Source organism: Heteronotia binoei, chromosome 15 (assembly GCF_032191835.1).
Source record: "Heteronotia binoei isolate CCM8104 ecotype False Entrance Well chromosome 15, APGP_CSIRO_Hbin_v1, whole genome shotgun sequence".
NCBI classification, from domain to species: Eukaryota; Metazoa; Chordata; class Lepidosauria; order Squamata; family Gekkonidae; genus Heteronotia; species Heteronotia binoei.
Genome location: NC_083237.1, coordinates 10,012,435 through 10,084,304, shown reverse-complemented (window position 1 = coordinate 10,084,304; position 71,870 = coordinate 10,012,435). Strand labels below are relative to the sequence as shown.

Below are 71,870 nucleotides of genomic sequence, written 5' to 3'. Positions count from 1 at the left end.
TGGGCATTAGGGGATGACATGTTTGGTCTGCCGCCCGGTTATAGCCATGCGCGTATGGCTATGACCGGGGGTGGGGTGGCTCGCCCTTATAGGACTTGGCGGGGTCATTGCTGACCCCAGGGCTCGTCCTCTCTGTTCTCCTTGCCTAGTTGTTTACTGTTAAATAAAGTGGCCCATTTCCCAACAACTGTTGTCTGTCTCTTTATTCCGTTTGGGGGTGCAAAAGATCTATGGGTGGGGAGACGTGTGTGTGTGGGGGGGTTGTGTCTTTTGGGGGGGGGTGTTTTGTTTTTTGCTTTTTCCTTGTGGAAGTCTGTCATAACTTTTAACAAATTTTGGGAGAGGTTGAATGGGTAAACCTGCAAAAAAAGGTGTTTATTTCTCCTCTTTACCCCTAAAGAGCCACTTTTTATCCTCCATATCTCACCCTTGGACACTGACTGGCTGTGGGGGCTATGAAATAAAGAATGGACCTAGCAATGGAAGCAGAAGGCCAAACCATGCTATGAAGAACATGAGAGTCTAGATTTGACTGAGTCAGGCCACTATTGTCTATTCTAAAGGTGAACCACAGGAACTTGGCAGTGGCCTTCATTTCAACATTGACCCCTGTATTTCCTTCCCTGACCACTTTTAGGGCCTAAATTTCCTGTTGGGACTTTCTGGGAAAGGAATCTGGAGCCTTCAGCTGTACCACTGAGTGGCAGAGTGGAATTGTAGGCCCATCTGAAAAACAAGTTCTCTGCCCTTTAATTTCCTTAGATAATTTTGCTGTCTCTTCCATGTGATTACCAAAATTACTGAGATTTTTTTATCCGCCCATGACCAAGTTACAGCAAGAAGCTGAGCTAATAAACAGGATCCAAGTAAGTCTTCAGGTGGTTATAAAAAATGCCCCAAAAACATTTTTGTCCCCAAAAACTGAGGAGAGTCCATTGAGTAGTCTGTCATATTTTCCTTCCCATTTATAAAAGCAAACAAGTCTTTGAATTGGCAGATTCTGATGATACATATTTCCAGTTTGCTTGATGTAAAAGATCAGGCTGATCATTTTCTCTTTTGCAAGGGTATTGCCAATCAGTTGCCATTCATGATAGCTCATTGGTTGGGCTCAGGAGAATCCACATCTAGGCAGAAGATTCGCAGCGGGGATGTTGGTGTTAATGGTATTACAGATTCTTTTCCCCCTTGTGCTGGGCAAAGATTTCATCCACTGCTCTAAGAGTGATCCTATCCCAGTCTCACATGAGTGGTATCAGTCAGGGGATCTCCTCATCAATGGGGTTATGTCTCAGATGATTTATGCTCCTTTCAAGCATTCTTTGAAGAATAATCCTTTGGAGCACTTATTTTATACTTCCCAGTAAGTTGTTAGAGTTGTTTTGTCTGTTACATGTTTTAACATAACTCATTTCTGATACCCTTCCTGAGCCTTGCTATGAAGAGGGAGGCAGGTTATAAATCAAATATACAAATAAATTAGGTAGATATAGATAGATAAATTGATGATGATGAGATGATAGATAGATAGATAGATAGATAGATAGATAGATAGATAGATAGATAGATAGATAGATAGATAGATAGATAGATAGATAGATAGATGATAGATAGATAGATAGATAGATAGATAGATAGATAGATAGATAGATAGATAGATAGATAGATAGATAGATAGATAGATAGATAGATAGATAGATGGATGATATTAATATTTACAGAATAAAAGATTTATTATGTCACAATGACATTTTCTGTATGATCAAAATGATGGCTTATTTCAGGAATATATTTTTTAAAAAAATCTCAATATTTGTAGATGAATTGTGGAAAATTAATCAAGGTTTATAGCATTCCTTTCATACTTTTTATTTCTGTATATGCTGTACAAATTAAAAAATGAAATTACATTAAACTGGGATTATAATTTAGAGGAAACAGTAATGGCCTGTGAAATTCTGTTTCAAGGCATGTTGTGTCTAGCTACATGTGTGTAGACAAGCCTTGATTTACTGTTACAAACTTGAGTATTTTGGAGGTAGAAAAACATATCATCTGCCTCAATGGTATTCCATGCAATTAAACGTAGGCTTTTAGATATTCAACTTCAGTGCCTGATTGAGGCAGCTAGAAAAACTTGCTCTCCAACTCACCTGAGATTGTCTCTAACCCCTGGCCAGTTAGCTACCTATTTTTGCTCTCTAATTGACCCTCAGCAAAGAAGGGCATTCATGCTGGCCAGAATTAATGTACTGCCATCGGCCACCTTCTCTGGAAGATGTCAAAAAATTCCCTATGAACTTAGACAATGCCCCTGTAGTTTGGGAGCTATTGAATCTGTTTCTCACATTTTATTAACTTTCCCACTGTATATAAAGTTCCGAGGAAAAATTTTGAATCCCCTTCTTTGTACATAGTGTGGTCTTCCTACACAGAGTTAAGGTCCAGTGGTTACTTTCTGGTTATAACCCTCTTATAACCTGTAATGGCCCTTGTTTCGTTCAGCTCGCAATTCAAGCCAGGGAAGCTATTAACTGATGCCTTTTGTTTATGCCTTGCTTTGTTCTTTCACTGTATTTTTAAACTTTTAGCTCTTAAAATCTTTGTTATGCCAATAAAGGTTGTCTGCCTGTCTCTAAACTGAAGATCAAGAAACAAGGACTCAAGGAAATTTCATAATGGATTTTGTTTGTTTGTTTGTTTAGTTCCAACCTCAGTCTAGGTGTGTTGATGCACATTCTGTGTGCTGAGGGGAAGTTAATTTTCCACACAAAAAATGAAACATAAAAACATAACTTTCCAGACAAGGAAAGAAAATAATAAGAGTCCAACAGGAATGGAACTGATAACAATTAGCTTTAAACCGTGTCAAACTCTATTTGCAGTATGGTGACAAAGTTCTACCAGCATGTTCTGGCCTTGGTGTTTGCCATAAAAGAGATCAATGAAAGTCCCAAGATCTTGCCAAATGTCACTCTTGGATTCCACATCTATGACAGCTACTTTCATGAGAAGATAACCTATCGTACCACTCTGGACCTGCTCTTCAAATCTCACAGATTAGTTGCAAACTACAAGTGTTCACCCTCAAAGAACCTAATAGCTGTGATTGGAGGACTTGGCTCCGACATCTCCATTTGTATTTCAAACATATTAAGTCTCTACAAGATTCCACAGGTAAGACCTATACATATGTGGCTGGATTTTCACATGCCGTATTGAATCTTCTCTATTTACTCTCTTTTTTATGCCAGTTTTCCTTTTCAGAAACAAGATGAAGGATGATTAGATGTTGTACAGTACTTACAGAATTAAAACTAAGTATAGCTTGTCTTCAGATAAGCAAAGGGAACAAGAAAGGGAAAGTGGAGTCAGGAATCACAGTTTCCCAGAACTGGTATTTCCACTTTACAATTTGCGGAATATTTGACTCTCCAATTCTGCAGATGGAAATCTATTTGAAATGACATATATACCATCAAGAGAGGCCAGAACATAGGGTTATACAGTCCTGGTAATTCAATTGTGTAATTTTCAGTGCTTTTCATTTAGTTCCCATATGGGTCATTTGCTCCAGAGCAGAGAGAAGCAGTAAGGTCCTCCTTTTCATATCATGTAGCCACTGAGGAAACCCATCAGTATATGGGGATTATTTGGCTACTCCAGCATTTTGGATGGACATGGGTTGGACTCTTTGTAGTGGATGATGATAGTGGAGAACATTTCTTAAAGATCATGAAACCATTGCTTTCCCAACATGGAATCTGCCTGGCCTTCATGCAACAAACATCACAAAAACTTCTTTTTAATGATTTGACGGAAATAAACAACAGCTTATCAAAGTTTTATCAACTTTTCCACTTCAGCAAAGCTAGAATATATCTTGTCTATGGAGATACAAATACCATGAGATTCCTAAGCAATGCAATGTATTCATTAAGTGATTATGACGAAATTGCATCTGTTGGAAAGGTATGGATTACAACAAGCCAGACTGATTTTGCTGCTACAACACCTGACAGGGATTTAGATCTGACCTTTCTTCATGGCGCTATTTCTTTAGCAATTCACTCAGAGGAGATTCAAGGATTTCACAAATTTCTTCAGATGATAAAACCGTACAGGACATTAGAAGATGGATTCATCAAAAACTTCTGGGAACAAGCATTTGAGTGTACATTTCCAAGTTCTTTAAGGAAAAGTAATGTATGTACTGGAAAGGAGAGGCTCGAGACCCTTCCTGGCCTCGTTTTTGAAATGCAAATGAGTGGCCATAGCTATATCATCTACAATGCAGTCCATGCTGTTGCACATGCTTTGCATGCCACGTGTTTATCCCAATCTAATAAGCTATCAGTTTGGGGATGCAAAAGTTCTATCCAGCCTTGGCAGGTACTGGCTACATAATGTGTGTAGCTAGCTTTTTTTTATGTAAGACCTGTGAGTTAATGTAGTTTTAGTGCATGAATTTTATCATTGCTATTTCATAGAATCGTAGAGTTGGAAGGGACTTCCAAAGTCATCTATTTGAATATTTCACTCTTTTTCTCTCTATATAATTAGGAGTAATTTTGCTGTATCTTGAACTGTTGTTACCGATCTTAGGTTCAGAACTTTCCTGAGAAAGACAAGCATGTAATTTTGCATAAGGCAGACAGAGAGACAGATGGATAACAAGTCATTTGTTATCCTCAATATTAAGAGTCCAACATAATCTTTCTTTCTTTCTTTTTTTTAAATCAGCTCCACCAGAATCTTCAAGGAATGTCATTTAACAACTCAGCCGGAGAAACAATGTCTTTTAATGAGAACAGGGATATGGGAGCTGGCTTTGACATCATGAATATGGTCACCTTTCCAAACAACTCCATCCTTAGGATGAAAGTTGGAAGGGTGGATCCCAAAGCTCCTGAAAGTAAAGAAGTCACCATTCAGGAGGATTTACTTATATGGCATGGATGGTTTAACCAGGTATGGAGTCCAAGTATTTCAGAGGGCAGTCAAATCTATTGTAGGATTGCTAACTCTAGCTTGGGAAATTCTTGGAGATTTGGTGGACATACTTTGCAGGGGGGACTTAAGTTTCTCCTAGACTGTATGGCATATCAACTCCACACTCAGAAGCTATCTGCTTCCCATCCCCAAAGAAACTGATCTCTGTAGTCCAGAGATCAGTGACAATTTCAGGAGAACTCCAGGGATCATCTGAAAGGTTGTAACTTTCTTCTGTGGTTCAATTTTTGGGGAAGCAACATAAATGGATGACATCATGGTTGCTCAATTCTTGTGATGGACTTGGTGTCACCACATACTAAACACAGGTTGTGATGGACAGGTTAGGTTCTACCTGAGCCTGCTGCGGCGGGGAGGTGGGATATAAATAAAATATTATTATTACCTCTCCCTAAGAGTGAGCAATAGGAGCTGACAGAATGTTAGATGGAGGCAGCTGGAAAAACTGGAGATGGAGAGAGGACAGTGTGCTTGGCTGAGTGAAGCTGTGGTGAAGATCAGCTTAAAGCATCTAAATTAACACTATACAGTGTCAATCTGTAATACAAGAACCCAAATGCTGGAATACGGAAGCATTTCAAAGGTCAATGGAAAATAAACTTCTTATTTGTTTAACCCTGTGGTCCACTTGCCTCAGGGAAAGAAGCATGCACACACTCACCCACATTCACCCACTCAGACAGAGACAGGTGAAGGTATCTATCTATCTATCTATCTATCTATCTATCTATCTATCTATCTATCTATCTATCTATCTATCTATCTATCTATCATCTGTCTATCTATCTATCTATCTATCTATCTATCTATCTATCTATCTATCTATCTATCTATCATCAATCTGTCTGTCTGTCTGTCATCTGTCTGTTTATCCATCATCTATCCATCATCTACCTATCATGTATTTTCTATCTATGTAAGTGAGTAAGTGGTGGCAACAACTGAATGGAACATTGTTTGAGTTCCAATCTAAATAACTTTGTGTGGAGTTTGAGGAGAGATCATTGAAAGGGACTGGACTACCCTATCCTATTTAATAACATATTTCTGAGTCAGATAGGGGATCTGAGACGTGAAATGATCATGGCTGTCTCTTTATATGCTTAAAGAGGCAAGAAAGGTAGTGATGTGAGACAGTCTACCTACTAGCAACCTTGAACATGAGCGAATGAGGGAGGGGTTGCGGAGGCGGGAAAGAACTCTGTATGAGTGGAGAATTCCTACAGATGTGTAAGACTAAGATGTCAGTTTTCTCCATTCTAGTCAACATAGTGATCAGTTAAATATTACTATAGCTTTTAATATAAGATCTTAAAACACACCTATCAATAAACGTGAGGGCAACTTTAGGTAAGGAAAAAGCAGATCTTTTGTTAAACACAAGTTCATGGTATCCTGGGATGAAAGAAGGCTAGACAGATCATAGTTAATGATTGCTGGAGTACAAAGCTCATTAATATTAACAGGAGGCACTTTATTCTCTTCCTGATAACCTGCTCCTCCTTCCTCTGAATGGAGTCTTTTTTTTCCTATTGTTGTTTTCAGTTGATCTTAAGATTCATTAGATTTAAATGTGCCATATGACTCTGTCTTCTTCTTGGATAGACACTGCCTGTTTCGAGATGTAGTGACTTCTGTCAGCCTGGTTATCAGAAGAGAAAGAAAGAAGGGGAGCAGTTTTGCTGCTATGAATGTGCTCCTTGTCCAGAAGGGAAGATTTCAGCCCAGAAGGGTATGCAACTTTAACTTCTCCAAAAGCTCTGCAAACACACAGAGAAAGGACTGAGAAAGAGAAGAGGTGGCATTGAAGCAAAAGCCACAATTTGGGGAAGGTTGGTAGAATACGCACACTTTCTTAACATGAAGAACACCCTAATTCCACCATTGGTGTCCCCAGTTAAAATGATCTCCAGCAACATGGTTGGGAATAGTTATTTGGCTTTTACAGATAATTAGATTAGATAACACAAGTGAGGACCAGAAAGTTTCAGGAGAAACCATGCCATTTCCCCTCACCATTGCTTCCCCCCCCTCTTCCGCTACATCTTTTTTCTCTCATTCTTTCTCCCCTCCACCACCTCTTCTCTTCCTCTCCCCCATGCTTATCACTTTCTGTTTCTGTGTTCTGCCCAGGGTTTTTTTTGAGTAGGAATACACAGGAATCCAGCTCCGGCTGCCTTGGCCAGGGTTCTGGCTGCCTTGGCCAGTGTTCCGGCTGCGTTATCAGGATTCTGGCTGGCTTGGCCAGGGTTCAAAGGTGTGATGTTTACCCATGCTAGTTGTCACATTGACATTCCTGCGTGGCTTGAGAGTAATGGCATGGCACAGAAAAAAATCAGAAGCTTCTCCTCTGGGGAAGGGAGGGATTCTATAAAAATCCTTACTTACAGATCTTTTTTTAAAAAAAAGCAGAAATGCACAGGAACGCAGCTCTGGCTGACTTGGTGTAAGGGTTGTGCATCCTAACATGCAAATGAGTTCCTGCTGGGCTTTTTCTACAAAAAAAGTCCTGGTTCTGCCCATCATTCTCTCATTTTGCATCCATCACCAGTTTGGTGTAGTGGTTAAGTGCATGGACTCTTATCTGGCAGAACCGAGTTTGATTCCCCATCCTCCACTTGCAGCTGCTGGAATGGCCTTGAGTTAGTCACAGTTCTGGCAGAGGTTGTCTTCTTCTTCTTCGTCTTCTTCTTCATGTCCCCACCCCCTGTAATTTCATCTCTTTCTGCCCCATCTCTTCATTGTCTCCACCTGTCTTTCTGCTCCCCAATTACATCACTCTCTATTTCTGCCTTCTACTCCATCATTGTCTCTCTCTGCCCCTCCCATCACTATTTCTATCTCTCTTTCTACCCCCACTCCATAACTTTTTTTATCTCTTTGTGCCCCCAAAATATCACTTCGTTTCTCTTATTCTGCCTCTCACCCCGTCACTTTTCTACTGCTTTGTCTTGCTCTCATAGCTTCCTCCTCTCCCCACTGAAGGGCATGCCATGACTTTCCCCTCCACAATTTCTGCTGTCATCACTGAACCTCCTGGCTATCACTCCCCCATGACTGACAGGCCTGACATGGCTTCCAACCCCCAGCAAAGGCTACTGCTGCTGCCGCCATCACAGGGGATGTTGCAGTTCCTGGCCATCACCTCATCAGTGTCAGTTCTGGAACAGCAACAATCCTCATTCAGTGAACTTCCCATAATTTCTCCCTCCTCATCACTGCTGAACCTGGCTACTCACCCACCATAGTAGCTGCCTGGAGGAGGTATCTACATAGTCTGCACATGCACAGGATATGCTTGGGGGGTTTTGGAGGGGGAAGGGAGAGATTTAAACCCCCAACCTGTTTTCCAGTTCTAAATTTTTCTGCAAAACTGGGGAGTCCCCCAACTTAACTGCAAAATCTCCTTTTTGCCACTGGGGGCCCCAGTATGCAGGTATAGATATCTGCAGGGCTTTTTTTGAGCAGGAATGCACAGGAACACAGTTCCGGCTGGCTAGGCACCATGGGGTGTGGTCTAATAGGCAGATGAAAAAGCCCTATGTGAAACATTGGTGATGTCACGGGGTGTGGCCTAAGATGCAAATGAGTTCCTCCTGAGCTTTTTCTACCAAAAAAGCCCTGGATATCTGCAAATCAGACCAGAGATGGCTATTAGATTTTAGACTAACTTGCCTTTTAAGGTGAAACTTCCTAGTATATGTATCCTAAAATTTTTGAGCCTTTGGGCACAATTGGCAGGCACAACCAGAAAATGGCAGCCATAGGATGCAGTCACCAGTTGCTGAAAATTTTCACATATTGAAGGGGGTGGGGGTGGGGTCATATGTTTCATATGAACCAATATTGGCTTTGTATACACCACTGGCTCAGGGTGGCATCAAGATGGCCCAGAAGTGCCCTGGCTAGAAAATGAGTGCCTGGGAGTCTGCAGATGGTGTGCGGCCCACCCTCGGAATAGGGACAGGCTGCAGGCACCCCGAAGGAACATCCAGAGCATGCTTGCGCCCATCTGTCACTCACCAGATGCTCCCCGGTGCTTCACAGCTGTCCAGATAGCTGGGGAGGTACCTTGGGGCTCCCTCATATATTAGTTACCACTTTGGAAATGGTACCTTTCTGGGGCAGCTCCTATCCAGCCCAGGATGGGATGAATATGGGATGGAGGAGGGGTGGAATTCTAGCAGGAGTTCCTTTGCATATTAGGCCACACACCCCTGATGTAGCCAATCCTCCAAGAGCTTAAAGAGCTCTTATTCCAGGGCATACTGTAAGCTCTTGGAGGAATGGCTATATCTGGGGTATGTCATAGAATCAAAGAGTTGGAACAGACTTCTACGGTCATCTAGTCCAACTCCCTGAGCAATGCAGTAATCTCACAAACACCTCCCCCAAAATTCACAGGATCTTCATTGCTGTTAAATGGCCATCTAGCCTCTGTTTAAAAACCTCCAAGGAAGGAGAGCCCACCACCTCCCGAGGAAGCCTGTTCCACTGAGGAATCTCTCTAACAGTCAGGAAGTTCTTCCTAATGTTGAGCCGGAAACTCTTTTGATTTAATTCCAATCCATTGGTTCTGGTCCTACCTTCTGGGGCCACAGAAAACAATTCCACACCATCCTCTATATGAAAGCCCTTCAAGTACTTGAAGATGGTGATCATATCACCTCTCAGTTGCCTCCTCTCCAGGCTAAACATCCCCAGCTCCTTCAACCTTTCCTCATAGGACTTGGTCTCCAGACCTCTCACCATCTTCGTTATCCTCTTCTGGACCCGTTCCAGCTTGTCTATATCCTTCTTAAAATGTGGTGCCCAAAACTGAACAGAATACTCCAGGTGAGGTCTTACCAGAGCAGAGTAAAGCGATACCATCACATCACGTGATCTGGACACTGTACTTCTGTTGATACAGCCCAAAACTGCATTTGCCTTTTTAGCCACCGCATCACACTGTTGACTCATGTTCAGCATATGATCTACTAAGACCCCTAGATCCTTTTCACACATGCTACTACTAAATATGTGACTGAATGTGCAAAAGAGCTCATGCTGGAATTCCACCCCTGGGATGGGGGCAGCATGCAGATGTGCGCATTTGGATGTGCTTTTTAGATCCCCTTGCTTGCTTAAATGGCCAGTGTATAACCAGCAATTCATATGGTTACTGCTCCTTTTTTCAGACATGGATGACTGTTCTAAATGTCCAGATGATCAATATCCCAGCAAGGAACAAGACCAATGTATTTCCAAGACAATCACCTTTCTGTCCTATGAAGAACCAATAGGGACCTGTTTGGCTTCAACTGCTATTTCTTTGTCTCTGGTCACAGTTTGGATATTAATAACATTTGTTAAGCACAAAGATACTCCCATAGTCAAAGCCAACAACCAGGATCTCACCTATGCTCTCCTCATCTCTCTCCTGCTTTGCTTCCTCTGTTCCTTCCTCTTCCTTGGAAGACCAAGAAAAGTGACCTGCATCTTCCGTCAATCTGCTTTTGGCATCATCTTCTCAATGGCAGTTTCTTGCATCTTGGCCAAAACCATCACTGTGGTTGTAGCTTTCATGGCCACCAAACCAGGGTCCAGCATGAGGAGGTGGGTGGGGAAGAGACTGACCATCTCCATTGTTCTTTCCTGCTCCATTATCCAAATCTCTATTTGTACAGTGTGGCTATTGATCACTCCCCCCTTCCCAGATTTGGACACAAAGTCAATGACTGAAGAGATCATAGCAGAATGCAATGAGGGGTCTACCATTATGTTTTATATGGTCCTGGGCTACATGGGACTTCTGTCCTCCATAAGCTTCACTGTGGCTTTCTTTGCCCGGAAGTTGCCAGGAACTTTTAATGAAGCCCAGTGTATCACCTTCAGCATGCTAATGTTTTGCAGTGTTTGGTTGTGTTTTATTCCAGCCTACCTGAGCACTAAAGGGAAATATATTGTTGTGGTAGAGATTTTCTCTATCTTGGCTTCCAGTGCTGGGTTACTGTGTTGTATCTTTTTCCCCAAAGTGTACATTATTGTTCTCAGGCCTGAGTTGAACAAGAGAGAACAAGTAATAGCAAGAAAGTATTAAAGAATCAAGATATTCCATGCCTTTCTCCTCTGGAACAAAATAATATTCTTGTCTAGAATTTTGCTTGTTCTACTATTTGTGTGAATCTAACCTTTTCCTCATATATTTCAATACATAGCCAATCCTTTGAATTTGTTATACAAAATTCTATTATGTTGAGAACCCCCTGGGGCATATTTTCATGGCCAGACTGTAGACAAATATCAATAGTAATAAAAGCATTGTGCTGTCCTTTTGTCAGTCCGTATGTCTGCCTGTGGCACACTCAACTCATCAGAAAATGAAGCTTGGAGTCTCAGCATTGGCCATCAGATTCAAGATGATTGTGTGAACTGCACTACTGAAGTAAAAGACCATTAGAAAATCCTAGCCTATGCCATTCCTAGAAATCCATCACCCCACCATTTTCCATTAGAAGCCAAGATTAAGCATAATATATGCAAATTTGAAGCTAGGGGCCACATAGTTGGCCTCTTTATTGAGAATGATAGTGGGAATTGCATATTATCTGATGTATCCCATACCCATCAGAAGTGAAACCATGAAGGAGACCTGAATGAACTGAATGCATTGAATGCACTGCCCTCTATGGCTGACTCTAGGTCACCATAGAATGGACACCTACTAAGGAGCAGAGAAAACCCATTATAGGGGAGAGGGGAGACTTGAGTCTTAAATGGAGCAAAACAGAAACCAGGATGAGTGAAGTTATCTCCTTGAAGCAGTACTTACAGGATAGTACAGTACACAGCACAAAGGCCAGGAATATAGAGAGCATGGTCCCTTCTGGAGTGGGGCTAACAAAGGAAAAAAGGCAAAATGCTGAGTCCTATTGGATTTCTAGGTGACTCTTTCTTTCAACAAAGGACCTGAATATACCTTGGATAAAAGGAGGCCAGGGAGGACAATCTGCATATCACCCCTTTGCAAATTTCTATTCAAGGGCCATGTCTATAAAAGGGGAAGTTCTTATGAAAGAGTTCTGAGCAAAGGGTCCATCACTGGATGAGGATCTTGTATTTCAAAGAAAGAATGCCATAGGCCATGACTTCTGGTGACTCCTACTGAGGAATGGAGGGCTTTCAGAGAAGTGGCTTCATACAGCCTGCCTCTACCTCCTACTCCTGGTATTCCAAGGAGGTCTCCCATCTAAGTATTTGCCAAGGTCAGCCCTGCTTAACATCTGAGATCTGAAGAGATCAGACTTGCCTGAGCTATGCATATCAGGACACATAGAAATTATTTTTATGCTGCACACTATGACACTAACTTAGAGTATATTTTGTGAAATGCTGTCATAATATCCTCAGTGGACAGTGCTCTTTGCCACATAAGCACAAAAAGGTGGTCTATATTTTCACATCTGTACATTTTCACATGTGTACATTTTCATCATCTAGTCCAAACCACTGCACAATGCAGAAGAAATTCACCAATGCCTCCCCCTAAATTCACAGAATCTGAATTGCTGTCAGATGACCATCTAGCCTCTGTTCAAAAACCTCCAAGGAGAGCCCACCACCTCCTGAAGAAGCCTGTTCCACTGTGGAACTTATCTGACTATCAGGAAATTCTTCCTAATATTGAGGCAGAAACTCTTTTGATGTAATTCCAACGCAGAAAACAATTCCGCACCATCCTCTATATGACAGCCCATCAAGTTCTTGAAGATGGTGATCATATCACCTCTCAGCCACCTCCTCTACATGCTAAACATGCCCAGCTCCCATCATAATGATGGGAGGATTTGGCAGGCGGTGGTGGGGCACATTCTGAGATGGTTATGATGTAACAATGTCACTTCTGGATGATGTCATCATGTCGCAGATGTCCTGCAGTGATGTTGCTCTTTGGGTGTGGGGTTTTTGGGGGTTGAGCAGAAGCCCCAAAACCAGGGAACAAACCTCTGTGGGAACCTGGGGACTGGCAAGCCTAAAAATCTATACAACAAATGCCATTACACATAAAATGGGGATAAGGAATATGGGGGGTGGGATCTTTTTGTTTGCTTTTTCTTTTTCCTTGGGGAAATTTATAATAACTGTTAAAGAAATTTTGGAGAGGTTAAATGAGCAAGTAAGGGCCTTTCAAGGTCAGTTGTGAACAGAACACTTTGCTTAAACAAACCCACAAAAAAGTATTTTATTTCCCTCCTTATCGCCGCATAAAGAACCACTTTCTCTCCTCCGCATCTGACACTTGGACACTGACTGTCTGCGGTGTCTATCAAATAAAGAATGGACCTAGGAAGAAGAAGAAGAAGAAGAAGAAGAAGAAGAAGAAGAAGAAGAAGAAGAAGAAGAAGAAGAAGAAGAAGAAGAAGAAGAAGAAGAAGAAGAAGAAGAAGAAGAAGAAGAAGAAGAAGAAGAAGAAGAAGAAGAAGAAGAAGAAGAAGAAGAAGAAGAAGACGACAAGATTGCTAAGGAGTTGGCAGAGGGTAGGATTTTGGATCCTTTTTCACAACCTCCAGTGGGTAATCTTAGGTGTGGTGCCAAAAAAGGTGCCTGGTGAATTTTGATTGATTCACCATCTCTCCCTCCCCAGGGGGAAGTCTGTGAATGATGGGATTCCCGAGCACTTATGCTCAGTTAGGTATACCAGCTTTGGCCAGGCGGTAGCCGTAGTGACGCGCTGTGGGGTGGGCGCTGACAAAATGCAATATTAAATTGGCATTTCATCTTCTACCAGTGCATCTCGATGATTTTGAGCTTCTGGGATTTTCTTTTGTGAGCTGCATCTCTCACCCGCGAATGGCAGGGGAGCAGTCTGTTGAGACCCCTAGCCCTGACCAGGCTGCTGTTGGGTGCCCTTGCTGGGTTGTTATGATTTATAGTAAAGTGGCCCACAATTTTTACCAATTCATTTGTGTCTGACTCTTTATTCCGACTTGGGGGGCAAATGGATCATCCTCACACAGATTAATTCCTAATAATCTCTGCAGTTGGCCATGAAATCAAAGTACAGGTAGAGTTGACAGTAGGGGTGGGAAGTACCCCTCTGTAACAAAATCAGGAGTATTTAACAGCTTTCCTGCCCTATGAAGGTCTGAGTAGTGTAGTGGTTGCATATCAGAGGAGGGTCAAGGAGACCCAGAGGGGACTCCGTATTGTGTCGTGGAAAATTGCTGGTTGATTTTGGGCCAGTCACATCTAATTTTCCAAAGTAACAATGGAAATGCCATGTCTTTTCCCCTGTCTCCACAACTACATTCCACTGATCACCACAAAATGTTGTTTCTAGTGGGACTGTCAAGTCCAAGTTAGGAAATCCCTGGAGATTTAAGGGTGGATCTCAGGGAGGGTGGGGTTAGGGGAGGAGAGGTATCGCTGCTGTCTGTAATCCCAGAGACTCCAAAGCAGCCATTTTCTCCCTCTTGTCTGGTGATCAGTTGTAAATCCAGGAGATCTCCAGAGTGATGTGAGGGGGAAGACGGAAACAGTGGAAATTGTATTGTATTTTTCATCATAGTCGTCAGGCAATAACAAGATTTTCTTTTCTTTTCAAGTATCTTATCACTTTATAATATATTGGCTTTGTTTGGACATCTGAATATGTGAGATTCAAGGAAGTTATAAGACAACCAAAATAAATCCTAGAGTAGGCATACTATGCTTGTTTTGACAAAAGAAACACACAGAAAGAGAGACATGAGAGTGAGAGAAATGAAATATAGATTCTTATTTTTTTTCCCATGAGGTGATCCTTCTTATTGAGTTCAGGCTTCAGGATGATTACATAGCACTTGGGGGAAAAGATACAAAGCAGTAAGCCAGCACTGGAGACCAAGATGGAAAATATCTCCAAGGCTACCATACGTTTCCCTTTGGTGCTCAGATAGGTTGGAACAAAACAGAACCAGACACTGCAAAATATCAGCATACTGAAGGCAATTGATTTGGCTTCATTAAAACTATCTGGCAACTTTCTGGCTACGAAAGCCACAGTCAGGCTGATGAGTGACAGAAGTCCCATGTAGCCCAGGACAATATAAAACATAATGACAGACCCTTCATTGCATTCTGCTATAATCTCTGCAGTCAGGGACTGAGTATCAAAATCTGGAAAAGGGGGAGAGGTTCCCAGCCACACTGTACAAATGCTTAATTGAATGAGGGAGCAAGCAATGACAGTGAAGCTGGCCAGTCTTTTGCCCACCCACTTCCTCATACAGGATCCTGGCTTGGTGGCCATGAAAGCTACAACCACAGTGATAGTTTTGGCCAAGACGCAAGACACAGCCACAGAGAAGACGATGCCAAAAGCAGATTGTCGGAGGAAGCAGGTTCCCTTCCTTGGTTCTCCAAGAAACAGCAAAAAGCAGAGGAAGCAGAAGAGGAGGGAGATGAGGAGAGTGTAGGTGATATCTCTGTTGTTGGCTTAGACAATGGGAGTATTTCTGTGTTTAATAAAAATTCCTAGAATTAAGGCTGTGATCATGGAGAGAGAAAGAGAAAGCAAAACCGGACTGATTCCCAGAGGTTCTTCAAAAGATAAAAAGCTAATAATTTTAGGGATGCATCCATCCTGGTTCTTGTTTGGTAACTTACGAGCTACAAAGGCTACAAGCAAACTTATGAGAGACAGAAGTCCCATGTAGCCAAGAGCAAGGTCCGGCCCCTACCCAGCCAAGCCGGCTTGCCGGCCTATAGGCTGGGGGCCGTCTTTGCCCCTCCCGGAAGGAGGGAGGAGCAGCATCACCCGACATACGGGTGTTTGCTGGGGCGGGGAGTTGGGGCTTTATAAGCCCCGGCTCCCGCCCTCCGCCACGCAGTCCGTTTTTGGCTCTCTGGTTGGAGAGCCACGTGCGGGCATCGTGGATCGGAAGACGAGGCCTGCGTCGTCAGAGGACTGTACCTTGGCCGGCGAAGTCAGAGCGCGAGCGGCGGCTACAGCGCTGGCTGGATGACACGCGGAGCGCGAGCGGCGGCTGCAGAGCTGGCTGGATGAGACGCGTGCGGCTGCTGAGACGCTTGCGGCGGCGGTTTGCGCAAGCGGGAGTCGGGCGGCCCTTTCGTTGGGTGAAGGGGCGGCCCGGGGGGGTTGCTGGCGGCTGGTGACAGCGGCGGCATTCTATAGGTTGGGAGGCCACAGAAGGCAAGCGCTAGCGGCGGCCATTTCGTCGGCGCGGGGGCCCTTTGCCCATTCAGGGGCTAATTTAGTGAGCATTAGTTGGGGGAGACAAGCGCTGGCCTCCTGTTTCTTCGCCCCTCGGTACCGGGCGTAGTGCGCAGCGGCCCTTCTAAGGGGCAGTGTGCACGCGGCGGCCGTTTTAGGGCATCCAAAAGGGTGATCAACATGTGGAATTTGCTGCCACAGGGTGTGGTGGCGGCCGCGGGTATGGCCTCTTTTCAGAGGGGTTTAGATAGAGCACAGGCCCATTGGTGGCTGTTGGCTGCAGTGTATGTGTGTATATGAAATCTTTTGCCACTGTTTGACACAGAGTGTTGGACCTGGTGGGCCGTTGGCCTGGACCAACAGGGCTTCTCTTGTGTTCTTCTGTGACACAGAGTGTTGGACTGGATGGGCCTTTGGCCTGATCTAACATGGCTTCTCTTATGTTCTTCTGTGACACAGAGTGTTGGATTTGATGGGCCGTTGGCCTGAACCAACAGGGCTTCTCTTATGTTCTTCTGTGACACAGAGTGTTGGACTGGATGGGCCATTGGCCTGATCTAACATGGCTTCTCTTGTGTTCTTCTGTGACACAGAGCGTTGGACTTGGTGGGCCGTTGGCCTAAACCAACAGGGCTTCTCTTATGTTCTTCTGTGACACAGAGTGTTGGACTGGATGGGCCGTTGGCCTGATCTAACATGGCTTCTCTTATGTTCTTCTGTGACACGGAGTGTTGGACTTGGTGGGCCGTCGGCCTGATCCAACATGGCTTCTCTTATGTTCTTATCCTTCCTTTGGGCGTCATTGGGAGCTCTGAGGAGCGGGCGGCGGCCATTTTGTTGCCTTTGAGGACCTTGAGTTGCAATTTTGGTACCTGCAGTGGTGCTTTGGGGATCCTGGTGGGTGGATAAACTGGCTATTAATTAGCCACGTCTTCTGGCGTCACCAGAATCATAGCCTTGGGCCGAGGCTTGTGCGCGTGAGCTGCTAGTCGGTGCGGCGCGGGCCTCCCTTCTCAGAGCTGCCTGGTCGGGGGCTGCAAGGAGTAGTTCGGGATGGCTCTGGGCAGCGCTGGACAGCTTTAAATAGCTTTTAAGTAGCACATGAGTGGCGAATCAGTTCTGTCAAGGAATGAGGGGAACTTGGGCGGGGGTGCACGAGGTGAGGCCGGGTGGCCCCCCTCCCCTCTTTTTTCCTTCCCCCTCCCGGCGGGTCCAGATGTATAGGCTTTTAAACTTCAGCTTGAGTCCATGGGAGTTGCTGCCAGTCGGTGCGGTCAGTGCCGACCCTGGTGTAACCGGGGGTCTGATTCAGTATAAGGTAGCTTCATATTTTGTATGTTCAAGGTCTCCTTTGGAGCCAGTTTGGCGTAGTGGTCAAGGTGCGGACTATTATCATTTCACCTGAATTGCCCAGGTTAGGTGATCTTGTTAGATCATGGAAGTTAAACAGGGTCTGCTCAGGTTAATACTTGGATGGGAGACCGCCGAGGAATACCAGAGCTGTTATGCAGAGGCTGGCATTTAGGGTTGCCGGCCTCCAGGTATGGCCTGGAGACTTCCCACTTTGGGAGAGCCAGGTTTCATTCACTACTCCACTACTTGCACCTTTTTGCATAGCTCTGGCAGGAGCTGGCCTGGATAGGGCGGCTGCCATGGGAGCCCTCTCTAGCCCCACCCACCTCGCGGGGTGCCTGTTGGGGGGGAGGGAGGTACTGGAGATTTTGAGCCGCTCTGGGACTCTCCGGAGTGGAGGGCGGATATAGATCCAGTGTCTTCCTCCTTTTGAAAGGGTAGCTTCTTTGTGAGCTCTCCCAGCCTACCCACGTCGCAGGGCGTCTGTTGTGGGGGGAGAGGATGGAGACGCCTCCTCTACCTGTATTAGGTCGAAGCCGTGGCCTTGGCGGCAGGCGCCCCGTTGGGGAGGTGGTGGCAATCAGCAGCCCCTTGAAAAGGGGGCCCTGCCCCATTTGACTGAGGGTACTCAATTGATTATTGAGCAAGTGCCCACGTGCAGCGGATGGCCAGTATCTGCCCAAGGTGTTTCTCTTTGGGGTGTCTGAGCCCTGATCAGGGGTCTAGGGCCAATCTTCAGCGGTTAAAGACGGGTCTTGACCACGTAGTTAGGGTAGGAGCGCCAGGAAGGCAGGGTCTTAGGACCCCCTTTGGTACGCCGCCTGTACCCACATTGTGCGTATTTCCCACGGGGGTGGTGCCTAATAAAGCGCCAGGGGAATATCGCCTCATTCTTCACCGGTCCTACCCCAGTGGGGTGTCGGTGACTTATGGAATTATGTTTGTTTGAAGTACACTTCCATTGACCAGTCGGTTTAAGGCTGTGTGGATGGTGGTGTTGGGGCAGCATTGGCAGTATGCCATTAGGCGGCATTTCGCCTCTTGTCCGTGCATTCCTAGGATTATGAGTTCCTCGGGTTTTTTGTTTTGAGAACAAATCTACATGGATCGGGCCCTCCTGATGGGGTGCTCGGTCTCCCGCGCTGTATTCAAGCGCTTTGGCTCCTTGGTGGAGTGGCCGTTATAGGATAGGACCGGGTTTAATGACACGGCGCACCATCGGGGCGCCTGCCTTTTACGGTCCAGCAAGTACGTGGTGATGAGCCTGGCTCTGATATGTTTTCATGAGTTGGCCATCAAGCTGGGGGTATCTTTGGTATATGAGAATACTGAGGGGCCCAGTATGGTGCTTATGTTTCTTAGGTATTGAGCTTGATACCCACCAGCGGGCATTTCGGCGGTCGGTGAAAGTGCTTGCTGACTTTAGGGGCCGGTTGGCTGCGTTTAGGGGGCAACGCAAGGTGTCGCTGCTCTAATTACAGTAGGTGGTTGTTCACCTTAACTTTGCATGAAAGTGGGGGCACCTGGCGGGGCCTCTTTTAGGTGTATTTGGTATGCCAGGGGCACCTGCGTTGGACAGTGGGTTCAGTACGGTCCCGCCAATTTGGAACTTTTTCCAATTCTAGTGGCAGTTTGGCTTTGGGGTGAGCTACTCGCCGACCGGTTTGGGCTTGACTGGGGCTTTAACATGGCGGTAGTACATGTTAGCAACCCCTTGACCTCTAAGTCGTGTGGGTGACGAACACGGTTAGGTTACTCATACTTTACCTCCGGGGGAACATTTGGTTCCTGGTAGGGCACGTGCCCGGAGGCTGCAATGGGGCGGTGAACGCTCTACATTGCCAATAGCTGTGGTGCTTTCAGCAGCCCGCCCCGGAAGTTGACTCGCGGCCAACGTGATTCCTCCCGGATTTCTGGCAATTTGGGAAGCTGAAGCTGGTAGGCACTCCAGCTGGCGTTGGCACCTAGTACCAGAGGGGATCATAGTAGAGCGGCTTTCCTATTTAGGAGCCGCATGGGGCCGTGGTGTTGCAGGATTACTGGCCATTTTCGACGGCTCATATTAGGCAATCCTGCGTGTTGCAGAGAGAGAGGTTGGAGTCGAGGACTATTGGGGGCCAACTGGTGGTGTTGCCTTTATTGGTAAAGCCCATGGGTTGGCTGAGAAGGCCTAATAGTAGAAGGGCATATGACAAAGCTACGTCCCAATTCTGGGCATTTGGGAGCAACGCTGGACCACATGTTAATTGGGTGGCCCTGTGGCACGTGTTATGCTGTTCCCCTTTCGGGACCGCGCTGCTTCATGCGGCCTTGTTGATGGCCTGTTGGGCACTATGTATTGGCTAGTTAGTTGTGCAGTCTAATTATTGACACTGCTGGGCGGGCACCCCAGGATGGATGTCAACATTGGTTGGCCTGCGGAGGGCGGCAACCATTTGAGCCAGGGGCATCCGTTGGTTGCCTAGTGGGCATTTTGGAGGGCGAAGGTTGTCATTGCCTCCTGGCCATGACTCGTTCTGACAATATTTTCTGTTTTTCAGGTGCTGTGGCTCGTAGTCAGAGGCAGCGTGTTCTCATCTGCGCGCACAGCGGGGCGTTCCAGGCGGCCCCTCAAGCCATGCGGTCTCCAACAGGCACCCAGCTGGGTTTCAGCGACGGGGCAGTTGGGGAAGGGCTGGGTCGCTGGGGGCCGGGGTTGGCCGTAGTGCGGAGAGAGGCGGGGCACCTTCTCCGCACATCTGTGTCTTTCGTTGGGGCGGTTTCAGGGGAACACCTATGGCCTAGCACCAAGTGTGCAGGTGGTCTGTATGAACAGCAGATGGGCTACACGGCTCAGTGCGGGGAATACAGATCACTGAACAGCCTCACCTGAGCGTATCTTTCCATGGGGGATTGACGCTAGCACAGGTGGTGAATGGCCCGGGGCCTGGCCGCTCAGCAACAACCCGAACTGGGCGGGCTTGTGCTGGGGGCTGGGTGTTCGCCCTTTGGACAAGGTGGGGTCAGGGTGTGACCCCAGGGCTTGTCCTTCTTGGCTGGTCCTGGTATGGTCAGCTAGATCGCCATGAAAGACTTGGTGGTGTTCCCTTTCACATGGGGGGGATAGAGCGCACTAAGCGCAAGGCCAATACGGCCGCGTAGAGATTGGGAGGGAACGACTTGGGGCAGCTGCGTGGGAAAGCTCCCTCCCAGCAGGTGTTGGCTGACCTCCACGAAATTCAGCGGAGGTGGCCCGGGATCATTTTGGTCTGGTCGGCAATCTTGCCGCCATTTCGCCGGGCGGTGTTGACCGTGCCAGGCGCAGGCCTATAGGGTCATTCAGAAAGCTATGGAAGGGGGAATGGGAATCTTTCTCCCGCATCCGGCCATATGGGTCGAACAGGCTGACCTGTATCGGCCGGATGGTGTTAACCTTTCTGATTTGGGTAACCGGGCCTTTTTAGATGAAATTCGGCAGGGGGTGCGGTTGGCTCTGGGGCAACCGTTGGGGCGCTAATGCCTAAGCAGAGGCTTGGCATTGGCGGTGGCTGGAGGAGGTTGGCCACAGGGTTTTCCAGGGGAGCACCTATGGCCTAGCACCGTTGGTGCGGTGGTCTGTATGAACCGTAGATGGGCTACACGGCTCAGTGCGGGGATTGCAGATCACAGGGAGCCTCACCTGGGCGGATCTTTCCATGGGGATTGATGCCGGCCCGGATGGTGGTGGCTCGAGGCCTGGCCGCTCAGCTACAACCCGAATATGGCGGGCTTGTGCTGGGGGCAGGGTGGCTCGCCCTTTGGACAAGGCGGGGTCCGAGGTTGACCCCAGGGCTTGTCTGGCTTAGGTTTTCACCCCCCCCCCCTGCCAGTTACACTTAATTAATGTTTAATAAAGCGGCCCGGTTTTAAACCCAATACTTGTGTCTGCTTCTTCATTCCGACTGGGGGGGCAAGGTCCGGCCCCTACCCAGCCAAGCCGGCTTGCCGGCCTATAGGCTGGGGGCCGTCTTTGCCCCTCCCGGAAGGAGGGAGGAGCAGCATCACCCGACATACGGGTGTTTGCTGGGGCGGGGAGTTGGGGCTTTATAAGCCCCAGCTCCCGCCCTCCGCCACGCAGTCCGTTTTTGGCTCTCTGCCCACCCACCCTCTCTTTGGCAGTACAGGCGTATGCCGGTCGCCTTATTAGGGGCCAGGTAGGAATTTTTTCGCTTCCACGCAATTGGCTCATGTGGGGGTGTTTTTTCGCCTACCTTGTACTGCCTTGTAGGTTAGGAATTGTTAGCGGTATTTGTCTTGGTCGCAGGCTGGAGGAGGTTGGCCACAGGGTTTTCCAGGGGAGCACCTATGGCCTAGCACTGTTGGTGCGGTGGTCTGTATGAACCGTAGATGGGCTACACGGCTCAGTGCGGGGATTGCAGATCACAGGGAGCCTCACCTGGGCGGATCTTTCCATGGGGATTGATGCCGGCCCGGATGGTGGTGGCTCGAGGCCTGGCCGCTCAGCTACAACCCGAATATGGCGGGCTTGTGCTGGGGGCAGGGTGGCTCGCCCTTTGGACAAGGCGGGGTCCGGGGTTGACCCCAGGGCTTGTCTGGCTTAGGTTTTCACCCCCCCTGCCAGTTACACTTAATTAATGTTTAATAAAGCGGCCCGGTTTTAAACCCAATACTTGTGTCTGCTTCTTCATTCCGACTGGGGGGGCAATATAAAACATAACGACAGAGCCTTCATTACATTCCACTATGATTTCTACAGTCAGGGACTGAGTGTCCAAATCTGGGAAAGGGGGAGAAGTTCCTAGCCACACTGTACTAATACTTGCTTGGATGAGAGAACAAGAGATGACAATGAGGTTGGCCAGTCTTCTGCCCATCCACTTCCTCAAGTTGGAGCCAGGTTTGGTGGCCATGAAAGCTACAACTACAGTAATGATTTTGGCCAAGACACAAGAAACAGCCACTGAGAAGATGATGCTGAAAGCAGATTGTCGGAAGAAGCAGGTCACCTTGGTGGGTTCTCCAAGAAACAGCAAAGAGCAGAGGAAGCAGAAGAGGAGGGAGATGAGGAGAGTGTAGGTGATATCTCTGTTGTTGGCTTTGACAATGGGAGTATTTCTGTGTTTAATAAAAATTCCTAGAATTAAGGCTGTGATCATGGAGAGACAAAGAGAAAGCAAAACCGGACTGATTCCTAGAGGTTCTTCAAAAGATAAAAAGCTAATAATTTTAGGGATGCATCCATCCTGGTTCTTGTTTGGATATTGATCTTCTGGACATGTGAAGCAGTCATCCATATCTGAAAAAAAGGAAGAGGAGCTGTTCTTGTGAAGATTTTAAATAGCATTTTCATATTCTCCTACATCGTTGAAAATATGTGAATTCTTCCAATAAAGTCAACTGGAAGAGGGAAAAAATCAACTACCCCCTCTCTTCCATAGACACAGAGAGATACTAGACTGACTCAATGCTGGGAATTTCTTGGAAGTGTTGTGGGGGGGGGGGGTGAGCATGAGGAAGGCAGGATGTGGGGAGATTAAGGTGCAGAATCAGATTCCAAGTGAGCCTGCAACCAGTTGCAGTTCCTTATTGTGGCATGAGAGAACATGGTTGCATGAACTGGTTTGTATCCGGCAGCCATAAACAGTGACAACAGCAAATGAGGCTTTGAGTTTTAATGGCACACTGTAAAGGAAAAGGAAATGGAGGGGGGGAGGAGATAAACTGTTCAGAAGTAGGAATTTGGAACTCAAAAGTTTTGCTTGGTTTGATTGTGACAGCTTAGCTAGGTAAGCAGCAAGCGCTACTGGCTGGCAGATCGAAGATTCTAGAACTGTTCCCAAAAGGTAAGACAGTTATAATGCCTTCCTAAGCAGAGTTACACCCACTGAAATCCCGTTTAGTTCAGTACACTTTGGGGAGTATAACTCTGTTTGGGATTGAACAGCAATACTTATTTAGGAAAAACAGTGGAAGATAGAACCTAGAAATATAAGCAATGAAGGAAAGGGTATATGTCCTTTTGATGCCCCGTCCTCTTCCATTCCTCAGAGGTAACATTTTCCCTCCATTTTTATTTCCCTTTTGTGACTGAGCCACCTGAGTTTTGTGTTTTTGTTTTGCTTTCGTGAAGATTTCTGGCTGCCTCATTCTGTCACAGCATAATATTTTGGCTGTTTGCTCAGCCCAGGAACCTAAGGGAGCAATGGGAATCCCCTTTAACGTATATGACTCAAATGACAGTCAAGAAGTTTTTATTCAATATAGAAGGCAAAGGTCAAGGAAAATCAGGAGTAAAATTTCTGAGGTAACTAAATACACATAACTCTGAGGTAAAATCAGTATATGTACAGACTTTTGTTCTTATGCTTCAGGCTAATGAGAGTTTCTTAAGACATTCAGAGAGCAATCCTAAGCAGGTCTACTCTGAATTCTACTACAGTTTATTCAATGGGTCTTACTCCCAGGATAGTGTCATTAGGATTGCACTGTCAGTTACTTAAATCTTTATGTTGAGAAGCTTTTGTTCTAGTGTTTTCCAAACACTCCAGCACACTTCCTTTGAGTATTCTCTACCTCTTTTGATTTTAAAAAGCTGGCACACATTTTCCAGCACCCAAACCCCTTCTCTTGAAACACCAGTACTCCTCTTGAGTTTTAAACAGATCTTAAGGTCTCCAAAAACAGTTTCTAACCACACCACACCAGAGATCTCTGTACTTTTCAGAGGTAACTCCTTGTCTGAATGGTAAGGAATTTACTCTCTGTTTAGAAGATCTTTCCTTTTCCTTGGCCCAAACAGGAGTCTCTGTCCAACTACCCACTTGTGCTTGCCAGCTTTCCCCAGTTCTCCTGTCCATGTTAAACTTCTCTCAGTCAGGGCAGAAATCTGAAAGAAGTCAGTATTTGACTCTTCTCATCTATGGCTCAAATCAGACTGAATTCTCCTCAACATCCAGTTCTCTGCTCAGCTGAGCTAACCCATCAGATCCCTGTCACTCAAGGCTCTCTAGTTCTGGGAAGAATTAACCCTTCACAGTCCTTGAGTTGTTTGTACAGCACTTCTAGGCTTTTAAAAAATTCAGTCACATGTCCCTCCCTTTGAGTTAATTGCTTCAAAGGAGGTTCTCATAATCCTCTCATGTGCAATAGGTGATGCATGTGCATGCATTTTACTGTTTTGTTAACTTTAATACAAAAGTTAAACATCTTATACCATTATATATATACATATACAACATTTAAAATGCATCAACAATCTGTTTACCCACCAGCCATTTAAATGTGGCTTGGACTTTCCTAAGAACAATTCCTAAGTGAATTCTAAGATTCCCTCTCTGGTCACCAACACAGTTTTTGGGTAGTCCTTAGGATCCCTGGCCACCAACCAATATCCTTTTGTTAAATCTACATGAAGACCAGCGAGGCCAAGTCAGACACTGCAACGACCTCTCGGAGCCCTTCCCAATAGGCACATGTGTAAAGCAAGGCTGTGTTCTCGCACCAACTCTCTTTACAATCTTCTTTAGCATGATGCTTCAAAGAGCTGCAGTAGATCTAGATGATGACGACGGTGTCTACATCCGCTATCGCACCGATGGCAGCCTGTTCAACCTGAGGCGACTAAAGGCTCACTCCAAGACAATGGAAAAACTTATCCGAGAGCTACTATTTGCTGATGATGCTGCACTCGTCTCCCACTCGGTATCAGCTCTTCAGCATATGACGTCCTGCTTTGCAGAGGCTGCCAAGCTATTCGGCCTAGAAGTTAGTCTGAAGAAGACAGAAGTTCTCCACCAGCCTGCACCCCAGGAAGATTATCACCCTCCCTGCATCACTGTGGGTGAATCAGTTCTGAAGACAGTCCAGCAGTTCAGCTACCTGGGGTTCATCATCTCCTCAGATGCCAAGATCGACAAGGAGATTGACAACAGGCTGGCAAAGGCAAACCATGCATTTGGCCGACTGCACAAAAGAGTGTGGAGCAACAAGCATCTGAAAAAAGGCACAAAGATCAATGTTTACAAAGCGGTTGTGATGACAACCCTCATCTACAGCTCCGAATCGTGAGTTTTATACCGTCAGAACCTGCGACTCCTTGAGCGCTTTCATCAGCGCTGCCTTCGCACCATCTTTAACATCCACTAGAGTGACTTTGTGACCAACACTGAAGTCCTCAAGAGGGCGGAGGTTACAAGCATCGAGGCACTGCTGTTGAAAACGCAGCTGCGCTGGGCAGGGCATATTTCTAGGATGGAAAACCACCGCCTTCCCAAGATTGCTCTGTATGGCGAACTTTCCACCGGCCATCGAAATAGAGGGGCACCAAAGAAGAGGTACAAGGACTCCTTGAAGAAATCCCTTGGCACCTGTCGCATCAACCATCACCAGTGGTCTGACCTAGCCTCAGATCGCAAAGCATGGAGGCACACCATCCACCATAGCTGGTCTTGAGGACAAAAGGAGATTGAGGAAGAATCGCACTGCTACAGCACCAACCCTAAATCAGACTTTTCCCTGCAGCCACTGTGGCCAGACCTGCCTGTCCTGCATTGGTCTTGTCAGCCACCAGCGAGCCTGCAGCCGACATGGACTACTGCACCCTTCTTAAATCTTAGTTCGCGAAGTCAAGCCGAGAGAGAGAGAATAGGGGAAAATATTTCCACTATTTCATCCACCCATGGCATTGCGTATATGTCAGGGAGTGTAACCTTGTTTAACCTTCAACACAACTTTCTTGTGTTGTCCAATAAAATAATCAGTGAGGCCCAAGGACTTTCTGATGGCACAAGTCTTGATATTTTTTAAACCTTCCTCTTGATACTGATAACATTTGGGTCAGTTACTCTATAAGGTGGGAGAGCAATAGGCCTGGTATCCCAGTATCGATCTTGTGCTGTGCTAACTCTGTTCTCCCTGGGAAATTGGGGTGGGTTGGTGGTCTGATACTCCATTCAGACAGTCTTAATGGTCGTTTTCGCACTCACCTCCAGCCAGCGCGACCCCTCTCTTCACCGCGCAGGATCTGTGCGGATTTTGCACTAAATGCCGCGGAGCAGCCTTTTGCGCCGGAAACTCCCGTCGCAAAAGCCGCGCAAATGCCAAACTGCTTTTTGGCGATTTACGTTTGAGCGGCTTTTGCGACAGGAGTTTCCGGCGCAAAAGGCTGCTCCACGGCATTTAGTGTGAAATCCGCGCAGATCCTGCGCGGTGAAGAGGGGGGTCGCGCCGGCTGGAGGTGAGTGCGAAAATGACCAATGAGTCATCGATGGTTTTTAGTCAGGGTTGGTGCCAAATTTACCTCACTAACTATACTATCTTTTGTTATCTTCCCCCAACCCGTCAATGCAATTTCCTCTTTTTTGTCCTCTTCTGGCCATAAGGACGAGATTACTTCTATCATGGTAAGGTTTAAGCATGTTTACATGAAATATTTTACACTGCCCCCATCAGAATTTACATTTACCAGATAGTATACTTTTGAAACCTTATTTACAACTCTGAAAGGTCCTTCCCAAGTGCCTTCCAGCTTGTGCTTTCTCTGAAGCTTCAACATGAGGATATGGTTTCCTGGTCTGGAGCCTCTTTACCAGGTGCTATCCTGGGCTCTTTGCATGTTATCTTTTGCATCCACTCTCAATTCTTGCAAATGTCTTGTAGCTCTTGAAGATAGGTGACTATGTCACTGCTTTTGATGTGCTCTTGTCCCATCCACACTTCTTCCAGGATACCCATAGGCCCTCTTGCCTGACATCTGAACAGGAGCTTGAACTTTCCTGTGGCACTTCAAAATAATCAATCAGCAGTTGCTGAAGTAACTGATCCCAATTGTAAGGATGTTTCATAGTGCAGGTCTTCAGCATGTGGTTCAAGGTGCCATTGAACTTTTCATTTAGACCATCCGCTTATGGGTGGTGAGCTGTGATGGTGAGGCATTTGATTCCATAAGCCTGCAACTGTTTCTTCATCACTTGGGACATGATTGTGGCTTCCAAATCTGTGACCATCTCTTGTTGAGAACCTAGCCTGTTAGGGATTCTGCTATGATTTTTTGCTTCCATATTCTTTAAAGGTATTGCTTCTGGGAACTTTGTTGTATAATCCGCTATGGTCAAAATATATTTACTCTTCCTCCGGGTTTTAAGAGTTCCTTTGTTTGTCTTGTGCCTTGTCCACTAGCTGACGTTTCTGACAAGACTTGCAAAATGCTGTCTTATCCCGTACTGGGCCAATAGAATCTGAATATATCTCTGGTGTTGTTGATCCCTAGATGTTCTGACATAGGTGTCTTATGGGTCAGCTGGTATGTCTCCCAGGTAGTATCACATTTTTACCTCATACACACTGTATACAGTCTTTGGCCTTGGCTCTTAAATAAACAAAGATGCTCAATTACCACTTCCTGAGAAGTTTCATCTTTTTGTCACAAATCTACCAAAGTTTCATCTTCCTCTTGCTCATTAAGGAATTTTACAACATGGATTCCTGGAAATAAGTTGCCTGTATCTATAACTCTAGGCTCAGTAAGTAAGTTTTCTTCTAGGTGGCTACAATTGATATCCATAGCAATCACTTGAATCTCAGGTCTAGTCTGCTACTCTGAAGCCAGACTCTGTGATCTACTCATGGTCACTACTTTAACTACCATAGCTTGTAAGACCAGGTCATATCATATCCTCTCTCTCTCTCTCTCTCTCTCTCTCTCTCTCTCTCTCTCTCTCTCTCTCTCTATCTATCTATCTATCTATCTATCTATCTATCTATCTATCTATCTATCTATCTATTGGGTTCCTGTCATCCATGTTGCACTTAGTAGCAATGCCATGGTGCCATGTCTTCCTGAATGTGGGTGGCAAAGAAGGAGGAACACAACATGTAACAACAGAAACTCCAAAATGCTACTGAGCCCTACACTCTAAAGAACTGCATAACTATCATAAACTGAATCCAAAGAATGCATATGAAAATATATGTAAACATTTGAACAATGCATGTTGTGAAATGTGATGCATGTACGTTCATTACCAAACCATAGAAAAACATAAAACATAGATCAGTACATAATGGAAGATGAGTGAACCTCGTGTGGGGGGAATCAGATACTGTATCCTGTTCTGAAATGTTTTCATAATAAAATCATAGAATCGGAAGGGATCCCCAGGGTCTTCTAGCCCAACCCCTGAACACTGCAGAAAATTCAGAAATACCTCCCCCCACACCCCAGTGAGCCCTGCTCCATGACCTGAAGATGGCAAAAACACCTCTTCTGATGTTACAATGTCAAAAAAGAATGATGTAAGTGAAACTTGCAATGATCTTGTGAATGTTGAAAATATCTGATTTATGCTCTTCTTCTTAGAACTGGTATAATCGAACAGAGGTCTCACACTGGGAACGCAAATATGGAGGAGCCTTTAGTCTCAGGTTTTATAGGAAAAGGCCATGATCATATGGAGCAATCATAAAACCCTGTTGTGACAGTAATGAACAGGTTAATAAGAAAACTAAGGATGCATAGAGCCTGCGTCAGGTGATCTGAGGGTGGGGGCCAGAGTGCTCGGAACACTCAGAGGTGATTGACAGCTAATGGCTGAGGGCAGTCAGTGAACAACAGAGTCTGAGGGAGACTGCTAAAGAGGGCAGTTGGTCTGAGAAGGAGCTGAGACAGGAGCTGAGGAGAGTCTTCGAGAGAAGCAAAGCTCACTGCTAGCTCTATAAAAACAGCCAAGGGGCTGTGTGTGACAAAAGGAGAGTCACAGTGAAGACCTGAGTGGTCACAGACACATATACACGTCTCTTAAGAGCTAAAGAAGTAGTTGAGGGAACAGACGTGGGTCTAGAAGTCTGAAGGGCTGGGAGTAGAGGCACCAGTCAACTTGAGAGACTTGGCACATTATACCCAAGAGGCCAGCCTATAATAGTGTTGGAGAGAGAAATCTATATGATCTGTGAAAACCTGAGAGACCTAAGGGAAAAAGATATTATAAAGCCTGAAACTACTGAGCAACTTGTTAACTACTTGAGATACAATATAGCCCATGTAAAGATTTCCCATTCCCCAGTTGAAGACTTTGTATTTAAATAAATATCTGTGGTTTACTTTAAAGTTCTCTGGTGCCTATATTTTGGGAAAACTATCAAAGCTGCTGTGGTCCCCTACGAATGGAGTTCTATATCCATCAGAAACCAAAACAAATACCCCAAAGAGACTAGTATAGAGAAATCCATATTATACCCACCCCTTGAGTCCAATAGTTGTGAAGTAAAAGTTTTAAAGGAAGAACTGAAGCTGAAGAGGGGCTGGGGTCACCATAAGCCGCGTATAGAAGCGATCCAGTGAGACCGCGAGGCGTGCTGTTATACCTGTGTTAAGGCATACAATCTGGGTTGGCCATTGTTTGGTCCCTACTAGTTATATTGACAGAAGACACATCTGTGGAAGACAGTTGGTGAACATGAGGATGTGAATGTTTTCTGAGCCCAACAAAGCCTTCCAACTTCTCATCAGGGCTGCAGGCTCAGTTCTTCCATGGTATCTTGCCACCCCAGGAGACGCAGAAGCACTGGCACTGCCTTTCCTCCTCCACTGAGAAGGCTATGTCTGCATTTGTAAATTTTATAGAACTGGAGAAGTGCTTTGTGTTTCCCCCAACTCTGGACTTTTTTTTTTTTGAGAGTCTAATTCTTTCTCTATTACTATACTAAGAATGAATTTTGATGCCTGGAAAAATCCATAACTTGATGGTGGAAAGTGCAGTCAAGTTGCACATGGAAGTTGGGAACATTATTTCCTGGGGCACAAGGGGACCCTGAGGACTGACATGAGAGAAAAGCCAGAATCAGTGGAAATTAATGTATCATCTTGATGGAACACAATACTCAACAGGCAAAAATAGTTACTTTCTTCTTAAAGATCACTTCATTTTATCATATATTAGACATAACCGGACATCTGAATATTTGGGATAGAAGGAAGTTATTAGGGAGCGAAAATAAATCCTAGAGTAGGCTCAGTGTTCTTGTTCTGAAAACACCCACAAAGAAATGGTGGGGAGGGCATCTAGATCCTTAATTTTTTCGCATGAGATGATCCTTCTTATTGAGTTCAGGCCTCAGCATGATTACATAGCACTTGGGGGAAAAGATACAAGCCAATAAGCCAGTACTGGAAGCCAAGATGGAGAAGATCTCCACAGCCACCGTATGTTTCCCTTTGGTGCTCAGATAAGTTGGGACAAAACACAACCAAACACTGCAAAACATCAGCATGCTGAAAGTGATCAATTTGGCTTCATTAAAACTATCTGGCAACTTACGAGCTACAAAGGCTACAAGCAAACTTATGAGAGACAGAAGTCCCATGTAGCCAAGAGCAATATAAAACATAACGACAGAGCCTTCATTACATTCTACTATGATTTTTACAGTCAGGGACTGAGTGTCCAAATCTGGGAAAGGGGGAGAGGTTCCTAGCCACACTGTACAAATACTTGCTTGGATGAGAGAACAAGAGATGACAATGAGGTTGGCCAGTCTTTTGCCCATCCACTTCCTCAAGTTGGAGCCAGGTTTGGTGGCCATGAAAGCTATGACTACAGTAATGGTTTTGGCCAAGACACAAGAAACAGCCACTGAGAAGATGATGCTGAAAGCAGATTGTCGGAAGAAGCAGGTCACCTTGGTGGGTTCTCCCAGAAACAGCAAAGAGCAGAGGAAGCAGAAGAGGAGGGAAATGAGGAGAGTGTAGGTGATATCCGTGTTGTTGGCTTTGACAATGGGAGTATCTCTGTGTTTAATGAAAATTCCTAGGATTAAGACTGTAGTCATGGACAAAGACAGAGCAAGTAAAACCAGACTGATCCCTAGAGGTTCCTCAAAAGACAGGAAGCTTCTCACTTTAGGGATGCATCCTTCCTGGTCCATATTTGGATATTGATCTTCTGGGCATGCAAAACAGTCATCCATGTCTGAAAAGGAAGAGGAAAGGACAGAGGAGCCATATCAGAGCTGTTTGAAATGTGACACTTCATTAAATTGCTTGAGCGCAACCAGCAATATGATTGTAGCCCTAAATGCTGAACACCTAAATACCTAATACCTAAATGCTGGCTGAGTGGGAAGGTGTTAAGTACCATTTTTATATTCATTTTAATCAGTGAATACGTGTAAACTCTTCCTATTGAGTGAATGTGAAGAAAAAGCAAACTAACCCCTCCCCTCCTTTGACACAGAGAGAAACGAGGGTTGTTGACTCAATGCTGGAAAATTCTTTGAAATGGTGGGAAGGAGGGGAACCAGAAGAAGGCAGAAATTGGTGAGGGATCAAAGGTTATATTGCCATAGAGTCTACCCTCCAAAGCAGCCACTTTCTCCATCTGAAATGTTCTCTGTCATTTGGTGAGTTACTGTAATTTGGGTTGACCACTTGGAGGCTTGCAAGCCTGTCTATTTTATAGGATAGGATTCTGACTAAGGCTGCTACCAGTTGCAGATCCTATATTGTGCCATGTGAGAACATGGTTGCAAGAACTGGTCTTTCTCTGGCAGCCATAAAGTGTGTAATTTACTGTGACAAAATGAGGGTTTTGGCTTGAATGGCACATTGCAAAGGCAAAAGCTTGGGGAAAGTTCACTTAAGGAAATAAGTTCAGAAGTGCAATGTTTGAAAATCAGAGTTTTTGCTCAGCTCGAATGTGATTAGTTAGCTAGATAAGCTTCACACTCTATTGGCTGGTAACTTGAAAATTCGAGAACTGTTCCCCATAGGTAAGACCAGGACCTTTTTGTAGCAGGGACTAATTTGCTTATTAGGCCACACACCCCTGATATAGCCAGTCCTCTAGGAGCTTACAGTCGGCCCTGTAAGAAGAGCCCTGTAAGCTCTTGGAGGATTGCTTACAGAAGGTGTGGCTTAATATGCAAATAGGTTCCTGCTACAAAAAAGCCCTGGGTAAGACATTTAGTGCCTTTCTAAGCCAAGTTACATACACTATACCCCATTTACTTCAGTACACTTAGAGAGGTATAACTCTGTTTAGGATTGCACTGCTAGCATCATTTAGGGAAAGCAGTGGAAGACAACCTGGAGTGCATTCATAGTACACTAAGTAATGTGTTTTGCAACTGGATTTTTACTGTATAAGAATAGCAAAAATCAACTTGCAAAACACACTATTTAAGTGTAGTGTGAATGCACCCTTGGAAATGCAAGCGGTGGAAAGACTATATAACATTATGCCAGCCCCACCTTCTCCCCAATATTTCCCCTCCATTTTTATTTCCCTTTCATTTTCCTGAGTTGTTGGTTTTCTTCTTCCTTAATAATTCTGACTGTCCCGCCCTGTATCACTATAGTATTTAGCTGTTTGCTCAGTCCAGGAACCTGAGAGAAGAAATGGGAGCCCCCTTTAGACTTAAATGACATTCAAGAAGTTTTATATGTTCCAAATTAACTAAATACTTTATTCAACAAAGAGCCCAAAGGTCAGGTGAAATTAGGGGTAAACATTAAAAATGCATCAACAACCCTGATTCTGGAGAACGCTTTTGCAGTGACGTTCTCTTTCCCCTTTATGTGCATAGCATCATCAATACAAGCCAGAGTGAAACTTTAATTATGTTACGAGTTTGCCATCCAGCCTTTTAAATGCGGCAGGACTCTTCCCTAAGGCCAATTGCTAAGACTGTGAAATCCAGGGCTTTTTTGAAAAAGCCAAGCAGGAACTCATTTCCATATTAGGCCCCACCCCCTGATGTCACTATTGTTTCATACAGGGCTTTTTTGTCAAAAAAGCCTTACAGGAACTCATTTGCATATAAGACCACACCCCCTGACACCAATCCAGTCAGAACTGCGTTCCTGTATTCCTGTTCAAAAAAAAAAAAAAAAAAGCCCTGGTGAAATCTCAGAATGACTCTCTGGTCACCAATGCAGTTTTCGGATGGGCCTTAGGATACATGGCCACCTGCCAATATTGTTTTGGGACTAAATTAACTGGTGAGGCCCAAGGACTTTCTGATGGTACAATCAGACCAAGCCTTGACATTTTTTTAAACCTTCCTTTGGATACTAATGACATTTGGTCAGTTACTCTAAGGTGGGAGAGCAAAAAGGCCTGGTATCCCTACTATCCACCTTGTGCGGGGAAATTGGAAAAAAAAGATGATCTGATTCCCCACTAAGACAGCCTTAATGCACCATTGTTAGAGATCTTTTGGGGCCTATTTCTGGTTTCATTTCTACTTTGGGTTTCCTACCAGTTTCAGACCTACTTCTGGTTGGGGAGGGTGACATTGATTTATGGGGATAACTCTACAGTGTATAGCCAAATTTACCATAGAGTTTTGCCCAAAAACCTGTGTGACTCCCAACCAGATATAGGCCTAGGATTGCCGATTCCCAGTTGGGGGCAAGGGATCCCTGGTTTGGAGGCACTCCCCCCACTTCAGGGTTCTGAAAGTGCAGGGGTGGAGGGAAATGTCTCCTGAGCATTTCATTATACCCTATGGAGACCAATTCCCATTGAGTATAATGGAGAATCGATCTGTGAGTATCTGGGGCTCTGGGGGCTGTTTTTTTGTGGTAGAGACACCAACTTTGCAGCAAAGCATCTGGTGCCTCTCCTCAAACACCCCCAAGTTTCAAAAAGATTGGACCAGGGAATCCAGTTCTATGACGCTGAAAATAAGGTGCCCCTGTCTTGCATTATTACCAAATGGAGGGAAGGCATTTAAAAGATGTGCAGTCCCTCTTAATGGGATGGCCAGAGCTCCCTTTGGAGTTCAGTCATGCTTGTCACATCCTTGCTCCTTGGTCCACTCCCAAAGTCCCCAGATATTTCTTGAGTTGGATCTTTCAACCCTATGTAAACATCAAACCAAAAATACGCCCCAAAATGCCCAACATTCACTTCTGGTTAGAGCATTTTATCTTATTGCCTCTGCACATGGTTTGGGAGCTGCACGGAAGCAGAGAGAAGGGTGCTCCAAAGAGTGATGAGAAGAGCACAAAAGATTTGTGGATGTTCTCTCCCCTCATTGGTGGATCTGTATAATATGGGATGTAAAAGGAAGATACAAATGATCCTAAGGGACCCTTCACATCTGGGCCATTTGCTATTTGAGATCTTACCGTCAGGTAGACGATATAGAGTGTTGAAGGCTAGGACAAACAGATTTAAGGACAGTTTCTATCCAAGTGCTGTGGTTAGGCTAAATGCAGGGTTATGAAGGATTATCTGTTTTAGATATATTTAAATGGTTTAAATGGTTTTAATGGTTTTATGAATGTTTATCTGTTTTAGATGTATTTAAATGGTTTTAATGGTTTAAATGGTTTTAGATGTATTTAAATGGTATGAATATGTGTGTTTGATGTGTTGGTATGTTTTGTGGAAGAGCACCTCATTTCGTTGCTCTCTTTTTGTTGAGAACAATGACAATCAATCTATCTATCTATCTATCTATCTATCTATCTATCTATCTATCTATCTATCTATCTATCTATCTATCTATCTATCTATCTATCTATCTATCATCTATCTACCAATCCCCAGGTCCAGGCAGGGATTCTCCCGCCTGGGAGGTTCCCAACCCGCCGGCCCAATGTGGAACCTCCCCCGACATCGCTGGTGCGATGACGTCACTTGGAAAAAATGGTGGTGCCCATGAGGGGCTGCTCTAGGCATTTCCAGGAAAATTCTATGGTTTTCCCAGATGGTTTAGCTATTTGGGAGGTAAAAACTCTATGGTGACATCATCATGTCGCACGCGCGCTCCGTGCGTGAGAGAGAGCCCCCGCTGTGGGAAGCTGAGGACTTGGCAACCCTACTTCTGGCCTCCTGGAAGGATAATGGGAGACTCCTGCTGGCCAGGTAAGTCAATCTACCAACCCTATTTAAAACACTTAAAGGTCTTTCCCATTCTGTTTTCAGCTTGTGCTTTCTTTGAGGTTTCAAATTGAGGACTTGGTCTTTTGACTTGAAGATGCTTTTTTTCTGGCTCTGGCATTGTACCAGGTCTTCTGTTTCTCCTGGGCTCTTTGCATGTCATCTGCTACAGCCTCTCTCAGTTCTTGTAGGTGCTCCTGTAGCTTCTGAAGACAGGTGACTACATCGTTGCTTTTGATGTTCTATCAACTCATCCACACTTCTTTAAAGATGCCCATAGGCCCTCTTGCCTGGCATCCAAAGTGCATCTTGAAAGGACTCCTGTGGCACTTCTTGATAACAAAACAGCAGATGTTGATGTTGCCGATCCCGGTTGTTAGGATATTGCACAGTATAAGTCTTCAGCATATGGTTCAAGGTGCCTTTCATTTAGGTAATTTTCCTGTGCATGATAAACTGTGGTTGTGAGGTGTTTGATTCCATAAACCTGTAATAGTTCCTTCATTACTTGGGACATGAACTGTTTCAGTTCTTCAAGCATCTGTACTTTACTTCCCTTGACACATTTGTTTAAGACTCTGTCCAAATGTCAATGTAGCTGTACCTACATTTAGCCCTGCTTTGTTCAGCCATCAGCTCAAATCTAAAGGTGTGTCATTCTACAAGTGCATTTTCCCATTTAACATTGTAAAACCTAATAGCAATATGCATTAAAACAGATTATATTGTGTGTGTGAACGCACCTTAAGTCTGATGCTCTCCATAAAAAGGAAATAATTTGAGGTTTCTTCATCCCTTCACTTAGTCCTCCACAGTTCTGTGGGCATAAATAAATCTTTCTGACCTAATCTAGTACAGTAGATGTGCCTGCATATATGTGCAGGAAATGTGGCAGCATTTGAATCTTCCATTACCCCAAATTATCATCCAGTATATTTTGGGAACTCATTCTATTGTTTTTCAACATGTACAATGGCAAATTATCATTTCATTAAATTTACTTCTATAACAATTGTCAATGCTTGGGTAATCCAATTCATTGCAACATCTACCTTTGTGGCTGGAAAACTTCCCTTTTGGACAAGGAGCACAATCATAGCAGCAAAATTTCTCTCCTTCCTTCTTTTTCTTGTGATAACCAGGGCGGCAGTAGTCATTGCACACAGAAACGGGCACCACCTGTGCTAGTATATAAGTTGTTGAGACAGGAGAAATTATTCATTGTTCAAAAAATATACCCTGGGAAATTATACATTTAAAGTGCAAGAAAGCAGAGCATTATCTTAGCAACAATCCACTTGTAGTTTCTGATTATGGCAGAATATTTTTTTGTTGTCTCTCGCTTGGTTGCAGAAAACTTTGATTACAGATTGCCTCATTAAAACAAATAGGAATAACCAACTACTGGGGCCAATTATGACACTTGAAGTACTTTTTTTATGTCTGCCAAGAAGTAGTTGGCCACTTGGTGAGACAAGATAGACCACTGGTCTGATCTGCAGGGTTCTTCTTATGTTTTTATGACTCATAATTTTACCACATTTTAAGAAAGGTAAGGAAATTCTACATCAACAGTAATTTCGTCAAAATGCTATGAAAAATAGAGATATCCAGGCAGTGAACCTGTGATGATTTGTGGGGTGAGGGGCACCACATTTTCCTCTCTCCTACATTTTCTTCTTTCTGATAGTATTGACCCTTCAAGCATATTCTCGCCATATCCTCACCTTTGCCCACCCAGTCGAAATGAAGAGGCCGACACAATGTATTGGATAAAAACCGGGCCGCTTTATTTAAACATAACTTGAATGAACTGGAATGGCAAGAGGTATAGGCCTAACGGAACAAGCCCTGGGGTCAAAACACAGGACCCCGCCTTGTCCTAGAAGGGCAAGCCTCCCTGCCTCCAGCATGAGCCCAGTATCATCTGACTGGTGCTGAGCGGCCAGGCCCAAACTCCGCCTCCACCTAGGGCGGCATCCATCACTCAGGAAAGATCCACCCCGGCGAGGCTTTGTCATGATCTGCACTCTTAGCATTGAGCCGTAAAGCCCATCTACCGTTCATACAGACCGCCTGCACCTCTGGTGCAGAGCTGTAGGTGCTCCCCTGAAAGACTGTAGCCAATACCTCATCCTGCCATCACCAATGCCAAGCCTCTGCTTAGGCATTAGCACCCACTGGACGGCCCAGAGCCAACTGCAACCCCTGCTTGAGTTGGTTCAAAAAGGCCCGGTTACCAATTTCCGATAAATGAACCCCATCCGGCCTATACAGGTCAGCGTTCTCTACCCGTATGGCCGGACGGGGAAGAAATAAGCCCAAACCCCCTTCCATGGTCTTCTGCAAGGCCCGGTTGGTCTTACGTCTAGCCCGTTCTATCCCCCCAGGATGAAGGGCATACCGCCAGACTCTACACGGCAAAATTGCCAACCAAATCAAGAGAAATCCTGGCCATTGTCGCTTAATCATCCGCAGGTCCTCCTGTGCCTGCAAAGAAAGGGCCTTCCCCTTCATAAAAGCCAGGTTATTACCGCCTAAATGGATGACCAGAATATGCGGAGGAGGACCCCAGGCCAGCGCAGGCCATGGCGACCCAGCCATTCAACTGTTGCCAACTTGCTGAGACCCAACTGGGTGCCCACTGGCGATCTCCTGGCCTGATGGGCTGCCCAAAACACCATGATGTGCCTGCAGATGAGAATTCGTCACCTCTCTCTACGAGCCCCAGCACCTGAAAAACAGAACAAAAGTCAGAATCCTGAAAACACATGCCCTGTCCACCTGTTGCCCACGTGCCTCCCACGCACTTACTGAAAAACCAATGGGCGAATATATGACCTGTAGGCAGCAGACCACCACTGACCCATTTGCTGTATGGAAGGGGGGGCATAACCCATTACAGCCGCCGTGGATGCGGCACCAATTCAGAATGAATGTGTTCTGAATTTCACACACCCCAATCCCAGCTCTACCAGTGCCTTCCCCGTCACTGCCCAAAATTGATATTTTGTAAGGGGGGCGCCATTACTATGATGAAACAAAGGACCATCACGCTCCCCCCTTAGTAGCAAATACTGCTCCAAGGCCTTAACTGGGCACAGCTCAACCACTGCACATTGCCCGATCGTAATGGCAGAGCCCCTCTGCAGCTGGTCCGTTTTTGACCTCCGCACAATCAGCCTAATCTGTCCCCCCACAAATTTAACGTCGCCGGCACGCAACGCACGGCCAGAAGTGTCTGTTTTCGACTGCAAGACCAATTCGCTGACCCACAGTGCACCAAAAAAGGAAATCAGAGGCTGTGTGAAAAAAGAGCGGCCTCAAAGGAGGACGAGCATACCTCCGGCCATACCCTATGAAGACCCTTCAGCACTGAGGGAGATATGGGCTGTCGGGCATCCGCTCTCGGTCCCCATTCTCTTGCCCAACCTTCCAACATCTTCTTTATCCTAAAATCTCCAGTGCCTTCCGAAAGGCCGTGTGCTTTACTGACAAAAGCCAATGCAGCCAGTTGGCCTTTAATGAACTTAATACCTAACCCTCTATCCTTCTGATGTATGCAAAACTGTATAAGGTGTACAACTGGCACCGGCCAGGTGTCAGGGAGCCTGGCCGAGCTCCTGAATACCCGGAATTGCAACTCTGCCCTGTTATAGGCTTTCTGAGTACTTGGTGCCAAAGCTAAACGGATCGCCCTACCAGCTTCAGCCTCCTAAGCTGCCAAAGTTCCAGTGGCATTCACGCTGGTCGTAGGTCCGCCTCCGGAGCAAGCTGGCGAAAGCGCTCGATCTGTTGACGAGATAGAGCATCCGCCACCCCATTGCACACTCCCGGAACATGTTTAGCCAGAAACAAAATGTTCAAACAGAGGCATCGCAAAGTAAATGACCGCACCAGGTTCATCACCACCGGCAATTTAGAAGACAAGGAATTGATAACATGTGCCACAGACATGTTATTTCACCAAAAATGGACTGTGTGGTTGGCCAGATGCACACCCCAAAGCCAAACGGCCAAAGCAATGGGAAAAAACTCCAGAAATGTGAGATCACAGTGCAACCCACTGTCCAACCAAGCTGCAGGCCACTGTTCAGCACACCAATGTCCTCTAAAATAAACCCCAAATCCGGTGGCCCCTGCCGCATCAGAGGATATCTGGAGCTCCACTTCCAATTTCAAGACCTCCCTCCAAAAGGAGACTCCATTGAAAGATTCCAAAAAATCCTCCCATACCTCCAGATCCTTCCACATTCCAGCAGTCATTCGCACCCTATGATGGGGGAATCGTAGTTGCCCCATGGCGTCGCTTAGGCAATGCAAGAAGGCCCTCCCAGGTGGCACAACCTTGCATGCAAAGCTGAGGTGCTCAACCAACTGCTGAAGCTCCAGCAGCGACACTTTGCATTGCTTCTTGAGAGAAGCTAACCGAGCCCTGATGCTTCTTACCTTATCCGCAGGCAGCCGTGAAGCTTGCTGCATGGTGTCCAGCTTGATGCCTAAGAAGGTAAGTACCGGGCTGGGTCCGTCTGTCTTTTCGTGAGGCAATGGGACCCCAAGCTCCCGCGCCAGCTCCTCAAATGCCCCCAACAACTTGGCACATTGCCCAGATCCAGCGGGTCCCACAAAAAGATAGTCATCTAGGTAGTGAACCGTATCACTCAACCCAGATTTGGTTCAGAGAGCCCATTCAATAAATGAACTAAACTTCTCAAAAGCGGCGCAGGACACAGAGCATCCCATGGGTAGAGCCCTGTCAATGTAAAACTTTCCTTCAAAGACAAAACCCAACAGATCGAAATCATCCAGGTGCACAGGCAAAAGGCGAAAAGCTGACTTAATGTCGCACTTTGCCATTTCTGCACCCACACCACAACCCCGAACCACCTTGACTGCTTCGTCAAAGGAGGTATACCTAACTGAACAGAGAACTTCTGGAATGGAATTGTTGACTGATCCGCCCCTGGGGTAAGACAAATGGTGTATCAGGCAGTATTCGCCTGGCGCTTTTTTAGGCACCACCCCTAAGGGGGAAGCCCGTAACGTGGGCACAGGTGGTGTCTCAAAGGGGCCCAAGACCCTTCCCTCTGCACATTCCTTAATTATTTTCTGCTTAACCACGTGCTCCATCTTAACTACCGAACGAAGGTTAGAGGCCATACAAGGGACCCTAGGTCCCTGATATGGGATCCTAAAACCATAGGTGAAACCATCCATTAAATAGGCCCTATCCACCAACAGGGGGTAACCCCCCAACAACCGCTTAAGGACCCTTAGTTGTATTGCACTGGGTCCCTTTTCCAGGTTGCTGTTGGTTACCTCCCCCCCTCCCCCGGGGCACCTCGACCCCGGTTTGGCTTTGGACATACTACAAGCTGAGAAGGCATGTGACCCCCCACAGAGGGGGCACTCGTGCTTAAATTTGCAGGCCTTCCTGGAACACATGCCTTTAGATGTAAATTCCCAGCATAACAGCCGGGGTTGAACCAACTGGCCCGCCACACTGCGGGCACTTGTGCTATTCTGTTGCCTCTGTACAAGGTGCCCACTGTCAGCTCTATCACCCGAATTGGGCTTAGCCGGCGACATCAGCTTAAGCCAAAGCTGTTGGTTAATCTGGTCCCACGGAAGCCCTGGGTTAACCGCCACCCTCATTCTAAAGGCCTCATCATACTGCAGCCACGCCGCACCAGCGAAATCAGTATATGCGCGGTGTACTATATCGCAATATTGAAACAAGGCTGCAGCCTGTAAAGGCTGCACCCTAGCAATTACCCCCGCATATATCAAAAAACCTGACAGCCAATTGGACCAAGTCCTATCCACCTTCCTTCACTTCAGCTTCTCCTTTTCTTTGTCGTCAAGGTCCTCCTTATCCTTTTTTCCATTTCTCTAAAGAGTAGGCTGAACACATCTACATATTCACCACTCAGAATCTTATCCCGGGTTGCCACTGCAAGGTGATCGCCCAAGGGCAACGCCGTATCACCATATGGAAGGACATGGAAGGGGATGGATCCATAAGGATTTGGAGGATAATGCCATGTACCCCACTGATAGCCCGGCCAAGCTGCCTGCTGTAACCCCTGTTGCTGCCCCCCCCCCAAGGTAGCACACCCAGGGATGCCTGAGCAACAGCAGTGCCCTGTGATGAGGGCAATGCAACTGTCGGTGACGGGGACTGAGCGGTGGGACCCACCACACTTGTGCCCTGTGACAACGCATAAGGCGAACCCCTGGCCCATGAAGGACCTGCCTGCCCGGGCTGCCCAAAAGGCCCCACCTGTTCTGTCTGCATCACCACTGAACCTGCTGTATTAAGGGGGGCCATCAACTGGACGTGACCCCATGGCCATGCCGGCAACTGGGATTGCACTGGAGACTTACCCGCTCCCACAGGGGGTTTAACAGCCACTGCCACAGCCGGGGCAGGCTGTACCACTTCCCTACAGGTCCATGAGTCACAAGCTCCCCTCCAGCTACATCGCCGGTGTCATTGTCCTTTCCTGGTCCGGTGCCTGCTGCAGTTCCACCCTGCAAAGCGGAAAGACGAGCCAAAACCTCTTTCTCAAATGTTAACTTGGATGACCAAACTGATGCCCTGTGGTGCCCCTCCCATGTAGGGACACCTGCTGCACCCCGCTGTTGTTCTAAGGCATCTAACTGGCCAATAATGGCCTGCCGCAGCTGGGCTTCTTTCCCCAAAACATCTGGGGAACCAGGTTGCTGGGCCCACTTCTTTGGCTGTTTACCCTTGGAGGGGCCCTGACCCTTCTTGGGAGCCGTGCCCTAATGGAATACCAGGTCCACTCAAACTGCACCCTGGGTATGGCAAACTTAGCCCGCCTGTGCCTTGTAACTTATGCCCCCCAATAAAATACTGCACACATGGGGTAGAAGTCCCAAGCCCAAAGCACCCAGCACCCTGTGCCACTGTCTCACTCCCTCGCCCACGAGCCTGCAAGCAGGGAGAAAAGGTGTGGGGGAAGGGTTAATAAACCCCAACCTGAACGGACTACCGCCAAAGGCCCACCACAACGTGAAAGAACCACGGGGGGGGGGCGAGCCCAATATCCGCAGGCACCCTCTGACGCAGGCACTCCCAAGCCCTCACTCTTTGCCTAATAAACCGCACGACGAGGGAAAAAAATCAGTAAAAGCTGTCGCCGCTGCAATCCACCGCCGAAGGAAGCTCCTCGCCCGACAAACAGCTGATTCGCGCCTCCCCCGGCCACTACAGCTTCGCTCACAACGTGGCTCTCCGTCCGAGAGCCGATCAAAGCTGCTGAGCCCAGGGAGGGGCTGGGGCTTTATAAGCCCCAGCGCTCCTTCCTCATACATGCTCAGACCGGGAAACGAAAGTCAGCCCTTCCTCCTTCTGGGCAGGCAAAAGACGGCCCCCAGCCTAATGCTGGCATCGCTAGTCTGGCTGGGGAGGGGCCGAATTCCCTACTTGTTTTCTTTTCTCCTTCCTGCCCACCAACACAGTTTTATCTGCCTCCCATCCTCAGCTATATTTACTATCTACTTCATTTATATCCAGCCTTTCTCCACAATGGAGACCCAAAGCAGCTAAAATCATACAACTCTGAGAGGAAGGTATGTCTGAGAGACAGAGTGATGGTCCAACGTCACCCAACCAGGTTCCTTGGCAAACAGAAGATAGGAACCAGAGCTTCCCAGATTCTAATCTGACACACTAACCACTATTTGTCTCCTTTCAAATGGTAACAAGGAAGCAAACTTGGGTGAGTCATGCAATTCCCCCAGTGTTTTCTGTTAGGCCTGAGCCTGATATGTTTCTTTAAGGCTAAAAGAGCACTGAAAGGACTCTTCCCACTTCCTCCTGCCTTTTCTTAAGAGAAAACCAAAGCTGGGGCCAGCTGACAATACTGCTGTAGTTGCTATCAAGCCATAAGTATAAACATTTGTTTCTTAAAGCTACAGGTACTTCATTTTCCAGAAGATTGGATCCTTTTTCTGGGTTTGTATACAGGTTTGTCTCTTGTGTTCATGGCTCAAGTCGCTGGATTTAAGTATCCACAAATGCAACCAGGTTAAGGATAAGATCGATTTCGCAATCGGCTTACCCCGCTGTCACATTCCTCTTCTCCACACAGCATCCTGTGAATTTCCCACTATCCGCTCCACAGCTGCAGCAAACATCGCAGTTTTCAGGTGGCAAACAGAAACTGCGTGGAGAAGAGGAACGTAACAGCGGGGTAAAACGAGTGCGAAATCGGTCTAAGATACATGGATGTCACTTTAATGGTTACATCTCTTACTAGTTCTTGAATGTAGTATGTGACTCACCCTATTCTGGATATTAGTACTTTTATGAAAAGGCTTTGAATTCTAGACTGGACAGGGAGGGGGTAACAAACATACATTAAAGTGAGCTATTACTCTATTCACTTTATACAAAGGCTCTCTTGAACCATTAGTGGAACAGTGCAACAGTACAATGTATAAAATTGCATAACATGTTCAAGGCAATAAAGTTATTCAGTTCTGTCACGACAGGTATAGTTTGCAATCCACACCTGGTTAAAATGCCTGTGCCATATGATCATATTTTCATGAATGATGAATGCTTTTCCTTCATAAGCATCTACTTCCAGCCTTCCAACTTTCATTTGAAGGAAGGACTTGTTTGGAAACATCACCAGGTTCATGATATCAAATCCAGTTCCCATTTCCTTATTCTTATTAAAAGACATGGTTTCCCCAACTGAATTATTAAAGGAAAGGCCTTGAAGAAAAGAGTGGAGCTAGTTGAAAGAGATGGGGGGAGAGAGAGAAACGGATGCTCAAAATGATAGTCTAATTCAATGATGGAAAGATTGCACAGTTGGAAGAAAAATAACTGCTGCATGTCCAGATTATACATTTCTTCACTGATACAGCTGATGCACTCTCCTAGCCCCTGATTTAGCATGAAAGACAGAACTTATGCATCAAAATGTAGTGCACTCAGATTATTTTAGTTCCAATATTAGGTTGAGAGAGTTGGTTTGGTGCAGTGGTTAAGTGTGCGGACTCTTATCTGGGAGAACCGGGTTTGATTCCCCACTCCTCCACTTGCACTTGCTAGCATGGCCTTGGGTCAGCCTTAGCTCTGGCAGAGGTTGTCCTTGAAAGGGCAGCAGTTGTGAGAGCCCTCTGCATCCCCACACACCTCACAGGGTGACTGTTGTGGGGGAGGAAGGTAAAGGAGATTGTGAGCCGCTCTGAGACTCTTCGGAGTGGAGGGCAGGATATAAATCCAATATCTTCTTGTTATCTGAACTTGGAATGGGCACAGACTGATCCATGGACTAAAATTCAACATGGACTGGGGGCTAGTCCGTGGTCCATTTGCCTAGTAGGTGCATTTGCTGTTTTCATGGACCACAACTTTGATTTGTTACAAAGTGCAGGTCATTACCTATAAAACCCTACATGGCTGTGGACCTGTCTAGCTTAGGGACCGTCCCTCCCCACATATTCCCCAGAGAGTCCTCAGATCTGGAACACAAAATCTATTATCGATCCCCGGGCCGAGGGAGGCAAGACTAAAAATGGCTAGGGAGAGAGCCTTCTCGATCGCTGCCACCTCTTTGTGGAACAACTACTAGAGGAGGTTAGAGCCTTGTGAGACCTTGCCCAGTTCTGCAAGACTAGCAAGACAACATTATTCCAGCTAGCCTTCGACTGATAATAAAAGAGATCTGCAGGATTGCTTTAATACACTAAGAGGTGAACAAAAAATATAATGAATATAATAGATAATAATAAATATTATTATTATAATAAATAATAACACAAAAATGGGTTAAAGTATTCAAGTGTAAGCGATGGTGTACATTACAAGCAGAGCAAAGAAATGACCGTAAAGTGTTAGTTATGACTCTATTCCCTCTATACAAAGGGTCTCCTGAACCATTAGTGGAACAGTGCAACAGTTCAATGTATAAAATTACATAACATGTTCAAGGCAATAAAGTTATTTTATTCTGCAGAATTACCTCCCAAGGCCGGCTGCCTGGAAATGAATGCTTTTTGTCACCTACAGTTGCTCTGTGGTAAGACCTAGATGAGTACATGGCATGTAGAGCCAGTGCCACAGCATAGACAGCATTATAAATACTGTAACTGTGGCCTAACATACACATTTCAAAAATATTCCCAGGAAGTCTCTCCAGTTTCTCCTCCCCAGTACATGTTTCACTGTTTATCATAAACTCCTCAGCGTTTGGAAGGGTACAGTGAAATGATTGCTCCCAAAACAGCCTGAGAAAATCATTGCCTTGTGTCCAATAAGGGTTGATGTTCTGAAGAAATTTTTTGAATCCAAGAAGCTCATTGGTGCACACTGTGAAGGAGAGAGCACCTTGAAACTGATAGAAACTCAAAGTGTTCAAAGTGCTGCTTTGTATGAAATCAACTTGGGCTGTCAGAATCCATACTTTTCTATATAGTGGGTTTTCTTCATATCCAGGATCTCCTAAAAACATCACAGCGTTCATTGAAATCATGGTCAGAGCTTCTCCATAGATAATACAAGTATTTGCTTTGCTCTGCATCAAAGGCTGATATACTTTAAATATTAATTCATTTATGTCACTCCATGAATCATATCTGGATTGGTTTGGGATTTTTTCTGTGAACTCCAAACAAATTCTGTTCTGGAAAAACAACATCTCCAGGGCCTGCAAGAAATGTTCTCCACTGTGATCATCTACAGCAAAGAGGCCAACCCATGTCCATCCAAAATAGAGAAGCAAATGAATGATCCCCATATACTGAGCATTTTCATCTGGGACCATGCGGAAAAAGGAAGGGAAGTCTCTCTCCTCAAATGCAAATGAGCCATAGATGAGCTGAAAGAAAACAGACAGATGTTTTAAAAATTATTTTATTTTATTCTGCAGAATTACCTGCCAAGGCTGGCTGCCTGGAAATGAATGATGAAAACGATAAACAGAAAGAAATCACCTGAATGTTGATTACATTTTCCCACTCTTTCCACCCTCATTTTCCACGGTCAATCTACTTTAACATTGAATTTGTCCTACATATTATTCTAGCAGTCAGAATTTTCCCTTTTTGTTGATGTGTCAATTCATCATACTTCCATGTTTTCGAAAAAGTAATGTCTGTTGTACAAATAAGAAAAGATAAAGACCCTGAAGGGGGAAGCCAGAAGACAATTAGATAGGATAGTGAGGTTAGCGCCTCTCCTTCTAAGTGACATTCTTGGTCTGTCTCCAGAAAGCTAGTCTTAGGACAATATCCCCTTTCTTCTTGAAAGTGCCAGCCTCGGTCTTACTCTCTCTCTAAGCTAGAGATGTAGTTAGGAACCTACCTTTGTCTCTCCTTTTTCCTAGCCAATATGTTAATTCATAAATAAACTTTTGTCTACTATTTAACCATATTGTGGACCATTGCTGCATTAATAACTTTGCCAACACCATAGATACATCCTACCTGTTCAATCTTGTAAATTCCTAAGATATCTGAAAGATGTAGGAGACAGCAGGTCCAAATCCATCAATAATTGCAAGCATATTTCTCTGGGAATCACATTCATAATTAAACAAAAATCTATGTGATTTAGGGCAATATCCCCTTTTTCTTGAAGGTGTCAGACTCGGTATTACACTCTCTCCAAGACAGTGATGTAGTTAGGAACCTACCTGTCTCTCCTTTTTCCTATCCAGTATGTTAATTCATAAATAAACTTTTGTCTACTATTTAATCATGTTGTGGACCATTGCTGCGTTAATAACCATCATAGATACATCCTACCTGTGGAATCTTGTATATTCCTAAGATATCTGCCACACGGAAGGAAACAGCAGCACCAAATCCCCCAATAATTGCAACCATATTTCTCTGAGAATCACATTCATAGTTAAGCAAAAATCTCTGTGATTTGAAGAGCAGGTCCAAGGTGGTCCGGTAAGTCATCCTTGCATCATAATAGCTGTCAGAGATATGGAATCCGAGGGTGACATTGGGCAGGATCTGGGTGTTCTCATTGATGTTATTTACAGCAAAAGCCAAGGCCAGGGCATGTTGGTAGAATTTAGTCACCATTCTAAGAGAGAGAGAGAGAGAGAGAGATTCTCTATTTTAAGGGAATTCTACAACAGCCTTCCTCTTAAGGCCAGCTAACATTAATATTGCAGCTATAACACATTATAGAATCAAGCTTTCTCTTTTCTACACCGTACTTTTATGCATTTTCTTGCATCTAATAGCAAAGTGTGTATCTCGTATGGGTCAAAAAAGCTGAACAACCCCCTAAAATCTAGTGCATAACCTTCACTCATTATGGGGGGAACATCCCGCTTTGGAGAAGCATTTGAAAGTTTAAAAGGGAGGTATTTTAGCCCGCACCCACAAAGTAAACTGGCATCTGTTCAGGGTCAGACATTATGGATATTACAAAAAGAAGTCCCAGTTCTTGTTCCTGGCTCTCATCTCCCAACAATAGCTTGTAAGATCTCTGTTGACATGCTCATGGTAGTCCAGCTTCACACACACACACACACACACACACATTGTCTTTATTTCAAACAACGGCCGGTAAGATTTTTTAAAATCAACCTTGCTTGTTATCCCTAGATTCCCCCCATCCCATATCAACATACTTTGCACTCTCTTATATGTTGAAATGTTGAAAATTTGTTTCCCAATTTCTTCCTGCTTTTGCAATGTTATAGCATTGCAAAAGTGCAGCTTAGTTCTAATAAAACTTGTCTCCCCATTTTCCCAAGAGAGATGACAAATTTTACATGGACTGTGAACAGAATAGAAATACTGATAAAGTGATCAGAAGAGAAGTATAAGAGATGAGATTTATCCCCTACCCTTCACTGGGAGACTCTGAGCAGCTTAAAATCTCCTTCTCTTCCTCTCCTCACAACTGACACTCGAGGGGGGGGGGGTGAGAGAGCTCATTCAATGACTGTTATAGAGAAGAACTGTGACTGACCCCAGATCGATCATGTAAAGAATTGGGGAATCAAACCTGGTTGTCCCAAATTAGATTCTGTGCTCTGAACCACAACACCAAACTGGCATGACAAGCTGCGATGGACCATGCCTATTGGTCCTTTCTTTGAGTACAGCTGGTGTTTGTACATTTCATCAGACCAAAGTAACAGAATGTGAGAGTCTGGGTGATTCTTACTCTGGAAAGTCAAATGACTTCATCAAAGGATGTTCCATGAAAAAAAGAATATGAAGAGTGTAAATGATCTGAGAAGTAATCCCACCAATGTGGAGGTCACCTGGCTGATACCACTCATGTGGCACAGGGATAGGGTCATTTTCGATACACCTCATGCCATTTACTCTGCATTCCATGAGAAGCAACAGCAGTTGGAAACACACTAGCTTCTCCATTCTTTACAACTTCTATCTAGATGTAAAATCTCAGATGTTGAACTGAGTATGTCCTGTCCAGTCCCTTTTCCAACTTCTCACAGACGCAAGGACATTTCATAGCTACTTTCAATTTTGTTTACAGTTTTCTGTTGCCGTCGAAAAGCCACTGGAGCTTTGTTCAGTGGAACCAATTACAGCAATGCAGATAATTACAGGGGGAGAGAATTATCCCTTTGAAGTTTGGACCAAAAGTGACAATTTGGGTTCCATTCTTTTCTTTTAACCTAACTTCTAGTCTTCTCATTCCTGGTGGAACAATAAACAGAATTGTTGATCCAGTTCTCCATTGTGGAACAGCAGTCCCAGGCTGTTTTAAAATTACCAATCTCCAGATTTTTGGGGGTGGGTGGGTGGAGTCATTCTGAAGTTACTAGTTTTATCTTGACCAAATATAATTTTTCCTAAACAAATAGAAGCATCAGAGGACATGATTGATAACATTGTATCTCCACTGAGCTCTCTCTCCTTCCTGAATTCCACTCTCTTCAGGCACCCCCCCCCACCATATTTATTTCTATTTTTAAGCCAGATGCCATCCCAAGCCCTTGTAAAACAAATTTTGTCAAGTTATGTAATGAAGCCATCCATTGCACTGGTGAAGCCATTTATTGCATTGGGAATGTAATGTAGTATTTTAAAAAAATGAAATAAAGAGATACCTTTTAGCATTTTCTGCGCTTGTTTAGCACAGCTCACACCACCTACCTTGAAATCAAGATTAGTATCCAAATCCTGTTGTTGGATATGTATTTAAAACCATAAATGGGGTTCCTGCTATCTGTGTTGCACTTAGCAGCAATGACATGGTACCACCCCTTCCTTGGGGTCAGTGATGTGTACTGATATGGGGTGCCCAAGAAAGCAAAGGAGGAGGAAAACGGCATCTCAAAATGCTTTTGAGCACCACTAAAGAACTGCATATCTATCGTGAACTGAACACAAAGAATGTGAATTTAAAATTATTTAAACATTTCAACAATGCATGTTGCAGAATGTGATGCACATACATTCCTTACCAAACCATAGAAAAAACATAAAACAGATCAGTATATATTGGAAGATGCGTGAACCTCATGTGAAAGGAATCGGGTTCTGTACCCTGTTTTGAAATGTTTTCTCAATAACAATCATGAAATTGGAAGGGATCTCCAAGGTCAATGAGTCCTACTGCCTGAACAATGCACAAAATTACCAAATACTTCCCCCCACACCCCTGTGAGCCCTGCTCCTATGCCCTGAAGATGGCAAAAAATCTTCCAGGATCCCTCGCCAAATTTGCCTGGAGAAAACTGTTCCTGACAACAAAGGCGGGGCACAACACAGTTTTTCTTTTCACCTTACTCTCTGTTATTGTCCATTTGTTTGCTGTTATCTGTCTTCCTCTTTCATTAATTTTTGGATTCATCTTATAAAATGTGAGACACACTTGCCGACATACAGTCGTTCACACGGGCGTACAGTCGCATATTGGACTTATCTGGTGTTACAATGTCAAAAAAGAATGATGTAAGTGAAATCTGCAATGATCCTGTGTCTGTTGAAAACATCCAGTTTTATATTCTTCTTCTTAAAAGTAGTGTGATTGAACAGAGGCTTCAAATTAAGAATGCAAATATGGAGGAGCATATAGCCTCAGGTTTTATTTAAAAAAAGGGACATGGTCATATGGAACGATTTCAAAAGGAGAATATGAATGTTGTCTGAGCCCAACAAAACCTTTCAGCTTATCATCAGGGCTCCAGGCTCACTTCATCCATGGTATCTTGTAACCCTAGGAGAGGCAGAAGAACTGGCACTGCCTTTCCTCCACCACTAAGAAAGCCATCTCTGCAGTCTTAAATTTCAAAGAACTGGAGTGGTGCTCTATGTTCCCCTCAACTCTGCACATTTTTGAGAGGAATGTTCTTTCTATATTACTGTACTGATATTCAGTTCTGATGTCTGGAAAGATCCATGACTTGATGGTGGGAAGTGCTGTCAAGTTGCATACGGAAGTTGGGAATAGTGTTTCCAGGACACAGGGGACCCTGAGGATGGATGCGAGAGGAAAACCAGAATCGGTGGAAATTTATGTATCATCTTGATCCCCCTCACAAAATAGAGTCAATCTCATTTTATCATTTTATTATATATTGGACATATCTGAACATCTGAATAAGTGGGATAGAAGGAAGTTATTAGGGAGCCAAAATAAATCCTAGAGTAGGCTCAGTGTTCTTGTTCTGATAAACACCCACACACAGAAAGAAGGAGGGAGTATATAGAGATCCTTAATTTTTAAGCATGAGATGATCCTTTGTATTGAGTTCAGGCCTCAGCATGATTACATAGCACTTGGGGGGAAAGATACAAGCCAGTAAGCCAGCACTGGAGGCCAAGATAGAGAAGATCTCTACGGCCACCATCTGTTTTCCTTTGGTGCTTAGGTATGTTGGGACAAAACACAACCAAACACTGCAAAACATCAGCATGCTGAAAGTGATCAATTTGGAAGTTGGGAATAGTATTTCCGGGACACAGGGGCCCCTGAGGATGGATGTGAGAGGAAAACCAGAATCGGTGGAAATTTATGTATCGTCTTGATCCCCCTCACAAAATAGAGTCAATTTCTTTTTAAAGATCATATCATTTTATTATATATTGGACATATCTGAACATCTGAATATGTGGGATAGAAGGAAGTTATTAGGGAGCCAAAATAAATCCTAGAGTAGGCTCAGTGTTCTTGTTCTGATAAACATACACACATAGAAAGAAGGGAGGAATATATAGATCCTTAATTTTTAAGCATGAGATGATCCTTTGTATTGAGTTCAGGCCTCAGCATGATTACATAGCACTTGGGGAAAAAAATAAAAGCCAGTAAGCCAGCACTAGACACCAAGATGGAGAAGATCTCCACGGCCACCATCTGTTTTCCTTTGGTGCTTAGGTATGTTGGGACAAAACACAACCAAACATTGCAAAACATCAGCATGCTGAAAGTGATCAATTTGGCTTCATTAAAACTATCTGGCAACTTACGGGCTACAAATGCTACAAGCAAACTTATGAAAGATAGAAATCCCATGTAGCCCAGAGCAATATAAAACATAACGACAGAGCCTTCATTACATTCAACTATGATTTCTACAGTCAGGGACTGAGTGTCCAAATCTGGGAAAGGGGGAGAGGTTCCTAGCCACACTGTACAAATACTTGCTTGGATGAGAGAACAAGAGATGACAATGAGGTTGGCCAGGCTTTTACCCATCCACTTCCTCAAGTTGGACCCAGGTTTGGTGGCCATGAAAGCTACAACTACAGTAATGGTTTTGGCCAAGACACAAGAAACAGCCACTGAGAAGATGATGCTGAAAGCAGATTGTCGGAAGAAGCAGGTCACCTTGGTGGGTTCTCCAAGAAACAGCAAAGAGCAGAGGAAGCAGAAGAGGAGGGAGATGAGGAGAGTGTAGGTGATATCCGTGTTGTTGGCTTTGACAATGGGAGTATCTCTGAGTTTAATGAAAATTCCTAGGATTAAGGCTGTACTCATGGACAAAGACAGAGCAAGTAAAACCAGACTGATCCCTAGAGGTTCCTCAAAAGACAGGAAGCTTTTCATTTTAGGGACACATCCTTCCTGGGCCATATTTGTATATTGATCTTCTGGGCATGCAAAGCAATCATCCATGTCTGAAAAGGAAGCGGAAAGGACAGAGGAGCCATATCAGAACTGTTTGAAATGTGACACTTCATTAAATTGCTTGTGTGCAACCAGCAATACGATTGTAGCCCTAAATGCTGAATACGTAAATACCTAATACCTAAATGCTGGCTGAGTGGGAAGGTGTTAAATACCATTTTTATATTAATTTTAATCAGTGAATACATGTAAATTCTTCCTATTGAGTGAATGTGAAGAAAAAGCAAACTAACCCCTCCCCTCTTTTGACACAGAGAGATACTAGGGTTCCTGACTCAATGCTGGAAATTTCTTTGAAATGGTGGGAGGGAGGGGAACCAGAAGATGGCAGAAATTGGTGAGGGATGTTATATTGCCATAGAGTCTACCCTTTAAAGCAGCCACTTTCTCCATCTGAAATGTTCTCTGTCATTTGGTGAGTTACTGTAATTTGGGTTGACCACCGGGAGGCTTGCAAGCCTTTCTATGGTATAGGATAGAATTCTGAATAAGGCTGCTACCAGTTGCAGATCCTATATTGTGCCATGTGAGAACATGGTTGCAAGAACTGGTCTTTCTCTGGCAGCCATAAAGTGTGTAATTTACTGTGACAAAATGAGGGTTTTGGCTTTAATGGCACATCGCAAAGGCAAAGCTTGGGGAAAATTCACTTAAGGAAATAAGTTCAGAAGTGCCATGTTTGAAACTCAGAGTTTTTGCTCAGCTTGAATGTGATTAGTTAGCTAGATAAGCTTCACACTCTATTGTCTGGTACCTTGAAAATTCTAGAACTGTTCCTCATAGGTAAGACCAGGGCTTTTTTGTAGCAGGTACTAATTTGCATATTAGGCCACACACCCCTGATATAGCCAGTCCTCTAGGAGCTTACAGTCGGCCCTGTAAGAAGAGCCCTGTAAGCTCTTGGAGGATTGCCTACAGGAGGTGTGGCTTAATATGCAAATGAGTTCCTGCTACAATAAAAGCCGTGGGTAAGCCAAGTTTACATACACTTTCTAAGCTAAATTACATACACTGAACCCCATTCATTTCAGTACACTTAGAGAGGTATAACTCTGTTTAGGATTGCACTGCTAGCATCATTTAGGAAAAGCAGTGGAAGACAACCTGGAGTGCATTCACAGTACACTAAGTAATGTGTTTTGAAACTGGATTTTTACTGTATAAGAATAGCAAAAATCGACTTGCAAAACACACTAAGTGTAGTGTGAATGCACCCTTGGAAATGCAAGCAGTGGAAAGACTATATAACATTATGACAGCGCCACCATCTCCCCTCCTTCAGAGGCAATGTTTCCCCTCCATTTTTATTTCCCTTTTATTTCCCTGAGTTTTCTTCTTCCTTGAAGAATTCTGACTGTCCCGCCCTGTATCACTATAGTATTTTACCTGTTTGCTCAGTCCAGGAACCTGAGAGAAGAAATGGGAGCCCCCTTTAACTCAGATGACTTAAATGACATTCAAGAAGTTTTATATGTTCCAAATTAACAAAATATTTCATTCAACATAGAGCCCGAAGGTCAGGCGAAATTAGGGGTAAACATTAAAAATGCATCAACAACCCTGATTCTGGAGAACGCTTTTGCAGTGACATTCTCTTTCCCCTTATGTAAATAGCATCATCAATACAAGCCAGAGTGAAACTTTAATTGTTACCAGTTTGCCATCCAGCCTTTTAAATGTGGCAGGACTCTTCCCTAAGGCCAATTGCTAAGAGTGAAATCCAGGGCTTTTTTTTGAAAAAGCCAAGCAGGAACTCGTTGGCATATAAGACCACACCCCCTGACACCAATCCAGTCAGACCTGTGTTCCTGTATTCCTGCTCAAAAAAAAAAAGAGCCCTGGTGAAATCTCAGAATGACTCTCTGGTCATCAATGCAGTTTTCGGATGGGCCTTAGGATACATGGCCACCTGCCAATATGGTTTTGGGACTAAATTAACTGGTGAGGCCCAAGGACTTTCTGATGGTACAATCAGACCAAGCCTCGACATTTTTTTAAACCTTCCTTTTGATACTAATGACATTTGGGTCAGTTACTCTAAGGTGGGAGAGCAAAAAGGCCCGGTATCCCTAGTATTGACCTTGTGCTGGGGAACTGGAAAAAAAAAAAAAAGATGGTCTGATCCCCCATTAAGGCAGCCTTAATGTGCCATTGTTAGTATTTAGTTGAGGTTGATGCCAAATTTACCTCACTGCTATCTTTAGTTATCTTCCTCCAACATATCAAAGTTTTCTTTTTCCCTGCCTCTGGCCGTAAGGACCAGATAACCTCTATTGCGGTAAACCATAAGCACATTAGCATGAAACATTTTACACTACCCTTTTCTGAATTTACATTTACCAGATAGTTTACATTTGAAACTTTTTAACAGCTATGGTTGCTAGCCCCCACCATGCGAATGGAGGAACCCCCACTTTTGTAGGCTTTTGCTCATCACTGGCCAGCAGACCAGTGGGGGAAATCCTGCCCCCAACTGATCTTTTGGGGGCTATTTCTGGTTTCATTCCTACTTTGGGTTTACTACCAGTTTCAGACCTACTTCTGGTTGGGGAGGGTGACATTGATTTATGGGGAAAACTCTACAGTGTATAGCCAAATTTACCATAGTGTTTTGCCCAAAAACCTGTGTGACTCCCAACCAGAAGGCAGTAGGCCTAGGTTTGCCAATCCCCAGTTGGGGGCAAGGGATCCCTGGTTTGGAGGCCCTCCCCCCACTTCAGGGTTCTGAAAGTGCAGGGGTTGTCTCCTGAGCATTTCATTATACCCTATGGAGACCAATTCCCATTGACTATAATGGAGAATCGACCTGTGAGTATCTGGGTCTCTGGGGGCTGGGTTTTTGTGGTAAAAACACCAACTTTGCAGCAAAGCATCTGGTGCCTCTCCTCAAACACCCCCAAGTTTCAAAGAGATTGGACCAGGGAATCCAGTTCTATGACCCTGAAAATAAGGTGCCCCTGTCTTTCATTATTACCAAATGGAGGAAAGGAATTTAAAAGATGTGCAGTCCCTCTAAATGGGATGGCCAGAGCTCCCTTTGGAGTTCAGTCATGCTCGTCACATCCTTGCTCCTGGCTCCACTCCAAAGTCCCCAGATATTTTTTGAGTTGGATCTTTCAACCTTATGTAAACATCAAACCAAAAATAGGCCCAAAAATGCCCAACATCACTTCTGGTTAGGGCTACTAATCCCCAGGTCCGGGCGGGGGTTCTCCCACCTGGGAGGTTCCCAACCTGCCGGCCCAATGTGGAACCTACCCCAACATCGCTGGTGCAATGACATCACTTGGAAAAAATGGTGGTGTTCATGAGGGGCCGCTCTAGGGATTTCCATGAAAACTCTATGGTTTTCCCAGATACTTCAGCTATTTGGGAGGTAAAAACTTTATGGTGCATAGGTATCATAGAGGTTTTTTTTGGCAATAAAACAGTTTTTTAAAGATTACTTACAGTACAAAAAATGCTTGCCATAACAAATTATTACAACAATACGACACATTACAGCACCCACACCACCATTCCCCGCCCACCACCAAGAGCTTATGGGGGACCACCAAAACATAGATTCAAGTTCCTCATTTCAATTCCCATAATTTTTATCCATAGATACAGCGGATTCCAAATCTTTTTACAAGCCGAGTAAGACTGTCCTCTTAATTTCATTGTTAGCATATCTAGCTCTGCTGCCTCAAATAGCTTTTGCATTAATTCATCCCTTTCTGGAATTTTTGCAACCTTCCAATACCTGGCGTATAGAATTCTAGCTATGGTAACAATATGTACCCAAAGTTTTTTCTCTAATTTGGGGAGATTTTTCTTTACTATACTTAACAGATAAAATTCAGGTGTATGCGGAAGTCTTATTTTAAAGATTTTCTGGCACCAAATATTAATTTGGGCCCAATATTTTTTGACGTGGGTACACTGCCACCAGATATGATACAGGGTTCCTTTCACCTTCCCACATTTCCAGCATTTGTTAGAGTAGCTTGGATAAATCTTGGCCAGCCTCTCCGGGGTTAAATACCATCTATAGGCCATTTTATACAGGTTTCCTTAAATTCAGATGCTAAAGTTAATTGGAGATTCTGTTTCCAAATATTTTCCCATTCTTCCAACTCAATATTGTATCCGAAATCCTTCAGCCACCTAATCCAACTCTCTTTGACCAATTCATCTTGCATTTTATTCATTAACAACCAATTATATATTCTGGAAATGAATTTCTGCTTATCATATATTATCATGTCGAAGTCATTTGGTTTTTTTAAAGAACCCCATTGTTTTATCTGTCTGAAATCTAGAATTGAATTGTGTTTTTGTCCACCAGTCCAGTTTAATATTGTCATCTAAGATCAAATTTTGGGTGACATCTAACAAAACATTATAATTATAGTTGGTATCCCAGCAATAAACATTAGGATGTAGAGATGCTTCTACAGGGGATACCCAGAGAGGGACTTTGTTATAGAATATTCTCTTTATTTCGGTCCATATCTTAAAAATTGGTTTCCTAACTACATGTTGAAAAAAATTATTGTTCTCGAGGGGGATCTGGTACCATACATATGAGTGCCAGCCTTTAACTAAGCCTGCTCCCTCTAGCACAAGTAATCTTTTATTCTCCAGAAGTAGCCATTCCCTAGCCCAGACAAGGCAGTAAGCTTTGTAGTAAGTTCTCCACTCTGGTAGGGCTAAACCGCCTCTTAGTTTGCTGTCTTGCGAAATTTTAAGTTTTATTCTTGGCTTTTTGTTTTGCTAAATAAAGGCTGATATCATCTTATCCAACTGTTGGAAAAAAGTTTTGGGGAGCAAGATAGGAATCATCTGGAAGAGAAAAAGTATTCTAGGTAATATGTTCATTTTAATAGTGGCTACTCTTCCCAACAAAGAGATTTGCAAATTTTTCCATCTGTTCAGGTCTGCCTGGATTTCCTTTAAAATTTTATCGTAGTTATCTTTTTGCAATGTTCTCAAATCACTTGTCACACATACGCCCAGATATTTCACTTTCTTCTCGCATCTGAAACCTGATTTATTCTCCAGGCATGTAATTTGTTCCTTTGTTAAATTTTGTGTTAGAAATTGAGTTTTGTTCCTATTCACTTTAAAGCCCGATACTGCCCCAAACTGTTCAAGTCTCTTTTTAATATGGTCAATTGAATGCTTAGGATCTACTATGAGTAAAACATCATCTGCAAATGCTTAAATTTTGTATTTTTCATCCTTAACTCCAGTTCCTTTAATTCCATGATCTTCTCTTGTACTTTTAAGGAGAAATTCCAACATTATTATAAATAGTAAAGGAGACAGTGGGCAACCTTGTCTCGTGCCCTGTTTAATTTCAATCACACCAGAAAGCTGGCCGTTGAGCTTTACTTTTGCATTTTGACTGGTGTATACTACTTCAACTAATTTACAAAATTTTCTTCCGCACCCAATGGCTTTTAGGGATTCTAGTATGAAACTCCAATTAACATTATCAAATGCCTTTTCAGCATCTAACATAATACCAGTGAATTGTTTATCTGGGTGTTCATGATAATATATTGAGGAGGTATCTTATATTCTGGCTCATCTTTCTCCCAGGAACGAAACCTGTTTGGTCAGCATGTATTACAGATGGAATGACTTTTTTGAGTCTGTTTGTCAAAATTGTAGTATATATTTTATAATCTGCATTTAAAAGGGAGATAGGTCAATAGTTCTTTATCTCTTGCAGGTCTGTTCCTTCCTTGTGTATCAAGGAAATTACTGCTTCTCTCCAAGATACTGGGATTACAGCCGAATCTTGAATTTCCTCGATCACATTCTTATATGGAATTAGTAGGGATTGTTCAAATGCCTTAAAAAATTCAATTGGTAGGCCATCTGGGCCCGGCATTTTATTGTTTTTCTGTTTTTGGATCGCTTCACAAATCTCATGGATAGTAATTGGTTCCTCTAATGTTTCCTTCTGCACTTTAGTTAACTGTTGGATTTGAACTTCTTCAATATATTCCGTCTGCAGTTGTTCCAGAATCTCCTGTTTATCATAAAGGTTCTGATAGAAGTTTTGAATAATTACTTGCATTTGTGATGTTTTAGAAACCTCCTCATTCGCATCATTGATCTGATAATGTTTTTCTCCCTTTCCTTTCTCAGCTTGTATCATAGAGTTTTAACCTCCCAACTGGCTAGAGCATCTGGGAAAACCATAGAGTTTCCCTGGAAATGCCTAGAGCAGCCCCGCATGGGCACCGCCATTTTTATGATGTCACTTCTGGGTGACATCATCACGTCACACGCAAGAGAGAGCTGAGGACTTGGCAACCCTACTTCTGGCCTCCTGGAAGGATAATGGGAGACTCCTGCTGGCCAGGTAAGTCAACCTACCAACCCTATTTAAAACACTTAAAGGTCTTTCCCATTCTGTTTTCAGCTTGTGCTTTCTTTGAGGTTTCAAATTGAGGACTTGGTCTTTTGACTTGAAGACGCTTTTTCTCTGGCTCTGGCATTGTACCAGGTCTTCTGTTTCTCCTGGGCTCTTTGCATGTTGTCTGCTACAGCCTCTCTTATTTCTTGCAGGTGCTCCTGTAGCTTCTGAAGACAGGTGACTACATCGTTGCTTTTGATCTATCTATCAACTCATCCACACTTCTTTAAAGATGCCCATAGGCCCTCTTGCCTGGCATCCAAAGTGCATCTTGAAAGGACTCCTGTGGCATTTCTTGATAACAAAACAGTAGATGGTGATGTTGCCGATCCCGGTTGTTAGGATATTTCACAGTACAAGTCTTCAGCATATGGTTCAAGGTGCCTTTCATTTGGGTAATTTTCCTGTGCATGATAAGCTGTGGTTGTGAGGTGTTTGATTCCATAAACCTGTAATAGTTTCTTCATTACTTGTGACATGAACTGTTTCAGTTCTTCAACGTCTATACTTTACTTCCCTTGACACATTTGTTTAAGACTCTGTCCAAATGTCAATGTAGCTGTACCTACATTTAGCCCTGCTTTGTTCAGCCATCAGCTCAAATCTAAAGGTGTGTTGATACTACAAGTGCATTTTCCCATTTAACATTGTAAAATCTAATAGCAATATGCATTAATACAGATTATATATTGTGTGTGAATACACCTTAAGTCTGATGCTCTCCTTAAAAAGCAAATAATTTGAGGTTTCTTCATCTCTTCACGTAGTTCTCCACAGTTCTGTGGGCATAAATAAATCTTTCTGACCTAATCTAGTACAGGAGATGTGTCTGCACATATGTGCAGGAGATGTGCCAGCATTTGAATCTTCCATTACCCCAAATTATCATCCAGTATATTTTGGGAACTCTTTCTATTGTTTTTCAACATGTACAATGGCAAATTATCAATTCATTAAATTTACTTCTATAACAATTGTCAATGCTTGGGAAATCCAATTCATTGCAACATCTACCTTTGTGGCTGGAAAACTTCCCTTTTGGACAAGGAGCACAATCATAGCAGCAAAATTTCTCCCCTTCCTTCTTTTTCTTGTGATAACCAGGGCGGCAGTAGTCATTGCACACAGAAACGGGCACCACCTGTGCTAGCATATAAATTGTTGAGACAGGAGAAATTATTCATTGTTCAAAAAATATACACTGGGAAATTATACATTTAAAGTGCAAGAAAGCAGAGCATTATTTTAGCAACAATCCACTTGTAGTTTCTGATTATGGCAGAATATTTTTGTTGTCTCTCACTTGGTTGTAGAAAGCTTTGATTACAGAGAAAAGCATTTGATTGTTCAACTCATTGCCTCATTAAAAAAAATAGGGATAACCAACTACTGGGGCCAATTATGACACTTGAAGTACTTTTTTATGGCTGCCAGGAAGTAGTTGGCCACTTTGTGAGACAAGATAGACCACTGGTCTGATCTGCAGGGTTCTTCTAATGTTTTTATGACTCACAATTTTACCACGTTTTAAGAAAGGTAAGGAAATTCTACATCAACAGTAATTTCATCAAAATGCTACGAAAAATAGAGATATCCAGGCAGTGAACCTGTGAAGATTTGTTGGGGAAGGGGAACGACATTTTCCTCTCTACTTCATTTTCTTCTTTCTGATAGTATTGACCCTTCAAGCATATTCTCGCCATATCCTCACCTTTCCCTACTTGTTTTCTTTTCTCCTTTCTGCCCACCAACACAGTTTTATCTGCCACCCATCCTCAGCTATATTTATTATCTACTTCATTTATATCCAGCCTTTCTCCACAATGGAGACCCAAAGCAGCTAAAATCACACAACTCTGAGAGGAAGGTATGGCTGAGAGGCAGAGTGATGGTCCAACATCACCCAAGCAGCTTCCTTGGCAAACAGAAGATTTGAACCAGAGCTTCCCAGATTCTAATCTGACACACTAACCACTATTTGTCTCCTTTCAAATGGTAACAAGGAAGCAAATTTGGGTGAGTCATGCAATTCCCCCAGTGTTTTCTGTTAGGCCTGAGCCTGAAATTTTTTCTTTGAAGACTAAAAGAGCACTGAAAGGACTCTTTCCACTTCCTCCTGCATTTTTATAAGAGAAAACCGAAGCTGGGATTCAGCTGACAATACTGCTGTAGTTGCCATCAAGCTATAAGTATAAACATTTGTTTCTTAAAGCTACAGGTACTTCATTTTCCAGAAAATCGGATCTTTTTTCTGGGTTTGTAGACAGATTTGTCTCCTGTGTTCATGGCTCAAGTCTCTGGATTTAAGTATCCACATATGCAACCATGTTGAGGATAAGACCGATTTCACAATCATCTTACCCTGCTATCACGTTCCTCTTCTCCGCACAGCATCCTTCGAATTTCCCACTATCCACTCCACAGCTGCAGCAAACATCGTGGTTTTCACATGGCAAACAGAAACTGTTTTTTAGCTGTTTCTGTTTGCCGGGAGAAAACTGCTATGTTTGCTGCAGCTCGGGAACAGATAGTGGGAAATCTGAAGGACGCTGCACAGAGAAGAGGAACGCAACGGGGTAAGACGAGTGCGAAATTGGTCTAAGATACATTGATGACACTTTAATGGTTACATCTCTTACTAGTTCTTGAATGTAGTATGCGACTCACCATATTCTGGATATTAGTACTTTTATGAAAAGGCTTTGAATTCTGGACTGGATGGGGAGGCGGTGACAAACATATATTAAGGTGAGCTATTACTCTATTCACTGTATACAAAGGCTCTCCTGAACCATTAGTGGAACAGTGCAAGAGTACAATGTATAAAATTGCATAACAAGTTCAAGGAAATAAAGTTATTCAGTTCTGTCACATGACAGGTATCGTTTGCAATCCACACCTGGTTAAAATGCCTGTGCCATATGATCATATTTTCATGAATGATGAATCTTCTTCCTTCATATTCATCTACTTCCAGCCTTCCAACTTTCATTTGAAGAAAGGACTTGTTTGGAAACATCACCAGGTTCATGATGTCAAATCCAGTTCCCATTTCCTTATTCTTATTAAAAGACATGGTTTCCCCAGCTGAACTATTAAAGGAAAGACCTTGAAGAAAAGAATGGAGCTAGTTGAAAGAGATGGGGGGGGAGAGAGAAACGGATGCTCAAAATGATAGCCTAATTCAATGATGGAAAGATTGCACAGTTGGAAGAAAAATCACTGCTGCATGTCCAGATTGTACATTTCTTCACTGATACAGCTGATGCACTCTCCTACCCCCTGATATAGCCTGAAAGATAGATCTTATGCCTTAAAATGTAGTGCACTCAGATTATTTTAGTTCCAGTATTAGGTTGTTATCTGAACTTGGGAGGGGCACAGACTGATTCATGGACTAAAATTCAACATGGACTGGGGGCTAGTCCGTGGTCCATTTTTCTGGTAGGTGCATTTGCTATTTTCATGGACCACAACTTTGATTTGTTACAAAGTGCAGGTCATTACCTATAAAACCCTATATGGCTGTGGACCTGTCTACCTTAGGGACCGTCTCTCCCCACATATTCCCCAGAGAGTCCTCAGATCTGGAACACAAAATCTATTATCGATCCCTGGGGGGAGGGAGGCAAGACTAAAAAGGACTAGGGAGGAAGCCTTCTCGATCGCTGCCACCTCTTGGTGGAACCAGCAACTGGAGGAGGTTAGAGCCTTGTGGGAACTTGCCCAGTTCTGCAAGGCTTGCAAGACAACATTATTGCGGCTAGCCTTTGACTGATAATAAAAGAGATCTGCAGGATTGCTTTAATACACTAAGAGGTGATCAAAAAAATATAATGCATACAATAAATAATAACACAAAAATGGTTTAAAGTATTCAGGTGTAGGCAATGGTGTACATTATAAGCAGAGCAAAGGAAATGACCGTAAAGTGTTAGTTATGACTCTATTCTCTTTATACAAAGGCTCTCCTGAACCATTAGTGGAACAGTGCAACAGTTCAATGTATAAAATTACATAACATATTCAAGGCAATAAAGTTATTTTATTCTGCAGAATTACCTCCCAAGGTTGGCTGCCTGAAAATGAATGCTTTTTGTCACCTACAGTTGCTCTGTGCTTAGACCTAGATGAGTACATGGCATGTAGAGCCAGTGCCACAGCATAGACAGCATTATAGATACTGTAACTGTGGCCCAACATACGCATTTCAAAAATATTCCCAGGAAGTCTCTCCAGTCTCTCCTCCCCAGTACATTTTTCACTGTTCATCATAAGCTCCTCAGCGTTTGGAAAGGTACAGTGAAATGATAGCTCCCAAAACAGCCTGAGAAAATCATTGCCTTGTGTCCAAAAAGGGTTGATGTTCTGAAGAAATTCTTTGAATCCAAGAAGCTCATTGGTGCACACTGTGAAGGAGAGAGCACCTTGAAACTGATAGAAACTCAAACTGTTCAAAGTGCTGCTTTGTATGAAATCCACTTGGGCTGTCAGAATCCATACTTTTCTATATAGTGGGTTTTCTTCATATCCAGGATCTCCTAAAAACATCACAGTGTTCATTGTTATCATGGTCAGAGCTTCTCCATAGATAATACAAGTATTTGCTTTGCTCTGCATCAAAGGCCAATATACTTTTAAGATTAAGTCGTTTATGTCACTCCATGAATCATATCTGGATTGGTTTGGGATTTTTTCTGTGAACTCCAAACAAATTCTGTTCTGGAAAAACAATATCTCCAGGGCCTGCAAGAAATGTTCTCCACTGTGATCATCTACAGCAAAGAGGCCAACCCATGTCCATCCAAAATAGAGAAGCAATTGAATGATTCCCATATACTGAGCATTTTCATCTGGGACCATGCGGAAAAAGAAAGGGAAGTCTCTCTCCTCACATGCAAATGAGCCATAGATGAGCTGAAAGAAAACAGACAGATGTTTTAAAAATTATTTTATTTTATTCTGCAGAATTACCTCCCAAGGCTGGCTGCCTGGAAATGAATGATGAAAACGATAAACAGAAAGAAATCACCTGAATGTTGATTACATTTTCCCATTCTTTCCACCCTCATTTTCCATGGTCAATCTACATTAACATTGAATTTGTCCTACATCTTATTCAGCAGTAAGAATTTTCCCTTTTTGTTGATGTGTCAATTCATCATACTTCCATGTTTTGGAAAAAGTAATGTCTGTTGTACAAATAAGAAAAGATAAAGACCCTGAAGGGGGAAGTCAGAAGACAATTAGACAGGATAGTGAGGTCAGAACCTCTCCTTTTAAGTGACATTCTTGGTCTGTCTCCAGATAGCTACTCTTAGGACAATATCCCCTTTCTTTTTGAAAGTGCCAGACTCGGTCTTACTCTCTCTCTAAGCTAGAGATGTAGTTAGGAACCTACCTCTGTCTATCCTTTTTCCTAGCCAATATGTTAATTCATAAATAAACTTTTGTCTACTATTTAATCATGTTGTGGACCTTTGCTGCATTAATAACTTTGCCAACACCATAGATACATCCTACCTGTGCAATCTTAAAAATTCCTATGATATATGAAACATGTAGGAGATAGCACGACCAAATCCATCAATAATTGCAAGCATATTTCTCTAGGAATTACATTCATAATTAAGCAAAAATCTATGTGATTTAGGGCAATATCCCCTTTCTTCTTGAAGGTGTCAGACTCGGTATTACTCTCTCTCTAAGACAGTGATGTAGTTAGGAACCTACCTGTCTCTCCTTTTTCCTATTCAGTATGTTAATTCATAAATAAACTTTTGTCTACTATTTAATCATGTTGTGGACCATTGCTGCGTTAATCACCATCATAGATACATCCTACCTGTGGAATCTTGTAAATCCCTAAGATATCTGCCACATGGAAGGAAACAGCAGGACCAAATCCACCAATAATTGCAACCATATTTCTCTGGGAATCACATTCATAGTTAAGCAAAAATCTCTGTGATTTGAAGAGCAGGTTCAAGGTGGTCCAGTAAGTCATCCTTGGATCATAATAGCTGTCAGAGATATGGAATCCGAGGGTGACATTTGGCAGGATCTGGGTGTTCTCATTGATGTTATTTACAGCAAAAGCCAAGGCCAGGGCATGTTGGTAGAATTTAGTCACCATTCTAAGAGAGAGAGAGAGAGAGAGAGAGAGAGATTCTCTATTTTAAGGGAATTCTACAACAGCCTTCATCTTAAGGCCAGCTAACATTAATATTGCAGTTATAACACATTATAGAAAAAAGCTTTCTCTTTTCCACACTGTACTTTTAGCATTTTCTTGTATCTAATAGCAAAGTGTGTATCTCGTATGGGTCAAAAAAGCTGAACAACCCCCTAAAATCTAGTGCATAACCTTCACTCATTATGGGGGGAACATCCTGCTTTGGAGAAGCATTTGGAAGTTTAAAGGGGAGGTATTTTAGCCCCCTCCCACACAGTAAACTGGCATCTGTTCAGGGTAAGATATTATGGACATTACAAAAAGAAGTCCCGGTTCTTGTTCCTGGCTCTCATCTCCCAACAATAGCTTGTGAGATCTCTGTTGACATGCTCATGGCAGTCCAGCTTCACACACACACATTGTCTTTATTTCAAACAACAGCCTGTAAGATTTTTTAAAAATCAACCTTGCTTGTTTTCCCTAGATTCCCCCCAGAATACTTTGCACTCTCTTATATATTGGAATGTTGAAAATCTGTTTCCTAATTTTTTCCTGGTTTTGCCATGTTATAGCATAGGAAGCATGTAACAAAGTATCAGCATAATTCAAATAAAACATGTCTCCCCATTTTCCCAAGATAGATGACAAATTTCACATGGACTGTGAACAGAATAGAGAATACTGATAAAGTGATCACAAGAGAAGTAGAAGAGATGAGATTTATCCCCTACCCTTCACTGGGAGACTCTGAGCAGCTTAAAATCTCCTCTTCCTCTCCCCACAACTGACACTTGGGGGGGGGGGGGTGAGAGCTCATTCAATGACTGTTATTGAGAAGAACTGGGACTGACCCCAGATCGATCAATCATGTAGAGGATTGGGGAATCAAACCTGGTTCTCCCAAATTAGATTCTGTGCTCTGAACCACAACATCATACTGGCATGGCAAGCTGCGATGCACCATGCCTATTGGTCCTATCTTTGAGTACAGCTGATGTTTGTGCATTTCATCAGACCAAAGTAACAGAATGTGGGAGTCTGGGTGATTCTTACTGTGGAAAGTCATATGACTTCATCAAAGGATGTTCCTTGAAAAGACGAATATGAAGAGTGTAAATGATCTGAGAAGTAATCCCACCAATGTGGAGGTCACCTGGCTGATACCACTCATGTGGCACAGGGAGAGGGTCATTTTTGATACACCTCATGCCATTTACTCTGCATTCCATGAGAAGCAACAGCAGTTGGAAACACACTAGCTTCTCCATTCTTTACAACTTCTATCTAGATGCAAAATCTGAGATGTCGAACTGACAATGTCCTGTCCAGTCCCTTTTCCAACTTCTCACAGACACAGGGACATTTCATAGCTACTTCCAATTTTGTTTACAGTTTTCTGTTGCCTTCTGAAAAGCCCTGGAGATTTGTTCAGTGGAACCAATTACAGCAATGTAGATAATTACAGGGGGAGATAATTATCCCTTTGAAGTTTGGACCAAAAGTGACAATTTGGGCTCCATTCTTTTCTTTTAACCTAACATCTAGTCTTCTCATTCTTGGTGGGACAATAAACAGAATTGCTGATACAGTTCTCCATTGTGGAACAGCAGTCCCAGGCTGTTCTAAAGTTACCATTTTCCAGATTTTTTTTTTTGGGGGGTGGAGTCTTTCTGAAGTTACTAGTGATATCTTGACCAAAGATAATTTTCCCTAAACAAATAGAAGCATCAGAGGACATGATTGATAACATTGTATCTCCACTGAGCTCCCTCTCCTTCCTGAATTCCACTCTCTTCAGGCCCCCCCCCCGCCAGATTTATTTCTATTTTTAAGCCAGATGCCATCCCAAGCCCTTGTAAAACAAATTTTGTCAAATTATGTAATGAGGCCATCCATTGCACTGGTGAAGCCATTCATTGCATTGGGAATGTGAGGCAGTACTTTAAAAAAATGAAAAAAAGAAAAAGACACCTTTTAGCATTTTCTGCGCTTGTTTAGCACAGCTCACACCATCTACCTTGAAATCAAGATTAGTATCTAAATCCTGTTGTTGGATATGTATTTAAAACCATAAATGGGGTTCCTGCTATCTGTGTTGCACTTAGCAGCAATGCCATGGTACCACCTCTTTCTTGGGGTCAATGACTTGTACTGATATGTGGTGCCCAAGAAAGCAAAGGAGGTGGAACATGGCATCTCAAAATGCTTCTGAGCACCACTAAAGAACTGCATATCTATCGTTAACTGAATACAAAGAATGTGAATTTAAAAATATTTAAACATTTCAACAATGCATGTTGCGGAATGTGATGCACATGCATTCATTACCAAACCATAGAAAAAAACATAAAACAGAGATCAGTATATATTGGAAGATGAGTGAACCTCATGTGAAAGGAATCGGGATCTGTACCCTGTTTTGAAATGTTTTCTCAATAGCAATCATGGAATTGGAAGGGATCTCCAAAGTCAACGAGTCCTACTACCTGAACAATGCACAAAATTACCAAATACTTCCCCCCACACCCCTATGAGCCCTGCTCCTATGCCCTGAAAATGGCAAAAAACCTTCCAGGATCCCTCGCCAAATTTGCATGGAGAAAAGTGTTCCTGACAACAAAGGCGGGGCACAACACAGTTTTTCTTTTCACCTTACTCTCTGTTATTGTCCATTTGTTTGCTGTTATCTGTCTTCCTCTTTCATTAATTTTTGGATTCATCTTATAAAATGTGAGACACACGTGCCGACATACAGTCGTTCACATGGGCGTACAATCCCATATTGGACTTATCTGGTGTTACAATGTCAAAAAAGAATGATGTAAGTGAAATCTGCAATGATCCTGTGTCTGTTGAAAACATCCAGTTTTATATTCTTCTTCTTAAAAGTAGTGTGATTGAACAGAGGCCTCAAATTAAGAATGCAAATATGGAGGAGCGTATAGTCTCGGGTTTCATTTTAAAAAAGGGACATGGTCATATGGAGCAATTTCAAAATCTTGTGTTAAGGAGGATGTGAATGTTGTCTGAGTCCAACAAAACCTTTCAGCTTCTCATCAGGGCTGCAGGCTCACTTCATCCATGGTATCTTGTAACCCTAGGAGAGGCAGAAGAACTGGCACTGCCTTTCCTCCACCACTAAGAAAGCCATCTCTGCAGTCTTAAATTTCAAAGAACTGGAGTGGTGCTCTATGTTCCTCTCAACTCTGGACATTTTTGAGAGGAATGTTCTTTCTATATAATTATACTGAGATTCAGTTTTGATGTCTGGAAAGATCCATGACTTGATGGTGGGAAGTGCTGTCAAGTTGCATACGGAAGTTGGGAATAGTATTTCCAGGACACAGGGGCCCCTGAGGATGGATGTGAGAGGAAAACCAGAATTGGTGGAAATTTATGTATCATCTTGATCCCCTTCACAAAATAGAGTCAATCTCTTTTTATCATTTTATTATATATTGGACATATCTGAATATGTGGGATAGAAGGAAGTTATTAGGGAGCCAAAATAAATCATAGAGTAGGCTCAGTGTTCTTATTTTGATAAACACCCACACACAGAAAGAAGAAGGGAGTATATACTTAATTTTTAAGCATAAGATGATCCTTTGTATTGAGTTCAGGCCTCAGCATGATTACATAGCACTTGGGGGAAAAGATACAAGCCAGTAAGCCAGCACTGGAGGCCAAGATAGAGAAGATCTCCACAGCCACCATCGGTTTTCCTTTGGTGCTTAGGTATGTTGGGACAAAACACAACCAAACACTGCAAAACATCAGCATGCTGAAAGTGATCAATTTGGCTTCATTAAAACTATCTGGCAACTTACGGGCTACAAAGGCTACAAGCAAACTTATGAGAGACAGAAATCCCAGGTAGCCCAGAGCAATATAAAAGATAACGACAGAGCCTTCATTACATTCTACTATGATTTCTACAGTCAGGGACAGAGTGTCCAAATCCGGGAAAGGGGGAGACGTTCCTAGCCACACTGTACAAATACTTGCTTGGATGAGAGAACAAGAAATGACAATGAGGTTGGCCAGTCTTTTGCCCATCCACTTCCTCAAGTTGGAACCAGGTTTGGTGGCCATGAAAGCTACAACTACAGTAATGGTTTTGGCCAAGACACAAGAAACAGCCACTGAGAAGATGATGCTGAAAGCAGATTGTCGGAAGAAGCAGGTCACCTTGGTGGGTTCTCCAAGAAACAGCAAAGAGCAGAGGAAGCAGAAGAGGAGGGACATGAGAAGAGTGTAGGTGATATCCGTGTTGTTGGCTTTGACAATGGGAGTATCTCTGTGTTTAATGAAAATTCCTAGGATTAAGACTGTAGTCATGGACAAAGACAGAGCAAGTAAAACCAGACTGATCCCTAGAGGTTCTTCAAAAGAGAGGAAGCTTCTCATTTTAGGGATGCATCCTTCCTGGGCCATATTTGGATATTGATCTTCTGGGCATGCAAAACAGTCATCCATGTCTGAAAAGGAAGAGGAAAGGACAGAGGAGCCATCTCAGAGCTGTTTGAAAGGTGACTCTTCCTTAAATTGCTTGTGCGCAACCAGCAATATGATTGTAGCTTTTCATCTAATACCTAAATGCTGGCTGAGTGGGAAGGTGTTAAGTACCATTTTTATATTCATTTTAATCTGTGAATACGTGTAAACTCTTCCTATTGAGTGAATGTGAAGAAAAAGCAAACTAACCCCTCCCCTCCTTTGACACAGAGAGATACTAGGGTTGTTGACTCAATGCTGGAAATTTCTTTGAAATGGTGGGGGGGGGAGGGGAACCAGAAGAAGGCAGAAATTGGTGAGGGATCAAAGGTTATGTTGCCATAGAGTCTAACCTCCAAAGCAGCCACTTTCTCCATCTGAAATGTTCTCTGCCATTTGATGAGTTACTGTAAATTTGGTTGACCACCTGGAGGCTTGCAAGCCGGTCTACGGTATAGGATAGGATTCTGACTAAGGCTGCTACCAGTTGCAGATCCTATATTGTGCCAAGTGAGAACATGGTTGCAAGAACTGGTCTTTCTCTGGCAGCCGTAAAGTGTGTAATTTACTGTGACAAATTGAGGGTTTTGGCTTGAATGGCACATTGCAAAGGCAAAAGCTTGGGGAAAGTTCACTTAAGGAAATAAGTTCAGAAGTGCAATGTTTGAAACTCAGAGTTTTTGCTCAGCTCGAATGTGATTAGTTAGCTAGATAAGCTTCACACTCTATTGGCTGGTAACTTGAAAATTCTAGAACTGTTCCCCATAGGTAAGACCAGGGCTTTTTTGTAGCAGGGACTAATTTGCATATTAGGCCACACACCCCTAAATAGCCAGTCCTCTAGGAGCTTACAGTCGGCCCTGTAAGAAGAGCCCTGCAAGCTCTTGGAGGATTGCCTACAGGAGGTGTGGCTTAATATGCAAATGAGTTCCTGCTACAAAAAAAGCCCTGGGTAAGATATTTAGTGCCTTTCTAAGCCAAGTTACATACACTATACCCCATTTACTTCAGTACACGTAGAGAGGTGTAACTCTGTTTAGGATTGCACAGCTAGTATCATTTAGGGAAAGCAGCGGAAAACAACCTGGAGTGCATTCACAGTACACTAAGCAATGTGTTTTGCAACTGGATTTTTACTGTATAAGAATAGCAAAAATCGACTTGCAAAACACACTATTTAAGTGTAGTGTGAATGCACCCTTGGAAATGCAAGCAGTGGAAAGACTATATAACATTATGACAGCCCCACCCTCTCCCCTCCTTCAGAGGCAATATTTCCCCTCCATTTTTATTTCCCTTTCATTTCCCTGAGTTGTTGGTTTTCTTCTTCCTTAATAATTCTGACTGTCCCTCCCTGTATCACGATAGTATTTAGCTGTTTGCTCAGTCCAGGAACCTGAGAGAAGAAATGGGAGCCCCCTTTAACTCAGATGACTTAAATGACATTCAAGAAGTTTTATATGTTCCAAATTAACAAAATATTTTATTCAACATAGAGCCCGAAGGTCAGGTGAAATTAGGGGTAAACATTAAAAATGCATCAACAACCCTGATTCTGGAGAACGCTTTTGCAGTGACGTTCTCTTTCCCCTTTATGTGCATAGCATCATCAATACAAGCCAGAGTGAAACTTTAATTATGTTACGAGTTTGCCATCCAGCCTTTTAAATGCGGCAGGACTCTTCCCTAAGGCCAATTGCTAACACTGTGAAATCCAGGGCTTTTTTGAAAAAGCCAAGCAGGAACTCATTTCCATATTAGGCCACACCCCTGATGTCACCATTGTTTCATACAGGGCTTTTTGTCAAATAAGCCGTACAGGAACTCATTTGCATATAAGACCACACCCCCTGACACCAATCCAGTCAGACCTGTGTTCCTGTATTCCTGCTAAAAAAAAAAAAAAGAGCCCTGGTGAAATCTCAGAATGACTCTCTGGTCACCAGTGCAGTTTTTGGATGGGCCTTAGGATACATGGCCACCTGCCAATATTGTTTTGGGACTAAATTAACTGGTGAGACCCAAGGACATTCTGATGGTGCAATCAGACCAAGCCTCGACATTTTTTTAAACCTTCCTTTTGATACTAATGACCTTTGGTCAGTTACTCTAAGGTGGGAGAGCAAAAAGGCCTGGTATCCCTAGTATTGACCTTGTGCTGGGAAATTGGAAGAAAAAAGATGGTCTGATCCCCCACTAAGACAGCCTTAATGCACCATTGTTAGAGATCTTTT

At 43.8% G+C, this 71,870-nt stretch overlaps 3 protein-coding genes and 1 pseudogene across 3 annotated transcripts in view; 1 reads left to right on the top strand and 3 right to left on the bottom strand.

Annotated features, from left to right (window-relative positions):
* LOC132582953 (vomeronasal type-2 receptor 26-like) overlaps window positions 1-11,095 on the top strand; it is a 12,570-nt gene extending 1,475 nt beyond the window's left edge. The window contains exons 2-6 of the mRNA XM_060254619.1: window positions 1,176-1,363; window positions 2,886-3,177; window positions 4,744-4,971; window positions 6,619-6,745; window positions 10,194-11,095. Of these exons, the coding sequence (XP_060110602.1) occupies window positions 1,176-1,363; window positions 2,886-3,177; window positions 4,744-4,971; window positions 6,619-6,745; window positions 10,194-11,095 (1,737 nt within the window). The remainder of the gene's footprint in view (window positions 1-1,175; window positions 1,364-2,885; window positions 3,178-4,743; window positions 4,972-6,618; window positions 6,746-10,193) is intronic.
* Window positions 11,096-14,701: 3,606 nt separating this feature from the next.
* On the bottom strand, window positions 14,702-15,532 carry LOC132582952 (vomeronasal type-2 receptor 26-like; annotated as a pseudogene).
* Window positions 15,533-30,607: 15,075 nt separating this feature from the next.
* Window positions 30,608-65,100, bottom strand: LOC132582951 (vomeronasal type-2 receptor 26-like). Its single transcript, XM_060254618.1, has 12 exons — window positions 64,810-65,100; window positions 63,939-63,955; window positions 61,326-61,388; window positions 47,218-47,509; window positions 46,347-46,363; window positions 43,518-43,619; window positions 42,370-42,385; window positions 41,815-41,961; window positions 39,877-40,020; window positions 38,140-38,161; window positions 36,480-36,611; window positions 30,608-31,506 (listed from the first exon to the last, which is right to left on the bottom strand). The coding sequence occupies exons 1-12, from the start codon at window positions 65,098-65,100 to the stop codon at window positions 30,608-30,610; spliced, it is 2,142 nt and encodes a 713-aa protein (XP_060110601.1).
* A 3,621-nt stretch (window positions 65,101-68,721) lies between these two features.
* LOC132582950 (vomeronasal type-2 receptor 26-like) lies at window positions 68,722-69,480 on the bottom strand. The gene has a single exon (XM_060254617.1). The coding sequence runs from the start codon at window positions 69,478-69,480 to the stop codon at window positions 68,722-68,724; it is 759 nt and encodes a 252-aa protein (XP_060110600.1).
* Window positions 69,481-71,870: the final 2,390 nt, after the last annotated feature.

Coding starts and splice junctions, on each gene's coding strand:
- LOC132582951 (XM_060254618.1), bottom strand. CDS start 65,100: ATGGTGACTAAATTCTACCAACATGCCCTGGCCTTGGCTTTTGCTGTA. Junction 40,021..41,814: donor TAAACCCCCTGTGGGAGCGG/GTAAGTCTCCAG, acceptor CAATGTGCCAAG/TTGTTGGGGGCATTTGAGGA. Junction 38,162..39,876: donor CACGGCTGCCTGCGGATAAG/GTAAGAAGCATC, acceptor TCTGTTTTTCAG/GTGCTGGGGCTCGTAGAGAG.
- LOC132582950 (XM_060254617.1), bottom strand. CDS start 69,480: ATGACTACAGTCTTAATCCTAGGAATTTTCATTAAACACAGAGATACT.